Raw genomic sequence first — 72,089 nt, 5'->3', positions numbered from 1 at the left:
AACATGTATTGCTCACAGTTCTGGAAGTTGAAAGTTCAAGACCAGGGTGCCAGTATGGTCTGGTTCTGGTGAGGGCGCTGTTCCTGGTTCATAGCTGGCTGGCTGCTCACTGTCTCTTCACATGGCAGAAGGGACAGTGTGTTTTTTAAAGCACCACTTACCCAGTGTTTTGTCATCAAAGACCATGAAATTAACTAAAAACATTTTTCCCACAAACAGTTCTGGATACTGAATTGTTCATAAAAATTATAAACAGTTTGATAAACTGATAAAAATTTTGATTCTCACAAGAGAACGGGAATTTATGCAGAACACTGACCTACGTTCATCAGTGGAGTACTCTTCTTTGTAATGGGAATAGTATTGGAAAATTAAAAGATTTTTGTTTTTTTTTAAGATTGTTATTAAAAATATAGCTAACATAGAATATTATGCCAGTTTCAGGAGTACAACATAGTTATTCAACATTTATCTACCTAAAGAAGTGATCACCATGATAAGCTCAACAACTATCTGACATTGTACCACACTATCACAATATTATTAACTATATTCCCCATGCTGTACGTTACATCCCCATGAATTAATTGTTTCATACCTGGAAACTTGGACCTCTTATTCCCCTTCACCTTTTCCCCTTTTTAAAATTTTTCAATTACATTTGAAATTCAATATTATTGTATATTTATTTCAGGTGTATAGCATAGTGGTTAGACATTTGTATAATTGAAGAAGTGATCCCCCTGACTAGTCTAGTATCCACATTACACTATACATCGTTATTACCATATCACTGACTGTATTCCCTATGCTTTACTTTACATCCCCATGACTATTTTGTAACTACCAGTTTGCACTTCTTAATCCCTTTACATTTATCACCCTGTCCCCAACACCCCTTCTATGTGTCACCCCAACAAATCTAGTACTCATCTAACACCATACATAGTTATTACAATATTATTGACAATATTCCTAATGCTATACCCTACATCCCCATAACAACTTTGTAACAACAAATTTGTACTTAATCCCTTCTCCTTTTTTCACCCACACTCCCAATACCCATGCCATCTGGCAACCATCAAAATGTTCTCTGTATCAATGAGTTTGTTTCTGTTTTGTTCTTAGATCCCACACATAAGTGAAATCATACTACATCTGGTTTTCACCGTCTGACATACCTTCCAGGTCCATCTTGTTGCTGCAAATGAGAAAAACCCATTCCCTTCCATAGCTGAGCAATATTCCATTTTATATATGTACCACCTCCTCTTTATCCATTATTCCATTGACAGACACCCAGGCTGCCTCTACATCTTGGCCATTGTAAATAATGCTGAAATGAACATATGGATGGATGCACACATCCTCTTGAAGTAGCACTGTAGGTTTCTTCGGATAGATACCCTGAAGTGGGATTAATGAGTCCGTCATTGTGTCTTCTTATAGGCTTTGTTTAAAAGTCTATTTTGTCTGGTACAAGTATTGCTACCCCGGATTTTTTGTTTTTTTCATTCCATTTTCATGAAATGTCTTTTTTAATCCTTTTACTTTCTGTGTGTGTCTTTCAATCTGAAGTAAGTCTCTTGTAGGCAGCATATGTAATGGTTTTGTTTTCTTATCCATTCAGCCACCCTGTTTTTGATTGGAGCATTTAATCCATTTACATTGAAAGTAACTGTTGATAGATGATAGATATATAACTATTGCCATTTCATTATTCATAATTTTGATTTTTTTTTTGGTCTAAAAGAAGTCCCTCTAGCATTCCCTTTTTTTTTTTTTTCTGTTCCAATTGGCTGTTTTTTGCTGCTTTGTCTTCCAAGTTGCTGATTTGATCCTCTGTTTCATCTAGTCTACTGACAATTCCTTTTAGTTCATTCTTCATTTCAGTTATTGTATTCTTCACTTCTGAGTGGTTCTTTTTTATAGTTTCTATGTTCTTTTTTGTGCTTGCAATCTCTTTGTTGAAATTCTCTCTAAGTTCCTTGAGCGTCCTTATAACTATTGTTTTGACTCTGTCTCTGGCAAGTTGCTTGCCTCCATTTCGTTTAGTTCTTTTTTTCCTCCTGTTCTTTTATTGCAGACACATTTCTTTGTTACTTCATTTTGGCTGCCTCTTTGTGTTTGCTGCTATGTACATCTGCTATGTCTCCCAGTCTTGGCCAAGTGACCTTATTTAGTAGGTGTCTTGTGGGACCCAGTGGCACAGTCTCCCTGGTCACATTAGCTGGATGCTCCAGGAGTATCCCTTGTGTGTGCCCTCCTGTTATAGTTGAGCCTTGATTGCTGCTGGCACGTCAGTAGGTGGGATTGACCCTCAGGCTGACTGGCTTTGGGGTTTGATCACGTTTACAGCTTATGAGCTGCTGTGCAGGAGGTTTACCTCCACTGAGTAGGATTTGCCCCAGTGGGCTCTGGTGCCTGTTGAGACCACCCTTTGGGTGTGCCACTTGTGAGACTAATTGAGCGGTGCTCTGCTGTGGTGTGAAGCCAACCTCCAAGTATGTTGGTTCTGGGGCCTCTTGGGATGGGCTTTGGTGCAGGCCTCGGTCAGCCACTGCTTGTGACTGGCTGGGGACTACCTGGTAGGAGCTACAAAGCAATTCACAGTTGTTCGTTGCCTGTGCTAAACCTGGAGGCTCATGGGAGAGGCCACACTGTGAACCAAGGACAGTTGCCACCAGTACCAGGCCAGGGCTAACTCCACAAAAAGCCAGAACATCCGGAGGACTGCTGCCACCTGCCGGGTGCCTTAAGGTTCAGCCACTGATAAAGTCTCATACCGTATTGAGTTGGGTGAGGCAGGGAGTCAGTAAAGTGAGAAGAGTTTTGGTCACTAGGTTAATGTGGACTCTGGTTTGATGCCAGTGCTGAGCCCAGGGCAACTCAGCAAAAGTCTCAGTTACTGCCTACCTGAGGCCAGTTACTGCCTACCTGAGGCCTGTGGACCCCGACAGTTTTCCAAGAAAGAGTTCAATGCAGGAGGGGCTGGCTGGTCAAGGAGAAAGTGCCTCAGGTGGTGGGAGAGTTGGGTGAGGTGAGGTCCCAGCTGAGTTAGCAGGGCAGAGCAGCAGAGCTCACTTGGCCAATCAGATTCAGATTTGGCCTGTAGAGGTGGGGTCAACATAGGTAAGATGGCACTCACCTGCTGGCTGCCCCGAAGGAAGACCTTTCACTCGGAAAATGTCGACTGTGCTCTAGTCCTCCCCCTGTAGCCACACACCTCAGTCTGTACCCTGTATGTCTCTGAGGCCTCCTGAGTCGCCATCCCAACGCTGGAGCCCAAGGTGAGTACCTGCGAGTTAGTGCGTCTGTGCATGGGCCGTAAAAGAGGATGTTGTATTTACCACAGGCTTCCATCCCATTCCACCCAAATGGTTAGAATCCCCACTGTTTAATACAGCCAGATGTTGTGGTGGCTCCTCTTCCCGGCACCAGTACTGTGGGCTATGGAGCCTGATGTGGAGGGCTGGGGTGCCTCATTCCAGGGGGAACTTCTGCAGCTGAAATGCCTCTCCTAATTCTCAACCGCCCCATGGAGGTTTGGGGCCCGTTCCGCATCTCCACCTCTCCTACCAGTCATGATGTGTCATCTTTATATTTTTAGTTATAAGACTTCTGTTCAGCTAGACTTCAGATGGTTCTCCAGGTTGATTGTTCTATAATTTAGTTGTAATTTTAATGTGTTCACAGAAGGACGCAGGCACAGTATTTATCCACTCCGCCATCTTAGATCTCTCTGAAAGGGTTTTAAATTAAGATGGAATTCCTAAACTTGTAAAGTCCGTCTATTTTGCCAAATGGTATGGAGCATGGTTTAAGCATCTATGAGTGTCCTGTTGATACATACATGAAAAGTTATTTGTAAGCCAATTTTTTTGGTCCTGAAGAAATTCTTAATTTACGTGATGACCAGGCGTTGAGGCTTCAGGGTACATATGGTAAGCCCAAACTAGCGACCATCCTTTATTCTAATCACAGTTAAAGTCAACTGTGGGAGGCTGCCACCCTTGAGTAGTTTATAATCAGCTTGAGACATGAAACTGACTCATTTCTGGAATTGTGGGGGCTGTTCTTTCACTCTTTTCAGTATATGAATGCCACCATAAAATAAGATTAAATGCTGTGGGGTTTCCCCACTGCTTGCCTTCCCTATTTGTTAACTTTTCATGGTATGTGGGCTCATAATGTATTTATGTTTTCTCAGCTTCAAATATCTCACTCACAATTTTGCAGTGGACAGCCTGCTTTGCTATACTTCTAAAATAGGTCATTGTTTCTATTATGCTACATTTTATTACATTATTTAACAGAGATGGATATTTAAACTCATTAAAGTTATAATATCTTTCTTGGTATCCCACTCCAGACAGTGTCACCTCTTGGGAGATTACTTGTGAGCCTCTTTCACATTGTCTAAAGCAGGGGTGTCAAAACTTTTTTCAACGTTTTTCACCAAGGGCCATATGCGGTAAAATACACAAACAGCCGGGCCACTCACTCGAGGTGAAGTACGTATTGCCTCACCTGGTTTATGTAAGTAAACTAAATATATTTTTGGAATTTGCTGCGGGCCAATTAAAAATGGATCGCGGCCCACAGTTGGCCTGCAGGCTGCAGTTTGGACACCCCTGGTCTAAAGGTACCTGTAAACTTGTCCTCTAAAATACTATTACTAGGGAATCACACTGCAGTTACAGACTTTCCTCCTGAATCTTCTAAACTTCAATCTACACTGTTTTCTTTCCTTCTTTTAAAAGCATTGATCTCTAAATTATAGACATATACCTCCCAGGATCTGATTAAGTTATTGTTCTTACTTAAGTTATTGTTCCCTTGAATTTTGAAAAACTCTTACTCAAGTTTTAAAGGAGAAAAGAGCTTAATATTCAGTCAACTCTTAAATAAGTTAGAAAAATAAGTTATATATATACATTATTGTCTATATATAAATAAATTATATAATTATATATAATATATATACATACTATATGTGTGTGTGTATATATATATATAAATATATATATATATATATACAGAGAGAGAGAGAGAGGTGACAGAGCAAATGTTAAATATAAAAATCAGTAAATCTAAGGAAAAAATAGAAATTTTCTGTACGATTGTTGCAACATTTCTGTAAATTTGAAGTTATTTCAAAATGAAAACATTTTTAAATGTTGGTTTAAGTATGTTATTTACAAGTATATAGCAAATAATATAATAGTTAATGTAGCAAATAATACTATGATGATAATATAATAAAACTAAAAAAAAAAATAACACGAAGTGAGACAATAATTGCTAGTTTCCTTCACCAAAAAATATTTAATATTTTTTAGCTTCTAGTTTGTTATAAAAGTAGCCATAGATGACTGGGAATTAGCTCATTTGTAACAAACATTTATCTTATTCTGAGCATGCATGTAGTTCATGCTTTTGTGGAAAATGTTTTACCTTTTACATTCTTCAGTTTTTAATGAAAAGAGTTCCTTTCGCCCTTTGTAGCTCAGAGATCCCCTGATGTATCATCTCAAACATAATAAATATGTTCTCAAAGATGAAACAAAATCCTAAGGGTTTTTACAACAGCTTTATAAAATACAGGATCTGAAAGACTATATTGTAGTTGCTTCTTTACATATTTCTAACCTCATGAGAGCTTACCTATCTTACCATGGATACCCACGCCCAGCACATATGTAGCACATAATAGGAACCCAGTGACCATTTCTGAACAAGATATCAATCCCAGTTATCTTAATTAAAATAACCTATGCACAGTTTTTAGTCTGAACATTTTCTGATTTTCAAGTTTTTAATTAGAAAAATATGGGAAGGTAACTAAAACCTTGAGATTCAACACAATATCTGTTGTATAGGCATATTTATGATATAATGCATTCATTTACTAACTAACTCTGTAGAGTCCTATACACAAAGGGGATTTTGCATACACATGATGAATATTTCATCATGTCTTTGCCTGTACATTGAAAATGTAAACAATTTTTGTAACAGCTTAGATTTCCTCTTTTAAAATGCTACAGGAAATTTTGAATAAGGGATTATACATTTTTATGTCTAAGAGAAAAAAATCTTCACAAATTTTATTTTCTACAATTTGGAATATGTTGTTCCTAAAGGCAAACAAGGTCAAGCTTATAATTTTCATAAATGTAATTTTGCAAATTTCATAAAAGCTAAAACTTCTTTTACTTAATGTAATGAACAGGTGATGTTGATATGCATAATGCAATTTTCACAAAATGAAGGTAAATGTTAGTTCATATTTCTATATTCAAGAAAAATATGAACTAACTCAATAGAGATGCGCAATATTAACCTTAAGGAGTTAATCATCAGAGTGAATGAGGGAAAATAATATAATTAGCAATATATGAAGGTAGTCATTAAGGTGAACTAAGGCACATAATATAGTTTGCAATATAATGTAAACAAAAGCCAAAGTTCCCATAGCAACACAAACTTTTCTTCAATATACACAAACTGTATTTTGGATTACCAGTTCTAAATTTCTAGTTTCTCATGTGTGTAATAATGATATGTCAACATGGTTCTGAGAACAATAGATTTATATATTCAAATTCAGATGTGTTTAAATTTGCAAGCTGTGCACTTAATTTTCTGCATAGTTAGCATCCCCTAAAATTATGCTGACATTTCAGGTCAAAGAAATTACATTTACCTCATTTGTGGCAATGTTTCCAAGTAAGTACCTTTATTGTGTAATCTTGTATGTATATGATGTTGATATTATCTGGGTTGTGAAGTTCAATTTTTAAAACTTTGATGATTAAATCTAGTAGTGTTAAAAATACATGGTTAAGTAAATATTAGGAAGTCTAATAGCCAGCCCTAAATTATTTCACATAAGCAATAAAATAGTAGACAACATAAAATGATATTCTTAGCTTAGATGAACAATTGTATTGAATCACTCTTTTCAAAGGGAAATTTTTTTTTCCTGTAATTGTTAACGCAAATAATCCACCCCATTTTATAGCTATATCTTTACTTTGTTTTTCTTCTTCAAAATAAAACAGGGCTATTTAAACATTTACATTTACAAAGTGCTTTACAATCATCTGTATACTAATCCTCACAAAATTTTTGTGAATGAGCCAGGTGGGTGATAACTGCAACTACTTGTATTTTACATATGGAAAAAGAGGCAAACACCCAAGGTCACACAACAAAAACAAGTTGGCAATACAATAGTTATCATACTAACTTTAAGTCCTACATTATTTATATTGGTGAAAAAGACTAAGAAAAATCTATTTTATTTCACATTCACATATTATTTATCTAGCTATAAATCCTTATTCATTTTTATTAAGAATCAATAATCAAATGTTTACAATATTCTGGAGAATCCTGGAATATTCTAGAGAAGTTTACCTTTTCAAGGTTTAAATTAGCAGATTTTGCTCACTGTAAAAATGGAATTTAAAAGAGGCTGTAGTTTTACTAATCTATGTGTCCCCAATTCAAATCCCTCAAATATTTGTTTTTTGAATTATATTGTGATAGGTAAAGAAGGACCAATATTTAAGTGAAGATTAAAGTCTTAAAAATAAACCATTTTGGAAATGAAACTCTCAATGGCACATAACTGAACATCTGACATATGGGAGATAATATTTTCTTATAATTTGAATAAACAGCATAAAAATATAAAAATCTCACCAAACTTCCAGAAAATATAGATTTGCATTAGTTAAAATATATTTATTTGATAAGTACATACATAAGTCAGAGAAGATGAAAATAAGGATAAAGGTTAAAAATTTCTCTTCAATTAAAAATGAAATGAAATAAATAGTATGAAGGAGCATAGATGATATTAATATTTTAGCATTTTCTAGCACCTAGAGATGTTCTCATTGTGGTAGGAATATAAATGGTTTCATTCATGTTGCTATTAATGTGAAAATACATGTGTCAGGATATAAATTTTAAAACAATGATGTCCGATTTCAGGGGGAAAAAATTACCCCTTTTGAAGATAATGATAAATATTCAAGTTTTCCTCCATGAAGGTAATATTTTTTGTCTAACTCAACATACTTTACCATTTTTAAACTTTTCTCATCATATCTTTGACAGCAGGTTTTCCAATTTTGACAGCTCTTTAAAAGTAATTTTAACAGCCGAGTGATTTCTCTTCTAAGCAAAGTCAGATTATGTGAAATGTCAATGTAAAAACTATACACAATGACACACAATCATTTTTAGTTAAATTTACTTATTAATTTTGCTTGCTATTACTAATAAAACATAAGTGCTTAGCTAATTGTATTGCTTTTTGAAATGTTTTAAAGGTATTAAAACTGTATCCTTTTTCCTACAAAATGTCTCACTTTATCACAATTAGTTATCCTTCCCAAAATGTAGAGGAGGGAGGAGTAGCAGTGCTAGGTAGATAAAAGGCAATTGAGAGACTGAGTAAAGTGGCTACTGTGAAGTGAAAATACAAGCTGCATTGGTTAATCCACTATGGAGGTATATCTGAATCCCCTGGGAACCTCTTGCAAATATATGCATGTCCCTCTCCCCTAACCCACACAGTCCTATCCCCCCAACTCACATTGCTGAGATTCTGATACACTCCCAGGGCAGGAGGATAGTAATTATCTTTTCACCTGCCATCCTCCCACCCGATTGAAAACCCCTGAAAACAATTTAAATAAAAACTGACAATTTGCTTGACTGAATTAATCCAGTTAATTTCCTTAATCCTTTATTTCATAATCAAATTCTTATAGGAGGTGAAGTAATTATCTGGTAAATATAAACAAATGGGTTGTCAGTTCAAAAATTATCTTCTCTCTATAGTATTTGCTCTTGGCTCCTATTTCCTGATCTCTTTACTTTGACAGTTGAAAGTTTCTTGCCCCATGGAATGAATCTCTCATAATTGTAAAAAATATAAGTTTTACAGGAGAGGATTTCATTGTAGTCAGTGATCCACCACTATGTATTAATTACCACCTGACCACTATTCTAAGTGGAATTAAAATGTCATTAGAAGAATCAGATTAGTTTTATTAGATAAATTCATTGAGGAATATATATTGTCTAGATTGTTAAACTGGATTCTGAACTAGCCTGCATTCCCCATCATTGTAGTAATGTTCCGCTTTACATTGAATGAATAGACTGGCCTTGGAAAAATTAGGAGCATTAATTACATTTAATGTATAAACAAGTAAACAAAACATAAAGATTTCAAATAAGATGAAAAAATTCAATAGCATTACTCAATAGAAAGTGGAAAATATTGGAGGAATGACTTAAAATTCTGAGGGAAAATTATTTCTGACCAATTCATAATTCAATTATATTCTCAAGTGTGAGAATGGAATATAGTCTTTTTAGGTAACATAAAATAATTTACGTAAAATTTACATAATTTAAATACTTTACATAAAATAATTTCTAGGTAGCCTTTCTCAGTAAGCTATTAAAGGATATATTCCACCAACTCAAAGAAGTAAATCAATAAAATGAAATCCAGAAATCCAGCAAACAGAGAATCAAACTCAGGAAAGAGAGAAAAGTGATTTCCAAGATGATAAAAAAATTTTAAGGAAAATAGCTAGGTAGTAGGCCTGAACTGCTGATAGTGCAGTCTCTTTAGAAGAATAGACATATCCAAGAAATAAAAGGAAAAGAAAAGAATATGTTGCCTAATGTGTTTGAATATACAAAAAACAAGTTTTATAATTTTGGTATAAAATTGGCTCTGAAATAATAATAGTCACATAAAAAAATAATAAACAAATATAAAGTAATATAACTATGAACCAAACTGTAGGAAAAAGAAAAAGTTTTATAAGAAAGTTAATGTAATCAAAGGAAAGAAACACCTAAGCTATGAACAATATTTATAATGTAATGTTTTTAAAAAGAGCTTTATTGAGATATTCACAAACCATAAAATTCATCCTATCCAAGTATACAATTCAGTGTTTTTATATATTCACAGAATTGTGCAGTTATCACTACTATCTAAATTTAGATGGAAACAATTAGCAGTCACACCTTATTCCCTTCTCCGCCAACCCCTGACAGCCAATAACTTACTTAATATCTCTCTAGATTTACCTATTCTGGATGGTTCTTATAAATGGAATCATACAACATGTGGTTTTTGAGACTGGCTTCTTTAACTTACGGTAATGCTTTCAATATTCATTCATGTTGTATCATGTATCAGGACTTCATTTATTTTTATTGCCAAATACTATATTTTGTATGAATATCAAACATTTTGTTTACCATCCACCTGTAGATGAATATTGGAGTTGTTTCTACCTTTTGGCTACTATAGGTAATGCTGCTATGAATATTTGTATACAAATTTTTGAGTGAACATACGATTTTATTTCTTTGGGGTTTATCTGAGGAGTAGAATTGCTGGATCATCTGGTAACTCTGTGTTTAACATTGTGACGAATTGCCAAACTGATTTACAAAGTGGCTGCACCATTTTACAATCCCACCAGCAATGTATGAGAGCTCCAATTTCTCCACATCCTTGTGAACACTGGTTATTGTCCATCTTTTTATTTTAGCCATCCTTGTGGGTGTGAAGTGGTATCTTGTAGTTTTGATTTGCATTTCTCTAATGACTAATACTGTTGGACATCTTTTTGTGTGATTATTGGTCATTTGAATATCTCTTTTAGAGAAACATCTACTCAAATCTTTTGTTCATTTTTAAATTTGATTCCTTTTTTTTATTGTGTTCTAAGAGTTCTTTATATATTCTAGATACATGTCCTTTATTATATATGAGATTTATAGATATTGCCTCCCAATCTGTGGGTCACCATATTCTTTTAACCTAAAATTTAATTACATTTTTAGAATAGAGCTATGAAAAGTGCTTGTGTGTATGTTCATGTCTGTGTGTGTCTATATGTGTGTGCGTGTTTGTATAGTTTTGGAAGTTAATTCACCTGGTAATTATCTTGCACTTGAGAATAAAACAATAGCACATTCAATTCATGCAATTGAGTAATATGCTTTTTTCATGTTCTGCAAATAATACAAAGTTGGTTAAAAGAAATTTTCAGTGCCCCTCAGTTTCTCCACATTCTATACTCTGTCTCTTCCACTCTCCTCCCCTTAGTGTGCATATTCAAATAAAAGCTGAGATAGAGAGAAATTGGACATTGATTTAAATGCTATTATAAATGACAAAATAAAAATGCCTACTAACACTGGAGAGGTAAAAGAAACAAACTTGATAAATCATCCTTTTGAAATTGGCTTTTGGGAAAAGAATCTTCCTCAAAATGTCCTAGAGAACTACAACTTTGTCATGAAAGATGTTCTCAGGCTTTTAGAAGAAAAGTAGAATCTAAAAAATTAAAGATTTTTATAAACATAGGCGTGCATATATCTTTTTGAATTTGTGTTTTGGAATTGCTGGGAGTGGGACTGCTGAGTTACAAGGTAGTTTTATTTTTTTATTTTTTGAGGAACTTTCATACTGTTTTCCATGGTGGCTGCACCAATTTTCAATCCCACTAACAGTGAACAATAATTTCCTTTTATCCACATCCTTGCCAAAACTTGTTGTTTGTTGATTTGATGATGGCCATTCTGATAAGTGTGAGGTGGTATCTCACTGTGGTTTTTACTTGCATTTCTCTGATGATTAGTGATGTTGAGCATCTTTTCATGTCTGTTGGCCATCTGTATGTCCTCTTTGGAGAAATATCCAGGTCCTCTGCCAATTTTTTTAATTTACATTGGGGTGACAATGTAAAATTACATAGGTTTCAAGTGTACAATTCTGTGCATCATCATCTATATATCACATTGTGTGCTCAACACCCAGAGTCAGTTCTCCTTCCATCATCATATATTTGACCCCATTTCCCCTTCTAACACCCCTCTCCCCTCTTACCCTCTGGGTGCCCCTTTGTTAATTGGATTGTTTGGGTTTTGGTTTTTGTTTTGGGGTTTTTTTATGTTTAGTTATATGAATTTTTATAAATTTTGGATATTAAGTCCTTATCAGATGTATCATTGGAAAATATCTTCTCCCATTCAGTGGGATGTGTTTTCATTTTGTTGATGGTTTCCTTTGCTGTGCAAAAATATTTAAGTTTGATATAGTCCTGTTTGTTTATTTTTTCTTTTGTTTCCCTTGACCGAGAAGATATATCACTAAAAATACTACTAAGGGTAATGTCGGAGGGTTTACTTCCTATATTTTCTTCTAGGAGTTTTATGGTTTCAGGTCTTACATTTAAGTCTGTAATCCATTTTGAGTTTATTCTTGCATATCTCATAAGAAGGTGGTCCAGTTTCATTTTTTGTATGTATCTGTCCAGTTTTCCCAGCACCATTTGTTAAATAGACTCTCTTTACCTCAATGTATATTGTTGCTCCCTATGTCATAGATTAAATGACCTTATAGTTGTGGGTTTATTTCTGGGCTGTTTATTCTGTTCCATTGATCTATGTGTCTGTCTGTTTTTATGCCAATATGATGCCGTTTTGATTACTATGGTCTTGTATAGTTTGATATCAGATGGCATGATACCTCCAGCTTTGTTCTTTCTCAGGATTGCCATGACTATTTGGGGTATTTTGTGGTTTCATATAAATTTTAGGATTATTTGTTCTAGTTCTGTGAAAAATGCTATTGGTATTTTGATAGGGATTGCATTGAATTCATAGATTGCTTTGGGTAGTATGGACATTTTAACTATATTAATTCTTCCTATCCATGAACATGGTATATATTTCCATTTATTTGAATCTAATTTCTCTCTTCAATGTCTTAAAATTTTCTGAGAACAGGTCTTCACTTCCTTTGTTAAATTTATTACTACGGTTTTTGGGTTTTTTTACAATTGTAAATGGGATTGTTTTCTTAATCTCTCTGCTAGTTTGTTATTAGTGCATAAAAATGTAACTGATTTCTGAATACTAATTTGGTATCCTGCTACTTTACTAAATTAATTTATCAGTTCTAATAGGTGTTTGGTGGGATCTTTGGGATTCTCTATATATAGTATTATGTCATCTGCAAATAATGACAGTTTTACCTCTTCCTTTCCAATTTGGATGCCTTTTATTTCTTTTTCTTGTCTGATTGCTGTGACTAGGATTTCCAGTAGTATGCTGAATAAAAGTGGTGAAAGTGGACATCCTTGCATTGTTCCTGATCTTCAGGAGAATGCTTTTAGCTTTTCCCCATTTAGTATGATGTTAGCTGTGGGTTTGTCATATATGGCCTTTATTATGTTGAGATGTTTCCTCTAATCCCACTTTGCTGAGAGATTTTATCGTAAGTGGATTTTGCCAAATACTTTTTCTGCATCTGTTGATATGACTGTATGATTTTTACTTTTCATTTTGTGTATGTGGTATATACGTTTACTGATTTGTGGATATTGAACCAACCTCGCATAGCTGGAATGAATCTCACTTCATCATGTGTATGATCTTTTTAATATACTGCTGAATTTGGTTTGCTAATGTTTTATGCTATTTACAATAGCCAAGACATGAAAACAACTGAAATGCCCATCAACAGATAATTGGATAAAGAAAGTGTGGTACATAAATACAATGGAATATTACTCTGCCATTAAAAAGAATGAAATCTTACCATTTGCACCAACATGGGTGGACGTAGAGGGTGTTATGCTAAGTGAAATAAATCAGATTGAGAAAAACAAATACCATCTGATCTCACCTATGTGTCAAATCTAAAGAATAAACAAACAAACAAAACAAACAGACTCAGAGATACAGAGGAAAAAAACGATAGTAACTAGATGGGAGGGTGTTCGGAAGATATGTGAGAATGGAGAGAGATTAAAAAGTACAAATTGGTAGTTGCAAAACAGTCATGGGGATGTGAAATACAGTATGGAAAATATAGTCAATAATATTGCAAAAACTAGTGTCAGATGGATACTAACCTTATTGGGCGATCACTTTATCAGTTATATAAATGTCTAACCGCTATGCTGTACACCTGAAACTAATATAAAATAATATTGAATGTCAATTATAATTTTTAAAAAAATATGAGGTTTGATGATTAAGTTTGCAAACTCGTTGCAGCAATGTTGCTAACCTTTTTTGATATCAAAGGGATTATTCATTATGAATTTGTACCAACTGGACAAATAGTTAACCAAGTTTACTATTTGGAAGTGCTGATGAGGCTACATGAAAAAGTTAGGCAACGTGAACTTTTCACCAACAATTCATGGTTCTTTCATCACGACAATGTACCAGCTCTCACAGCACTGTCTGTGAGGGAGTTTTTAGCCAGTAAACAAATAACTGTATTGCAACACCCTCCCTACTCACCTGATCTGGCCCCCAATGACTTCTTTCTTTACCAAAAGGTAAAGGAAACATTGAAAGGAAGACATTTTGATGACATTCAGAACATCAAGGGTAATACAACAACAGTTCTGATGGCCATTCCAGAAAAAGGGTTCCAAAATTGCTTTGAAGGGTGGACTAGGTGCTGGCATCAGTGCATAGTTTCCCAAGGGGAGTACTTTGAAGGTGATCGTACTGATATTCAGCAATGAAGTATGTAGCACTTTTTCTAGGATGAGTTCGCGAACTTAATTGCCAGACCTTTGTAGATAGTCATGGATGTAAAGTACAGCACATACTCAATGGTGTTGTAATTGCTATATATGGTGTCAGGGTTATCACTATGCTGTTTTTTCACACCTGAAAGTAATAATAAAAAAGTATGCTTAAAGTAATCTAAAATTAATGAGAAGATTATGCTAGAATAAAAGGGACATAATCAAATATATACATGAATTATTTTGAGAAATATAGGAGCAAAAGTTATTTGGGGGACAATAAAGAAAATTTGAATATGAACTGGATATGAACTGGAATAATCATTTATATTCTGTTGTAATAATGATATTGTGACTATGTGGGAGAATGTTCTTATTTATAAGAAATGGATATTGAAATATGTAGGGTTGAGATGCCCTGATGAATGCAATTTACTTTAAAATATTTCTGCGAAAACACATGTACATATATATATATACACACACACACATGAAAATATACACATATACACATATTTACGTAGATAGACAAGGCAAATATGGCAAAGTATTTATGATTATCAACTCTAGGTGGAAGATATATAGGTATTTATTGTATTTATCTTTCAACTTTTGCATGTGTTTGAAAATTTTTATAACAAAGAAATGCATTATGTAGCATTGTCTACAAAAACAAAAAATATGTCATAATGCTTCTGTGATTATATTGAGATGGTATATTTAAGGATAATTGTTATTTTCTTCTTCATACGTGGATGTATTTTATATAATGGACACATTTTATTTTTATTATCAATGATTAAAGCCACATTGTATTGAGGGGAAAAAAGATTTTTGTTAAGGAAACTACCAATAACATAGGTTATTGTGATATGGTGGTTCTATGTTAACCGAATGAACTTATCAGGTGATAGTTCTCAAAATCCTCTTGAGTTTTACCATTACAAACAGTGAAAAGCAATGATAAGTGTGTATGTGCCTATATTTGTTCTTAATTTTACAGTGAAAAATTGCATTTACTTAACACCCATGTATTAAATACCTATTATTCACAGACACTAAATGTAACAATGAACAAAGGAGACACAGCCCCTGTTTTATTCTCTCAAGAGTCTCAATTTAGCTGATTAAGTCTCATCTCTGCAGGGTAGAAGTGCCTAGCATAATAGACCCTTACCAAATGTTTGTTCCTGTCTTGGTCACTGAATTATATGATAGTATACAAAACAAAGTAACACAAAAGTCTTGCCTTCAGTAAGTTTAAAGTCTATTATCAGAGACTGAAAAATAAACAGATATTTTCACCAATGTGTGGTGTCATGATAGAGATACGTATGGCACTTAACCCACTCTGCAGAGATGGAAATGAATAAAAGAAGACTTTATCAAGGAACTGACATCTAAGCTCAGACTTGAGGGACAGAGGCTGAGGAGTTGAAAATGGAGTAAAGGTATACTGGACCAAGGTAAAAGTAGATACAAGGTCGAGAGGGCAAAGAGATCATCACATACTCTTTCAGATTTTAATTTAAAACATTCCAGAATAGGTAATTTTAAATTACTCTCATTCATCCATAATGAATTTTGTAAATAGGCACTGAATAGCATCTTCTTCAATTGGGAAATCTAGGCTATATAAGAAGATTAAATTATTACAAGCCTGATATCAAAACTTTTTGATTAACTAGTACATGGCAGAGTTGACAGAACAAATCAGAGAAATCAAAGAAGAAAAATACATTATTGATGACTGTATTCTCAATTCATCAAACACCATACAATTTGTAAATTTTTTTAAAAATTAAAATTTTATAAAATACTTTCTTTACACAATGTTCCCCAAATTTTTATTCACTCATTCATCCATCTGTTCATTAAACAGATATGTAATTTATCACAAGCCATGTTATAAGCACTGGAGATTTATCATGGACAAAATTAGATGAAAAACATAAAATTCCTGACATGGAGCTTGTGTTCTAGGGGGAAAGACAAACAATAAACAAGATAAATAATTAAAATATATTGTACATTAGTTAAATGCTAAGGAGAAAAATAAAGCAGGGAAGAGTCCATAGGAAGCATGGAGGAAGGGTTGAAAGTTTTGATAGTATAGTCTGGAAAGGACTCATCGAATCTGTGTAAAGGAAGTGAGGAGTGAGCCATTTGTTATAGACAAGGTGTGATACAAAAAATATGGTGAATGTTTAAATTTTTAAAAATGTATTACAGTAAAATACACATTACTATTAATCTCCTTCAAAATACGCCCCCTCGCTTCGAACACACTTATTCCATTATTCTTGCCAATTTCTGAAACAGTTCTGGACGTCCTCTTTTGTGAGTGTCTTTAGTTGCGCTGTCATGGCTGACTCGATGTCCTGAATCAATTCAAAATGTTTACCTTTCATGACCATTTTGACTTTGGAGAAGAACCAGTAGTCACATGGTGCCAGATCCAGTGAATAAGGAGGATGAGAACAGACCGTCATGTTTTTATTTGACAGAAATTGCCATATGCCAGAAGTGATGTGTGGCATGGAGTGTTGTCATGATGGAGGATGAAGTAAAGACACTCACAAAAGAGGACTTCCAGAACTGCTTCATAAGGTGGCAAGAATGATGGGATAAGTGTGTTTGAAGCAACGGGGAGTATTTTGAGGGAGATTAATGACAATGCGTCTTTTAGTGTAATGCTTTTTTTTGTTTAAACATTCACTGTATTGTTTGATCACACCTCATATGTGTGTGGCTGGGGGAGAAGAAGCAAAGATCCTTTGACAGGAGCAGTTTGGGTATCTTTGAGAAACAGGAGGCTAGAGTGGCCAGAGAGAGTAATGGAGGAAGAGAGTAAATTGAAGTAAGTCAGAAGATAAGGAAGAGCACCGGTCATATAGGGGCTTGTATACCTTTTAAAGGATATTGCTTTAGCCTTACTAAAATAAGAAAACAGAAACAGTTGAACAGAAAAATAAGATTACCTGAGTTATTAGGTTGGTGCAAAAGTAACTGTGGTTTTTGCAGTTTTTAACTTTTTAAACCACAATTACTTTTGCACCAACCTAATAGATTTGAGCATTTCCTTGCTACTGATTGTATAAAAACTAAAGAGAGACAAGGGCAGAAGCAGAGGCTATTGTAATAACCCAGGTGAGATGTGATGAATGGCTTGGAACTGAATTGTGGCAGTGAGGGTGATGAGTAGATGAATTTTGGATACATTTGGAAAATAGGACCAACATAAATTACTAACAAATTGGATGTTGTATGGAAAGAAAGGTAAATGCCAAAAACAGTTCTAAAGAATTTTGGTTTGTGTAATTGGAAGAATAGAGTTGCCTTTCCCTGAAAATGAAAAGACTGGATGAAGAGCAAGTTGTGGGAGAATACCAGAAGGTTACTTTTGGACATGTTGAACTGAAGATGTCTATTTGCTATCTAAATAGAGATATCCTGTGGGTAGCTATAAATAATGGAAAGAAATCTAAACTGACCATTTATATCTATATATGTTTATAGGCTTATACAGTTATGTGTTTTACATGTAAATATATTTTATATTAAATATATACTTACATACATATTATGTCATTATATCAATGGCAATTAAAGCCTTGAGAGTAGATGAGTTCAACAAAGTAATTATTAAGGATAGAAAATAGAATTGATGTGGGTACTGAGCCTAGAGGCACTGCAATATTTAGAAATCAGGGAAATTGGGAAGAAAGAACAAAAATTTTGAGATGAAACATCCAGGGAGAGGAAAATAAAGCAAACATAAAACACAACAACACTGTAATTTTGTTGTCCTGGAAGCCAAATAAAGTATTTTAAGGAGATAGTGAATAATTTTGTCAAATGTTAATGAGATGAAGCCTGAGAATTGACCACTAGATTTAGCAGCATGGAGTTCATGGATGACCTTGACAAAGACAGTTCAGTGGAATTCTAGTGCTAAAAATCTGCTTGGAATGGATTAAAGAATAGGAGGAAGAAATTGGAAACTGCATGTAGAAACACCTTTTTCAAGGAGTTTCATTTCAAGAGGAAAGGTTTTAAAGGGAATGAGCCAGAAGGGGAAGCGGAGTCAAAAGTGAGTTTTTTAGAAATGCAAGAAATAGCGTGTGTGTGTGTGCTGATGTGAAGCATCCAGTATTGAGGAAACACGCGAATATGTGGTGCAGGAAAGAGAAGAGACAATCTCTAGACCCACATCATAGAGTAGGTGAGAGAAGGATAGAATCTACTGCACCAACAGAGGGCTAGCCTTCTCTAAGAGGTAATCAAAGTTCAAGTCAATTTTGCACAAATATAGTTAGGTCAGTGGATGTAGAGATAGGAGCTCATGGAAAGTCTCTTCTTTTTCCATCCATTTTCTCAGTGTAGGGGAAATCATGGTTAACAGCTTAAGGTGAGGATGAAGAAAGAAGTGTTGGAGATTTGATGAGAGAAGATGTAAAATAATCATTGAAGTCTTCTGAATAAACTAGGAAAATGTAGTAAATTGCTAGACAGTATTAAGGAGCCGCTTGAGAAAAGTGATCCCAAATTTAAAGTGAGATCAGTCAGCATTGTTTTGTTGTTTTTTTCTACAGCCACATTCCATTGCAAGTGAGCAATGTTGAGTAGATTAAGGGTTTGATTTAACAAAGGTGGTGCTTTATCCAACTAAGCATAATAAAGGAAGACTGGGGCAAAGGAGTGGACGGTGTTTGCAGGTGAGTGATTATCACTGATACAAGGTCTTTAGAAAGTTATACTAGATTAAAGCCAAGACATATTTTAAGCATTTTTGGATTTCATCTATTGCTAAGTACCATGGTATTCCTTGACAGCACAAAAAGAACATTAAGTTTTATGTGAACATTTTAATTTTCGTGGTTCTAAAAAAGTTGCTTTTGTTCTCTGCTAGTCTTTAAACTGTATCATTTGAAAAGCAGAGTCCTCCATTATCAATATAAATTTTAGGATGTGGGCTGCTCTGGAACAGCAAAAAGTGAGGAAAAAAACCAAAAAACCCTTAAAATAAAAAAACCAGTAATGTTAAATTATCCCTGAGTGCACATTATTTAGTTCCTCGTTAACTTAATTGTTTTCCAGTAAAAGTGAAATGTGCAATATGAAAATTAAATAATATTCCGTGTCAGAGTTTGAAAGAAATATTCATTTAACATTGGAAGAGGTTTTTTTTTCCCCAGGAAATCTTGTTCATTTATTTTACGAGAATTTTTGTTTGTCGCTATTTGTTCAAAACATAATACAATTGTGAGACCCAGTGCCTGCTGGCAAAGTTGGAATAGCTGTCAGCAGGATATGGCAAACTAATAATAAGTGCTGGTAAAATATTTATATTATAGTTTACTGGGAAGCTGAATGTAGTTTTGTATTTCATTATTGCTTGAGGCAGTACATAGTAACATAGTTGTGCTCCAAAATAAGTGGATAGAATTCTAAATACTATAGTAACTTATCTTTCAACTATCTGCTGGAAAAACAGAATTAATAATAATAAAGCCTTTTACAAGTTGAAATTTAAGAAATTTTAAACGAGGTCCATAGGGCAGTAATTAGTAGCATCTCACATTCAGTGTTATTGGACACTCAGCTATTGGATCAACCACTTCTGTATGAGGCCTAGTAATTTAGCTCTGCTTCATAATTTTCAATAACAGAGCTATTCAACAGGGAGGGGTGGTCCTAAACCACCAGAGGACTCAGAAGTATGGTGATGTTCAAGTACAACACTGTGTTTATGTACTCCCCAAAGTGTATCAAAGCTCAGATCCAGAGAAATAAAAGAAAAGTCAAACAAAACAAGCATTAGACTGCGTAAAATAAGGTATGGACAAGGCAAACAGGTGAGGCATTGTTTAGGTGGCTAAGGTAGATCAATATCTATTCTTGCAAGCCAGGAATCCTGCCTGCTTTCCTCTGGTGCTCTGCAGATCATCTTACGGCTTGCAGACAGACTGTCGCCTGAACCCAACTGACAGACAACCTATTTCACCCCTGTAAAAATCATACCCATCTTCTTTCTTTGTGGTTCACTGAGGGGAGAAAAAAATATAACTGCAAAAATAAAATAAGACCAGATTTGGTTTTATCACAGTTTAGCATCCCTTTCCATGAACTTAATTATAAAAGTCTAGTTCCTAATTTCTCTTTAATATATAATTTTAATCTATTCAATAAATGTTAAGTATATTGTGAGCATAACAATGTGTGTGTGTGTGTGTGTGTGTGTGTATGGAGAGGTGACCAAATGTATCCAAATAGGAAATATATGTAAAGTATCTTTTGCATAATAATCACTCAATAAATATTAGCTAATATCAATCTTTCTGTCGTAACAATTTTTAAAAACTAACAGAAGGATGTACAAAGAATCAGTTAGAAACTGAGGAAATAGATGTTTATATTTACCTGTAATTCACAGAATAAAGAGGCAATATTTCAGTTTTTTTCAAAATATTTAGCAAAATATTTTGAAAATATTCAGTTTTTTTCAAAATATTTAGCAAGCAATAAACGAACTTTGAGTAAATAACAGAAAATCAGATTGTTTATGTTTTATGACATACTACTATTAATTTGCCTTGTTCTGATAAAGTTCATGCATAACAATTAGTAATCTTTTAGTTTTTTCATGTTTTCATTCTGATGGGAATATCAAAACCAGAAATGTTTTCTCAAAAATAAGTATTATACTTTAGTTATATCAAAAATAACCAAAATATAAAACCTGTCTTCTAGTTCCACAGAACTTTAGAAAATTATACAGACTTCCTTGCAAATTGAGAATTACATACATTTTGTACTTTACGTATGTAATTTTATTGAGTTATTTTTTTTCACTTCATAAGTTTAACTAACAAGAGAATACATTTTACTGTAGTAAATTTAGTGGTAATTGCTTTACAAGACAAACTCTGTATATAGGAGAAACTACAAAGATGACTTAACAAAATATAAACAATAAAAATGTCCACAATCCTAATTCTGCTTTGGCAAATGGGAGACATTTTCAATGTTTTGAGATAGCATTTACTGAGACATAATTTTTCATGTGTACAATGACCTATAGATTTTGTTTTATCCAGATTTTCATATCAAAATCCATCATGTTATTTTTTACCCTCTGAGTTGACTAATAAAAGGAATGATAATTTTAATCAATATAATATTTAAAATATTAAAAGTCAAGACAAATCCTTACTTTAGTGGTTGTAGAGACTTTGTCTTAATCTTGAAAGTGAAAAAGGTCATATTTTGTGGACTGATGCATATCATACCTCTGAGTAATAAGAATATGTCTTTTCATCACTGCTACAGTTTTCTGCTTACCTTTTTATGGTAGAAGAAACGTAATTTACTTGTCAGATTGAAATGTTTGATATATATGCTTATCCTATCTTTTGAACTAGCATTTCTGAAACACTAGATTGTAAACAAATGGCATGTTTAATTAAACAACTACTTTACTACTAACTGAACAAGAGAGTATGATTATATTAATTTAATAGTAAGCCATGTGACTAGAATTTCAAGAAGACATTTTTGATTCAGCCAGAAAGTATGATTATACTAATTTAAAATCAAGACATGATTGGAATGTAAACAAAATATTTTAAATTCCTGCTTTCAGTATATAGTTTAAGTTCCCATCTTTAGGATATCAAAATAGTTTTCTTAAGAGTTAAAAGTAATGTAATTTATAAAATATTAATTTACATTAAAATTTCTTCTTTAATTTACTAATCATCATACAAAGCTAAATTTATAAGTCAATTAACAGTTTACTATGATGCTGAAAACTTATTTTAAATATAAACAATTATGATTTTCCAAGGGATTCATTTTACTTTGATGTGTGACTGCTTTTTCACAGCTACAAGTTAGCAATTCTGAAATACATTAGCTCTATTCTAATAAGAATGAAAATATAGTGCGGTAAATTTAGCTGCATAATTAGGCATACAGTAATGTACATGATTATATATGTGTGCATGTGTGTGTTTATGTATATATGTATTTAAATATATATTTAAGAGCATTATATATATGATCAAAAGCCAAGGATTAAGTTTACCTTCAAATTTCAAAATATGAAATAATAGATTTGCTGTAATCACTCAAAGGCATTTGATGTTGAAGGTCAATCCATTTTTACTCCTTTGTGGGAACAAAGAAAAACAAAAAAATCATTGGGTTCTGACCTAAGCAAAGTCATAAGTTGTTTTTTAAAACATGCACTGTTAGGATCTTAATTATCTTATTTATGTTTGTTTAGATAGATACACAGATAAAACATTTCTGATCCAGATGTGACGATCTCAGCACTGTCATTTACCTTTCAAGGATCATAGAATTTTTGCTTTTAACACATTCCCTCGAGTACCTACATGTTTTCATTATAAACCAGTAGTTGAAAAAACATGTCAGATGCTAAATTCAAATCCACCATGCAGGAAACATGGGAAAATATAACAACTGTTTTGGAAGAAATGTCTTGAAGTCAGTCAACTTACATAAAATCTTAAATGATTTGCCAATGAATGATAATTAGCATTTATGTTACAAGTACAAATGTTAAACAATTTCTTTTAACTACTATAGGACTGAAATTATTTTTGTCGAATATGCATAAAAACCTTAAGCTAAAATGTCTGTTTTATAACTAAACTAAAAGTATTGTGATATAAACGTAGAATTTGTAATTTCTACAGTTTAAATTATGAAACAAAAAGAGCAAAATAGTTTAAACTCTCGAGCACTTAAACCCTTTTAATACTTAATACATTATATGAAATCTCAAAGAATTTTCAGCACTCAAGGTAATAATTTCTTATATGAATATTCCATAACTTATATGTCCAAGTAGACTGAAAACAGAAATATTTCTAGAGGTTCACATTCACTAGAGTAAATGAAAATTTAAGTATGCTTGTGTAAAAGTTAAAATAACTCACATTATTTTCTTAGTAAATGCTTCCTAGTCTTCATCAATCATTATTCTAAAATATAAAGAAAATTATTTATATAATGCAAACAATATAATCAGTGAAAGGCTATATGCAGATAATGCAAGATAACTGAGCTTATAATATATAACACCTAAAATACTTAATCGTTTTTATGACTACATACTTAATTTATTTCTACTTAATAAAATAGTAAAAATGCCATTTTCTACGTTTTAAAATGCATAGTTACAAACATTTTTCTCTCACAGAATTGTTCATTAAATAATATGCATTTGCAATTAAAAAACTAATGTATTTATGCATATTCATTTTTCTATATTTATTTAATAAAGTTGAGAGTTGGTTAGGCCAGCATGGAAACAAAGTTCATGATGTTATTTTGAACTCTATAAACTCTTTTAATTTGCAAACAGGTAATTAGATGAAAAAACTGCAATGCACTAAAAAAGTATCTGGAAAACAATAAATACTTTATGCAAAAAATATTAATTAGTGTTATAATCACTAAAAGCAGAAGTATGCACATATATAATCATCTAAAGAATATCAGTCTCTAGCTTCAGTTAATTACTAAATGGTCATTTAAAAATGTTTCTTAATGAGATTACAAATAATATCTTTTGGTTAAACATGAATAACAAGGAATAGTTTGATTTTTAATAAAAATATCAAAATATAAGACTAACTTCATATATGCATATTAATTATGAGAAAATAATTAAAACATGTATACCTTCCAAAACAGTATCAATATAATTAAAAATACTCTTAGTGGAAATGAAACCATTAATATACATAGCCAGTCTGCAACAGATTATTGCAGTATTATGAAAATGTGAGTGTTGAGTGCTAGTAGCTGTTATTTGCCATTTGTTGGGTAAAGTGTAAAATAAGCAGGACGTTTGAATCTATTTCCTTAACCATGGTGAATAAACACCATCATGAAAACATTAAAAGTCTGCCTTTTGGAGAATGCCTTGGAATTCATGTACTAAATGGGTTTTAATATAAAGAACCATCTCATCAGTAAAATGGAACTTCAGAAAGTCATATTTTGGAGTATCATTGCAAAGTGTGCACTGTATGTAAAGTTTACCATCACAGCAATTCTTCATAGAAAAGAAATTCTTAAATCTGAGGTTATCAATCTGCTGTTTTTGAGTATTGTACTCATTTAGAAATAGCAGTTAACAATGAAAGAAAACTCTTAAAAGCATTGACTTTTATACTTCATTCTAACAAAACAATTCGCTATTTACGTATTTCACAGTTAATCTCCATGCTAAATCTGAAAGTATGTTCTCAATAACAACTATAATAAAAGAGTGTTGGGATAATGACACATGATGATAAAAGCATGGGAAATGCTTATTTGAGGATATAATCTCTTTCACATATATGAGCTTTAAGTAGAAATGAAGTAGGATAAATGCTCCACGAAAAGTTACCAAGAGGATTTCTGTAGAATATAAACATACCAAAAGGTGGTAGGAAGTCTTCCTAGCCTCCAATCCCTGTTGACAATGTCTTTGTAATGTGAGATATATAGATCTATAAAATTATGTGCAAGTAAATTTTATAAGCAAGAGTTCCTCACCATCTTTAGCTAATTAATTGACTTAGTTTTGCTGGTGGAAGTTTGTTGGTAAGGCAGAGATAATGCTCTGTGTTCAGCATTACGTTAGTTTTCCTCCCAAACACACAGCTAAATTACATTCCCAAACTCTTCTGCAGTTAGGTTGGTCCATATGACTTCTGGCCAATGGAATAAGGTATTTTTCAGAATCCTCAGCAAGTTTTCTTTCCTCCCTACCCAATGCAGAGTATACAGTGGAGGACTCTAGGATGCTAAAAGATGGCAGAGCCACTCCTGGGTCCCTGAATGACTGAACAGAAATAAATGGAACAAAGACTCACTCACACTTTCTACCTGATATGACATAAATGGTAGTAAATCTTGATAATATTAAGCCACTAAGACTTGGAAAAGACTAGAAGATTATTTATTCATTAATTTATTCCTCAAATATTACGAATAATAAAGAATTATAGTGGACAAAAATAAAATTTTGCACTTCAGAGGAAGGCAAAGGCAGTAATTGTACTGGTTCTAATTAGAGTAGGAATAGTTTTTAGAAACTCTATGATCTCAAGTATTCTGCAGTTGGTCCCTGTTAAAGTCTTACTTCCCTAATCCTACACTGAATTTATGTCATCTTATTATATTAATATTATATTATTATTACTCTTAGTGATAAATGCTTAAACCATTAGTTACCATTCATTTCTTGCCATCTCTTGGATAGAGCTAAGCACTTCACGTGATTTATTTAATTTCAAAGAGACCATATGAATTGTTTTTGGCAATATACTCATTTTACAGGGGAAACTGATGTCTATAAGAGTTAAGATGATCTCATACCATATTTCTCCGAAAATAAGACCTAGCCGGACAATCAGCTCTAAAGTTTCTTTTGGAGCAAAAATTAATATTAAGACCCGGTCTTATTTTACTATAATATTAAGACCCAGTATAATATCATATCATGTCATATACCATATAATACTGGGTCTTATATTAATTTTTGCTCCAAACGACGCATTAAAGCTGATTGTCTGGCTAGGTCTTACTTTCGGGGAAACACGGTAGTAAGTGGTGAATCCAGAATTTAAGAGGTCTTGTTTGAGCAATGGTAATTTAACTAATCTCCTACCCACAAATAGAAACATACAGGTGTATGTTCATTTTGTAGATCACAGAAAAGGCTGACAGGAAGGGTTTACCTTTGCAAATAGCGGGCATGCCAAAAATATGTATACCAGTGGGTACTTTGGTCATCGTAGCTCAAGCAGTAGTTTGCCGTAATCAGAAGTGTCTGGACACTTTGAGCACCTCTTGTAATTGCAGAAGTCAAACGTGACTTATATTCATTTTGTTATTGGTATATATTGAGTATTACAATTTTAATAGTTTTACTGTCTTAAATGTGTATACATTTTCTTAGCACCCTCTATATATTATAAACCTTGATCTGCCTCTCATAGTGGAAAGCTTACACCCTTATTTTATCAACATGCCAAAAATTGATCCGTCTATCAAAAGTAGATGCACAGTAATCACTAATCTTTTTTCCCAGAAATCAAATTAATTACTTCTAATGAATAATTTAAATGAAAAAACTTCACTGTAGGCCTGGGATATAATACTTATTCAACTAAAGGTAACTACCATTATGGAAAATATATTTGATATTCATAATAGATAAGTATATATTCTAGAAGCAGAGATATTAGGTTGGTGCAAAAGTAATTGCGGTTTTTGCAATTATTTTCAACCCTTTAAACTGCAATTACTTTTGCACCAACCCAATATTTTGGAAGCCACATAATAATCTAAATATTGCTTGAAGCACATGGATTCAAAATGAAGAAACTTTTATGGATAGAATGCTTAATAGCATCAGGTTGAAATAGCCTGATATTCATTCACAGTAGGAATGGCCTTGTCACTGGGATAAATTCCACTCCGTCATCTCTGAACCACTTGGATAAGCTATGCAGTACTTTTAACTTTCCTTTATCTGCTCTCATGGCTAAAATTCTTTCTGTGGTTATGTCAATACCTTCAACCCTGCTGCACAGGAATTTATCTGTTCTTTTAACATAACTTTGCACATCCTTGTGCCAGTCTTATCTGTGTCGATCATAAAGTTTAACAATCAAAAGGCAATTCATCTTGCATCCTTTATTTCAAATTTCTTGCCAACACCTCTCTCATTATAATCTATAAAAACAAACCAAAAAAATGACAAAAATGGAAAAAATTAATTCCAGAATAAGATAATGCTTACTGAAAATCCTGGATATTGCTGAGAAATGAGTGAGGTAAATAATAACAGCTGTCCTCTTTTTCTTTCACTCACGCTAGAAGCAGTGTATGGACAAGATTCAGTGAATCATCTTAACACACATCTTGATTGTTAGGGTAAAGCTCTCCAAACTCCTCCTACAAGAGGCACCATCTTTCTCTTCATAGTGGTACTGAATCCCATACTCAATACTCAGCTGGAACTGTTGCTCTGGAAGGAGGTATGGCTCAGAATTTAAGTCAGCTTTGATTTCAAAGCTGACATACAATGTCAGGGAAAGATGGTGCTATGCCAGTTGCACCCCATCAATGAAAAAAACTAAGCTTGTTCAAGCTTTATGCTGCCATAGCACCGTGCGCTTCAAGAGCAAAGTGTAATGCTGCAGTTCTAGTGTTCCTTTTTCCCACTAGGCACAAGCCAAGAGGAACATTTTCCCACAAACAAGTGTGTGGGAGATGGTAAATGCAATAATAAGGCTAATTAACCCATCAGGGTGCTTCAAGACTGGAATGATTCAGTCAGACAGAAACAAACGATTTTTATTCCTTTATTATTATTTCTTCTTTATCTGTGGAGCCAGAGGGTGGGAAGAGGACCAAGAATTCAGACATGGGAAAGATGAATGAACTTAGGAACCTATTTAGTAGTTTACAGTCTGCAGGATACTGTAGAGAAAAGTATCCCCTCTCCCCCAAAAAACAATGCTGAAGCAACTTTCTCTGGAGACATATCATTCATACTTAGGGAGTTCCCAGACACCTTTCTGCCTGGATCCAGCTACTTTTCATTGAGTTGGAGAACATATATTTGGAAACCTCTGATTGTTAACAGCACACCGATGAACAGTTATCCTTTGGTGCGAGGTGGACCATCATGCCATCAACCTTCATTGTACTGACCAATGAGAAACTTCTGAAAATAATGTGAAAAGGACAAGAAAATAGATGATCAGTACAGAAAAGGCAAAACATCTTAGTAACAGAGAAACAAAGATAAAAATTAAGTTACAAAAACAAAAAACAGTTTTAAACTTTATAGATGTATTTGTAATGTTTTAAATTGTTGCAGTGTTATAGTATGTGGTTAAGCTTACCAAATTTTATTTTTATTAGTAGAACTAATTTAATTGATAATAAAATGATGGAAATTTCATTATCTATGGTGTAGAAATTTGGTAAGATCTAAATACTCGAGCTATTTCAGTAAAGCAAAAAAGAACACACGTGAAAACTTGTATATAATTGAGTATATGCAAAGTCATTCTCCCAAAAAATGAGTAAAGAAAGAGAATTTAAAAGAAAAAATTATTTATCTTTTCTTATTTATTGAGAGTTATTTTTGAAAAAAATTTGTTGCAGATCCTAAAACTCTAATTAACTTATTCTATTCAATTCTTAGCAACAGTAAAAGACAAGACATAGAACACCAGACTCACCAACTATCACATGGTTTTACTTGATTCCGCTTAATGACAGTGTCCTATAGTCAACAACAAGCTGAACCATATTAATGGAGAGAAATCGGAAGAAACATAAAATTCTAAAAGAAAATATTCCAAAGAAAAAAACTAAAGAAATATCTAATAAAACCCCTGAAATGAGATAATTACTCTCTGGCAGAACTAACGAATGGGGGGGGGGGGAATCAAAGTTGAATGAAAGCTTTATTACATTGCCACTACTCCTGAAGAATAGCTTGAGGTATTTTGTCCAAAAACGGTTTTTTGGACAATTACTTTTTGGTTTGTGGGATTTTTCCCCCCAAACATTAAGGCTTAATAATATGTGCATAACAGAAAAATAATGAGCTACTAAACTTTACCTAAGACTCTTAAAGATTACTTTCAAGAAAGAATCTCATACTCAATTATAATGTTGGAGGAAACTTCCATTTTTCAGAATAACATGTTAGTCCTATGCAGTTATATTCTGGGAGTTAGGATTTGACTTTCAAGTTCTAAAAAGTCATTATCATAAGGCTCTGCTTTAGTCATGTAACTACATATTGGATCTGGGTTTCCCTTTCTAAAAATGGGAAATCAAAAGGAATGAAGTACTAACCATATCTATAATCTTTAAATTTATGGGAAACATGGTGCCTATCATTCATTATTGAGTGGGGCATTTGGTTTGTCTTGTCTATAACAATTAAATGGGGTAATATACAAAGAGGAAGTCACATTCAACCACATACATTTTTCAATCAGAAAAAGAAAATGCTCAGATCCTGTGAATTACCTGTCCTGTTTCATAGGTAGCACCTGTATTGCTACTACACATCCGTAGAAGCACAGTATCAGCCAACTGTTAATCAAGGATCACTTCCCTTCAAAGTGACTGATGATCCACCGTTAAAACAGCTTATAAAAATAACTTCTGCATGGAAAAGGTGCTTCAGGGTTTCCAGACACATCTCACCATTCCTGCTAGCTTAATACAAGTTTGAAAGTTGATTTCTCATTAATATTTAAAGAAGAAATGGCTTCAGAACAAATTTTAAATGATCCATTACATTTTAGAAATAAAATGTTATTGGCATTATTTTCATCTCAATTACAAGGAATAATAATGTCCAAGATTGGCTTTTAAAACTGTTAATGAGCCCTGGCAATGTGAAAAAGATATGGATTAGGTAGATGTAATGAGATATGATTAAAGGGTGCAAGCACTGAAGGGTGTTGGAGAAATTCTTTTCAGAAAGAGTATAATTAGTGTCTGATAAAAGTACTTAGTAGATAAGATTTTTGAAGAAGAAAGGTTAAGATAAACACATACTTTATGACAAACCTGCTTAATTTTTCCCCTTTGGTTCTCTTACATACTCAATATTATGTTGAAGTTTCATACATAAATAATGTTTGTCGAATACTTGATGCAATTCTACCAGACAATTAGAGTGGTTTAATTGCCAGGCACAGAGAGCAGAAAATGTGTTGAAACATCTTATTCCATTTTCAGTGTACATTTCTTTGTTGATTTATGTAATGTAGCTAATAATATGCAACCTACCCTAGTTTTAAACAAACAAATGAACTTCTAAAAAGCAAGCTTCCCATAAGTTGCTAAGCAACTCCAAAGGCACATTTTATTAATTGAATAAATAACGTTTAGATGACAAATCCTTAAGGAAGATTTCTTTTCTAACTCCATTTTATGAAAAGTAGAAAATCCAAGTAGGTATCCTTCTGCTTTTCCTGTTTCTAAGGCCTCAGGGCTAGGAAGAGACACTGCCATTTTCAAAGCTACTTTTGACTCACTAAACAAATAAAACATTTCTTCAACTGAAACTGTTACTATAATAGAAGTTAGGTTCTGGCACTCATTTGTGTAGCTCTCCAGAGTTAGAAACTCATGCTTCATTCCCGTAACTGAAGGTTCCTCAATCTGGGCATCACTGATATTTTGGACCTGAAAATTCCTTGTTGTGAGGGGTTCTCCTGTACATTGTAAGATGTTTAGCAATATCTAGCCCTGGCCTCTAATGACTAGATGCCAGGAGGGGCTCCATAGTTGTTAACAGCTAAAAATGTCTCCAGACATTGCCAAATGTGCCCCTTGTGGGGGAAGGGGTGTTCAAAATCACACCTGGTTCAGAACTACTGCAACTGAATAATGAGTAAATATGAATGATGGGTAAATGACTAACTTCAAGTCACCATCAGTCACCTAATATTCCCTAGCACCACCAGCAATGAAAAACAAAGGGGTAGTACTGATTGCAGTGGCACTGTGGCTCTTCTCCTATCCAAGGCTCATCACTAACTTTATCATTTCAATGTAATTTCCATTATATAAAAATTGGGGAGAATTCAGGCATACAATTCTGAAATCTATGTAACTTTACTAACAATTGTCACCCCGATAAACTTTAAAAAAAAATTGGGGAGAAAGGTCCTAATGATGGCTCAGTCTATAGCTACTCTGTAATAATATCCCATTCTAGAACTGTACCCAAATCTTTTTTCTTACTCTTTCTTCCTTGGTTTTCACTACACTCAGTGGCTGGACAGAATTATTTTAAATATAAATCTCAATTTTAATCATGCTATCCTCTGCTCATAGGGCATCGGTCTCTATCACATCTAGCAAATACTCCTCTGGTCTTTAAAGTTTCCTGCAAATTACCACCAAATTCCACCTCATCAAACATCTGTCTCATTCTCCATGAATGCCACCTTTACCCACTCCCAACACAGCTTCCATATTCCAGTCTTCTTATGTGACACATAAAGGACAAATTCATTTCCACCATGAAAGTTTTCCTAATTAATCCTTTATTTCTTATCAGTATCATATTTCTGTTAAAAGAATGACATGACTGCCAATTAATCTGAGGCAATTATTTACTGAAGGTTTGCAATATGCCAGATACTGAGTATTCCTTAGTAGCTGTTTCCATCAATTCACATTTATGTTATTTATGCACAACTAGATTGTAAGTTCCCAGAGGACAAGAATGAATCTTATTTGTATCCCTCTGCTGCTGCTTAATAATGATGCTAATAAATACACTTTAAATTTGATTAGCAATTATAACTTTCAAATTACTTTCATGGTTGTTACCTTATTGCTTATATATTTTCACTGTTTTACAGTCAATGAATGTGGAACATTAATGCTCTAGGGACTAGTCTACAGGTTACACAACTAATGCTCTGTAGAATATGCATTTAATATACGTTGACTGACTGAATCCAGTCTCACCAATTCACAACGATAAAATTTCTCTCCTGGTTCCAAAAAGTTCTTACGGCATTTAAAAACAAATGTTATTGTAAAGAACAAGAACAGCTGAATGATACAGAAGACACAACATAGACATGAATTAGGGTTGGCAAGGGTTAAACTATAACGTAACTTGAAAGCAAAAGAGAAATCTCTTAGTTTTTGCCTCAAATTGGCTACAAGAGATTAACTTCATAAGGTCTTGACCTCTTACCACAGAAAGTAAAACTTTGAAAACAAAGCAAAATGGAAAAGACACAGAAGAGCTAATAAACCCCGAATTCCAAAAATCACAGCATTTTACCCCATATATAAGAAGTTCAAAAAAACATTTTCAACAACTCTTAAGAGATTTCCTCCCAGTTTTTGACTGTCCCTAAAAAACATCAAAATACCTATAAAAATCATTTATTAACCTTTCAACTGACTTCAACCAAACACCAGAAGTCAGAGGTCAGCCCATTTCTAAGCATACCCACTAACCCTAAGCACCATGGCTCCTAAGAAGCAACATCATTTATTCAGTGCTACTTTCAACATTTATTGCATTCCTACTAAGTGCAGGTACTGGCATAGCCCTAGGAGTTAAAAAGGCCTACATCTCAGTTGTTCATGTGAATTTATGCAAAGAATTCAGAAAGGGCAGGTGATGTGAAAAGACCAAAAAAAAAAAAGACATCTTCAATGCACCTTAACTCTCAACCTCTTGGTCCCCCTCCACTCCACCCCACTCCCTAACCTTACCCTGCCGAGTTTGATGAAATGAAGAAATCAGAGGAAATTCAAAATAAAATGAAGGGAACTGGTAAAGGTCCCATCAGCCACCTGAAAGATATACAAAATAGTTCTCAACCATATCTTTCAGCCACGTGAGTGGGCGGAAGTGCAGGAGCCCACGAGGCGGAAGTGCTAGGGGTAGGGCAGCTTCAGGGCCCCCCAGGGACCGGAAGTGCGGGACCTGGAGTGCGCGGGACAAATAGCCCTCGGCAGGGCTTCAGTCCAGAGCAGAGGCCTCTCGAGGCCTCTCAGGGTTTTTTGTGACCACGAGGCCCTGTCATATCACAGCAGGCTTTCGGCAAAATAGGGATTGTTGAGCTTTTCCGAAGAGGTTCCTAAATGTGGCGGTAAGCTTGACGTGAGTTCTTCAGGGAAAGGTCTGTGCTCCCCACCCAGCGTTTTCCTAGGCGATGCTGCGCTCCCCACACGGGTACGGGCGGGGCACCGACACCTCGCAGGCCTCCAGGGCTGCTGATGTGCCCGACGGGTGCCGAGCGGTGCCGTCTTCCTGAGGGGGCAAGACTGAAGTGCGAAGCGGGACGGTGCCGGGCGGCCAGGGTGTGAGAAAGCGGGCCCTCCCGGGCGCCGGCGCTCCGAGGAGGGCACAGACGTGTATCTGTGGAGGGAGCTCGTAGAGGGGCCGGGGGCTTTGTTCTCGCCGCTCACCTTCCGCGAAGCCCGGCCGGGCTCCGGGTAGTGAATCGGCAGAGCTCGGGCTCCAGCCTCTGCGGAAGCCCGGGGCTCAGGCGGCGGCGCTTTGTGAGCCTCTGAGGGGACTGGGGGGGTTGGGGCGTCACCGGGCTCCTCTGTTATTAAATAGCTAAGAATCACGTTGCCTCCGGGATTTTTATCCAGGGTATTTAAAAGAAGATAGAAACTCGGAGTTTGTTTCAGTTTGTCACCCCCCGCCCCCAAATTAATTCTGAAGCTCTGAGCCTGGCGTGTGCGGGAGCCTTTGGAGAAGGAGCGCCTCTCTTTTCCTCTCTCTCAATCTCTTTCTCCCTCCCTCTCCCCATGGATAGAGTCGCCCCCACCCGCACCTTCATCCCACTCACTTCATTGGACCATTTCAGGAGTCCCTTCCTTACATATTCAACAAAACGCAAAACGACCAGAGCACTCCACTCGCTCTCAGCATCAGGCAACCAACTTACAGCCGACTAGGAGAGCTAGCGAGTTTCTTGCTGGTCTTAATTTAAATGCACCAGCCCTGTTTGTTCCCAAGGAGGTAGAGGGCAAGTGTTTGGACCCGGCGCGAAAGGTCAATAGATCTTCACAGCATGTTTATAAGATCACTTTTAAGCGTCCCTCAACCTAGTGGTCACTGGGAATTGCGTTGTGAGAGGAAATAGCTTTCAAACGTCTGACACCACTCTCTACTCTCTTTGAATGTCCAAAGATGGAATGGAAACTCTTATGTTAATTTCCAGAGGATCCCTAACTCCCCCTTCCCTGCACTGCTTGCCCCCTACCATCGTGGGAATGGGGAGAAACCCTGGGAATGGGGATCAGTGGCCTCAGAACTGAGCACCCTAACAACTTCTGATTATAGAGAGGAGGAGGAAGTATGGCGAAAAGAAATGGAAAGGGGAAAAAAAACATTTGTGTTCATTTACACATTTCCTGTGCAGAACAAAAAAGTCCCACCATCAGCAAAAGAAGTCTCTTCCTCCAAAATAGCAGCCAAAGAGGGAAAATTAGAATATGCATAAATTCCTTCATTTTCTTTCGCAGAGAACACGATTTCCGGCAGATTTGTATTTAAACTGCTCGATTAATCACAATCTCTAAACAGCATTTTACTTAGCATCTTCCTAAAACTCACCTAAGGAGTATTGCTCTCCTCCCACTATTCTGTTTTGAAGCCTCCCTCTACCCTATTCTCCAACTGCGAATGAAAATTTCTTTGATAAGAGTGTATTTTTCCTGTTCATTGTTTTCTTTTCAATACTAGACTGATGCATTGGACTATAATACAAGCTGGCTGCTGTCTGTGAAGCCATAACTGCAAGTGAGAGCCTAGTGGAAAGGATACGTTTTTGAAATGTGTTGTTAAAAGAACAGACATGATAGGACCAGTAGGCTTTTTGCAGTTCCTCTCATGGCATGGAATCCTTTCCAATTCTACAAAAACCATATCCTTTCACTAGCAATAGATAGGATGCTTGGACATGTCCACCCTCCAAATCATCCTCCTTCCCATTTTTAAGGAGCATGATAGACAATTACACAACCCTATTCAAAGGAATATTATTCTTCATAAATATTCGGAGTGCCAGTCCATTAAATCCCCCCACAGCCCATCTCTAAAATATTTGCTTTGCCACTTATGCAACAGATCTGGCTATATCTGCCTTGAGAAATCTTTGTTGGAAATGTTATTGAGCATCGCTTGAAGCCATTCCCTTTCTGAAATAGCATTGCTTGACTTGGGCTTACCTCTCCTGTCTTTGAAACTGTATATATTTCTTTTATTTAATAGTAGGTTGTTAATGTTTAAAAAATGAAATTACATCTGGGTTTACTGAAAATGTATATAGATCTTAATTCCACTCACCCCTAAATTCCTTACTCTTTTTGCACACCCCAAGATAGAAAGAAATCTATATGTGCTTCATAATAAAAATCTAAACAAAATGTAATGGTTCTGGCTTTCTTTCAGTGTTTACAGATCACAAATAAACCCCAATTATTGGTGGTTAGAAAGTCAGAAATGCTAATATGTGTTTAGTTCTTAGTTTCTATAAAATAAACATACATATTTGAACTATGCAGCATGGTATATATGATACATATGTATAGGCATTTAAATATCTGGTTTATGTTGGCTAAAGGTTTTTTTAAGATATTGGAATATAGAAGCCTATTAATTTTGTTAAATGCATGCATAAATTGAGTGCACATGAATTCTGCATAATTTTTACTACTTTGTGAAACAACTTATTGTTTCTTTACTTTCTATCAAATATTCCCACTACAAAAGTATTAAAGCTTTTTTTTTTTTTTTTTAGTTAGGCATGTCTGCAATGACTCAGAGGTTCTCAGTTATATACAATTAAAACCAAAGGGATTGAAAATAAATTCTTAACAGCCATATTTAGGGGGCTGTATATAACAGGATTGAGGGGCACTTTTACTGGCATTGTTGACTTTTTTAAATTATCTTATTGAAACAAATTATAGTTTTCTCTTAACCAGAGAAACAAGTCAAACACATAAAAAAAAAACACAACTGAGAATATTGTCCTTAAAGTATTATTTAATTAGAATGGGATTTTATATGTAAAACTCCAGTTTGAGTTCAAGTTGCAGAGCTATACTTCTGGAAGAGTTGAAATGAACTTAGTTATTAATTATTATTAGTGCAGGAGAAAAGCCTGGGCTACCATTGAAGAGCAGAGCAATATACAGTTGCAGCCAAAGCCGCCTTTCTCCCGTTGCAGACTAAGCATCACCTCAGTGAATTTATCCCTAGAAATGAAAGTTCCTTGTTCTTTGCTAATCTTTAGTGAAATCATATTCTCATGAACTGGAATATTTTCATACTTTTTTAAGTGAACAGAATAGACGGAAATGAAAAAGAATTGTTCAGCCTCCCTGCTGTGAAAGGTGAAGAGGTGGATGCATGTACAACCAGCAGGGAAGTTGCATCCTTTTTTTCCTTCCCTTTCATCCTTTAACTACTGTTTGGTTTTGGTTATAGTGTGTGTGTGTGTGTGTGTGTGTGTGTGTGTGTGTGTGTGTGTGTGTGTGAGTTTGAAGACACCATCTAAAGGAAAAAAGTTTTCTAGAGGACAAAACTGGGCACTGATATAGTTATGCCTTTCTTTTTGTAATTTGTTTCTTAACAAGCACTCAGATCTTGTTTTCTCATAAATTTTCAGGGCTACATTAATTTATAGGAAAACAGAACAAAGCAAAAATATTTAACAGTTACCCTTCCTCGCTCCCAAAATGCCCTTCTATATAGCTAATGTCCTTTTCCATTTGGCCCTAGCCGCTGGGCTGCCAGGGAATTTCTATCTCAGTCTTCACTCTCTTCTCCTATAACCGCCCTTCCTCTCCTAACCAGCTTTCTTTTCCCTCTACAAATGAAGGCAGTTATCAAACAACCTGCTTTAACCTCAGCATCTTCCTGACAAACATTGAGTCTAATTAATTCCCTGCCCACCCACTTTTTATTTTCTTTCGTTTTTTTTCTTTAGTGGGGATACAAGGGGCTCAAGAGATGGGGAAAACATTGGACTGAGAGGAGAGTTAGATTTCTGCAGATACATACTCACTGGCAGATTCTTTCCAGCCTAGCCTCAGAAACTGGTGGCTGTTCCTCGCACCTAGAACAATAAACCTTGGCAGGTTTACAATTGACAAAAGCACCTCTCTCTCCTCGTAAGGAGATGAGCTTAGCTTTTCTAGTTACATCACCACCAGTTAAATCTTCAACCTCGTCTCCTCTCTCCACTTCTATTCCCTTCACTTTATTGTCCCCTTTCTATTCCTCCACTCCTAAATGAATCAAAAGAATTCATCCAAGGGGACCTAATTCCTAATTTTTATGTCTTGCACCATGGTCTGATTTTCTCAAGGCTGTTCTCTTTGGACTCACAGGAACCTTATAACTGAGGAACTTTGCCCATCTCAAACTCTTCAGTTCCGAGAACATGATTCCCATATATGACAAGTTACCCATTCACCAGCAGAGCTCCAGCCAGAGCCACCGGTCCTTCTACTCAAGAATCCCTTCACATTTATGCCTCTGCTCCAGTCTCCTTCCCAGGTTGATTTACTTCTGAATGGTGTCCAAGGGGGACATGCCCATAGCAGTGAAGAAGAGTGGCTACAAAAGTACTCAGTGCCATTAAAATGACCTACCATATTAAACCAAGGAAGTCTATTAGACTTCCTTGAGTTGGGCTGGAAGGATCAGCCATATAACCAGCGAAACAAGAAATCAGAGGAACGCCCCACTACAGTTATGAAACAAATTTCGTCTTCATCCTGTCAGCCAGAGAAATTACTTTAAAATTGTTTCCACTATTATTGTTTGCATTATTATTATTAACATTTTATTTTTGTCATTATTGCTGCAGATTTTATTTTATTTGTGTTGTTGCATCTATTATACTATTCAACAGAAGTTTAGGAACATTAGTCAGATTAATTAGTTTATCAGTAATTTAATGCTGAAAACTACTAATTAAGCCAAAAACTAAAAATGATCAGGGATGATTCATACCAATGTAGGATTTGGGAGGAAGGGAATCTAAATTTTGGATATAAAATTTGGCAGCTATGAAAAAAACAGGACTTGGGGATCATAAATATGATAATTAAAATATTCTTAGTCTCTGAACCTCTCCCCCTCCTCCAAATTCAGCCAAGATCATTCTGTGATTTGCTTGGTAGAGGAAAAAATATATATTTGTTTTTGTTGACAGAGAACAAAGACCCCATGCGTGTTCTCCATGTGATTTGCATCTGCACGTGGATTCACTCTGCTTAGGATCACTCAGATAGCTAAGATCACTCCCCTCCAAGTTTGCCTCCTTCATCTCTTTGCTCTTGTTACTCACCTCACTGAAGAGGTGCATCATATAAGACAGATACACAATTTCAGCCCTCTCCACAGACAGGTTCTATGGAATATAACTTCAGTAATGCAGTTGTCTCCACAACAAGCTCTCTGCTCTCTTCCAAACATAATTAATATTTTCATAGTATAGTTCATATATATGTATATGTGTATATATATGTGTATATATGTATATACATATATATATGTCATAAACATACACAGACTCACCCTCTAGCTTTGCTGTTTGTGCACCTAAAACAGAAATGCATGTGGCTCTTTCACTGACTCCTAACTCAGCCCACAGAAAAGAAAACTGTTTAGGGAACAACTTCATAGTCTGTTGTGAGCCCCAAAATATTGAAAACAATAAAAAAATGCAAGCCCCTACTTTTTGATAGTCATTTCTGTCAAATTTCCTAGAAAATAAAGGCTTTTCTCAATTGATGTTCTGATACATTCACTAGATAACAGTTAAAATCAACAAAATCACTGTCCTAAACTACTGGTTGTCTTTTCCAAGTTTTGATGATGGAAACTGAATTTGAATACTTTCCATTTTAAGTCAGTTTGGGTTAAATTGACACATATATAAAAATTAGTACCCATAATAACAAAACTATGACTTCCATAAGAAATTGCTTATTCTGTCAAATACCTCAGTTTTATGTTCTAGGTGGATTAATTCATTTAGTTGCAATCAGTTGTATATTGACATACATGTATAAAATAGATGGTCAAAAAGACTGACAGATACGTAGATGACAGTATGGCCAGTAGGAACTGAGGGATCAAATGCTGCTGAGCTTCCATATCCCTAATATTTCATTTGTACAAACTGATTACAACTACTAGAGGACAGATAACCTTTCAGACGGTAGGACATAATATGTTTTCCATCTTTAATAAAGAAGATACATAATCTGTAGTACTTAATCTAATGAAAATATAAACCTTACTCTTCCTATTTTGTTTTTGAGTTAAAGAAGCTAGTTATTTGGAATACACTGATTTCCAAGCGTCTTGGCCATTTTGTTTGTGAATGTATATAAGGTGTTGGCAGGGGAAACATTTTACACATCTCTCCACAAAATTTGTAGAGGGGATATGTAAAAGGTTTTTAAAAAATCTTTTGAGGTTTTTATTTTCTTCATGTGGTTTGTGATGTTTGTAACTATGAAAGATTTTAAAATGAACAAGGAAAGGAGCACATGCAGCTGATTCCAAGTAGATCTTTTAACTGGATTGGAAAGACGCAGAACATTTCCCTAGTGTGGTTGTGCAAAAAAAAAACCGGGGCGGGGGGGGGGGGGGGGGTAGCGGGGAGACTGGTTTGTGAAGAACTCACTTGTGCTTTTTGTTATTGTTTTAGATGGTAGCCCATCAGGGTTCCTTTCCCATTACTTTCTTCTAAACTGTTTTCCTTGAAAGCATAAATGTGGGAACTACTTATCCATTCATTTCCTCACAGGTTAACATATAAACAGCAAGTATTTTAGTTAAATTTTCAATACAAAAAGCCTTCACAAGTTCAGAGGTGGTCTTAGTACAGGACCAAGTTACCATTCCCAGTTGATTAGATACAGTTAACTTGGTATTTGCCTCTGCTGAGCTATATAAAACATATAAAGGTAAGATTTTTACACTATTGATGAGCAATGATGTGTAAGCTATCAAAAAGAAATTCTCGGACTTTTTATATTTTTCTCCCTTGTTTTCCTTTTCTTTCGATTTGTTTTTGAGGCAGTGATACGACTATTTCCCTGGTTCTCAAATGAAGTTTTGTTTGGCTCAGATTAATATTAAAGAAGATCACATATACGGTTGGAAAATATTGTTATTTTTGTTTAATGGGGAAAATTGGACGCCCACGTGTCAGATTTGTGGTTTTCGGAGGGGCAATGGAAATGGTACTGACATCACTTTGCACTTTGACAATCGGATTTGGTCAGGGTACAAGTTGTTTGTTTAACCCGACAGCTCGGTGCACCCCGTCGCACGCTTTGCACACTCATTAAAACGATTATTCACGACCTGTCGAGTGTTTTCGGGTTCATTCATAGGAAAGGCTTGGAGCGAGCAAGAGCAATTCAAGTCAACACTGTCCACTACGGCGGCGATACACGTGAGGACGAGCTGGTGCGTGCGAAAAAGACGGAGGGCGGGGTGGGTGAGCACACCCTAGCTCTAAATCCTGTTCATCCGATGCTCTGGAATCTCAATCTCGAAAGAATGCCAAGAGTGCTTGGTCCTAAAGGGCCATGTTCCTGTGCTAGCTTCAAGGGCTTGGCACAGGACAGAAAAATAAAATAAACAAACTCAAAGCTCTCCCTCGGCTCCTCCTTTCAACCTTCTGCAAAGCTTGAGGTCCCTGGGCTCGCCCACCTTCTGTCTGCTGCCGCCGGACTGCGAGGCTCCACCTCTCACAGCGCAGATGCTGAGGTTAAGTAGTTTCAGGAAACCTCGCCAGGGTGAGGAGATTAATTCCTTTTCCATCTCCCAAGGCCCTTTCGTCCTCAAGAAAGAATTCGGTTAATTTTCCTCCCTATATTCCTCGCAAATACTGGAGGGAATCGGGGAGCTCAAGAGAGAAAGAATAGGAGTGTAAACCGTATTTGTTAGATGTATTCCAAATAATTAGCAAGGAAAGATTTATCCTCCAAACAGCAAGAAAAGTCCTATAAAACGAGGAATAAATAGCCCTCGATAAATTACGCTACTTTTATTTTTTAATTTCCAAGTCATCTTTCAATATTTTGTAATGACAATAAGAGAAGCACAAACTCGAAAGCATCCTAGTCTCCCACTATAGATTTGTACGTATAAGATACTCCCCGTGGTCTTTCGTTATCTTATTTGTTCCAATGAGCTCTGATGCATAACATTCACTAGTGAGCTATTAGTTAAAGAGAAATGCGTATCTTTATAAGGTATAATGGTACACATACACTAAATAATAGCATAGATGAGTGTATGTATTTGATATGTACTGAAGAACTCTGGAGTATCCTGTACAGCATAAGTATCCCTGGCATAAGTAATTTAGAGTCAATAAACGTTTTAAAACAAGGCCATTTCTATATTCAAATCTTGCTGCTCCTTGATTTTTCATCTACAGCATTAGTAAACCCAGCAGCCACCTTATTATCAGGGTAACCTAGTCATGCCAACAGAAAACAGACAACAAGCCTTATTCATCAGTTTTGTTCTATCATATCTGACACCATAAAATTGTCTGTTTTATTGAAACACATCAATGCAAGAGAAGAAGGGAAGTTTTCAAATAGCATGAGGTTTTAATCAGAAACAGGTTCCTAATGGCTGAAAAGCAAGTACGAATAAGTAATTTCATAAACTCTTTGGGTTGCCATAATTCACTATCAGGTTTACTTAAAATTGATCTGTCAAGTGTGTTTCCTATAAAAGTGCTTTCATTAAAACCAACCTGTGATAATAATCAAGGGGCAGATGCTGAAATATGTAAGTAAATAACCGAAAGCCTCTGCATAAATATACACAAATCAATGCAGTAATAGACAACACTATCGATGTAGGAATGATCGATTTTAGTCTTCCAACCTGCAATCAGAGCTCAAAATGTATAATTAAAAGTATATTTTCCAACTCTGCTAATACTATCTCCACTACCAAAATAAATAAATAAATAAATAATAACAAGCCCTGCTGCCAGTTCTACCTGATTTTACTTCATTCTGTTTGAAGTACTTTGGATGAAGTGGGAGGAGTACTCTACGTTTTCTAAGAAAGCTTTGCCAACTTTAAAACTACATCACTAATTATAAAAATTATAAAAGTATTAAATAATAAAATTATCACCTTATCCTTGTTCTGAATTTTTCAACCTTCATCATAGCCTCTAATTATTCATTCAGCACATTTTAAAAAGAAAAACACAATAGTGCTTATTATTTTTAAAGATTTTTTTCAACTACCTAATACCTTTGGATTTAAAGATTCTTTGGGCCTTTTGTTAAAATAAATAAGAAAAATGTCATTTCCTTAATATACCCTGGAAGCTCTCATGCCTAAGCCTGCATATGCAAGCAATCTGAAACAAGGGGCGGGAGGAGCATCTGCGCTATTCCAAAATTGTTTCATATAATGATTGCAAAACAAACAAGTGTCTGACTCAAAGAAATAAATATATTTTGGATTTCTAGAAATTCATATCTAAAACAACATTTCAGATTTTGCTTAAAGTTAAATTTCCTTTTTGAGAATATTTATCCCTGGAGGACAGAATTAATTTAGATTAGCAAGCACCGGTATATGATGAGTCTGAGTATTTAGGTTTTGTAGAGTAATGAAAATATGGTGTTCATATTTTTTTCTTAATCAACAAAGATGTTTATTTACATTCATCCTTGAATTAGTGTGGTCCTTCTGAAACACGGGCCTCTAAAAGAATTTATTTATGAAATTCAGCTTCTTTGAAAGTGATTTCTCTTACATAATATCACCAGCACATAAATATTGATTTTGATTATCTTCACATTTTCATATGATCAAGCATTGTCTTTGACTCCTCGCCTTCCCATCTAGGGAAAAGAATTCAAGGGCAACCAGACCCAACTAGAAAATATCATCAGTTATTATTTAGGGCTAATTTAACAGATAATTTAACTTCAAACAACAATGATCAGGTCACTATTTCAGAGCAGTGAGAAAAATGAAAGAACTGAGAGACAATTCTCCCTAACCCCACTACAGTTTCTAGTCTTCCTGCTCAATCAATGGAATCAACAATGCCTGGCCATCCAGACCTGGAGGAAGATGTTTGCATCTTCAATGCATTCTAATCAAAGAATGAGACAACAAGAGGGGAAGAAAGAGGAGAATGAAACTGAAGATGATGACACCAATTCAGGGAGTGCTACCTGGGTAGGAAAATTAAACCTAAGGCAAAAATGAATATCCAAACATGTCTGGCAACTCAACACTTTTCATTCGGACATGAATCTCCAAACCTCGTAATGTGCAATGTGCTTTCCAACAGTGCAGCTCTTCCGAAAGGCCTAAGACCAGGATAGAGGATTGTACCTTAGGCAACAGACCATGAAAAGGATGTGGGACATTTTATCTCCCCTCCCACCCCCACAAACATGATCTTGAGAGTTATTTGTTATTATTTTAAAGGTCTTTTAAATGCCTTTCCTGATTACAACAATTTCAGAATGCCTGCCTACCTCAAGTTTTGATAGAGGACCACGTGAGGATGATTGAAGCATCGAAATTGGGTCTTATGTGGGGTGGGGGAACAGTCGGAAGTGGATGAGCTCTATTCTACAACGTCCTTTCCTTCCCATTGTCTGTCCAAAGCTGAAGACCACCGCTTGAGAAGCTCCCACACACGCCGCGGGATGCTGTGCCCACCAAACCCCTGCCTCCCTCTCCGCAACCTAGGGCCACCCTTAGTGTTAAGGGAGTTCCTATCCCAAGGCTACCTATTTTCCTGTAAGAATCCTTCACCTTGGACCACAGGGTTGGGCAGAAAAGGAAAACAGGGTAGAAAGCGAAATGGAAGAGGAGTCGGCAGTGGAAAGAAGAAATGATGTCTATTACAGAGAAAACAGTTTTATCAACTAGCAGATAAGTGCTGAGATCTGAAACTGTACCAAGTAAACAAAAGAAACAACTTTTATGGGGGAAAGGGTAGAGGAGAGAACACAGATGAACAAGGAGAAAGGAAAACGGTGGGGAAGCGCGCCAGCCAAGGTTCTGGAGTCAATTTTCCTGGCATCAGCCCGGGTGAGCTACCGACTCATAGCTCGGCTTGTCCTGGGCAAGAGCGCCCTCACGTTGCTGCTCCCTGTGCAGCGCCCGGCTTCTCCTCGGCCGGAATGTCGGCAGCAAAGTCCGACAGCACTTCTCCCCGGCTGCGGCGCCGCCAATGCCGCAGGGACTCTGTAGCCGAAGTCACTTTTCTACACGAATCCAAACCCCCCGCCCCCCCCCAAAAAAAAAACACGCTGCCGGGTCCCTGCCCGAAGGATTTCAAGTCCCGCTACCGTGCGTCTCACCCAGGAGTCCCTGATGCGCCGGGAAGGCTAATAGGAAACCGCGGCGAGAGCCCCAAATTCGCTTTGGGCCGAGCCAGCCCGTGTCTGGCGTGTTCGCAGACACTCTTGGGACAGCCAGGCTCTCGAGCTTACACCGACGTCCCCTAAGTGTGCATTAAGAATCAATTATTCGCATGAGATTCCCAAAGCCGGGAACTGGGATATTCCCAGCAGGGACGAAGTCAAGCCCAGAACAGTGCTCATTTTCCTAGTCCTTCGAACAAGCAGAAGAGAAGCCTTCTAGCCCCGTCCCGCGCCGCACTACCTGGAGTAGTTCCTCTAAATCCTTCGGGGCCCCTCTTCCTGACCCAGGCCACCGAGCTTCAGGCGGAGGGCCAGCTCTGGGGGTGGTTGGCAATGGTAGTGTGAAACTGGGGAGGAGGGGCATTCTACCGACCCCCAATAAAAAAGAAAAGAAAAAAGAACTTTAGAATGAGGCAAGTCCTTGGCTCGGGAGCAAAGAGCTTTTGCCCAAATAGGAAGAGCAAATAAATACCTATGGGTTTGAACGTTAAGAAAGCCCACTCAGGATATTCACGCAGCTGCAGTAAGACGCAGAAACCATATTTCCACGAAATAAATTACTTTGCACTTTGGGACCTACTTCAGTCTCCTACTACCCCTTCTCCATATAAATTCGTCTCGTTTCCCTTCATCAATCTTTCCAGGTCCCTCTTTGTCCTGCCTACATCCTCTTTTCTTAGGGATCCACTGTGACTTTCTGCCGACGTGGGAAAAGCATGCACTCGTTCAGCTACTGCGGCTGATAGGACGCCCAGCTAACGAAATTTTTCAAAAATAAAAAATAAAAACTGGGGAGCACTTTAGCCCTGGACCTCAAAGTCGCGGTTTAAGCCTCAAGCAAAAGCAGTCAGGAGTAGCCCTCCTCCCCTCCGAAAACCACTTTCACTTACCGATCTTGGGGTAAGAGCGCTGCCAGTCCTTAAGTCTTTTTCCTCCGCATCTTTCGGACAACCTCGCGCAGAGTCTCGGGTGGAGGGAAAAAACAGAAATCGGAAGGGAGAAAACAGACTCAGAACATAACACTACATCACACATTCCCCGGAGCCACCTTGGCCTACATCCTCAGGACAATGTCCCGGTAAACTCACCGCTACAGTGGGGAAAAGGTTGGTTTGGGGGCCGAAAACCAAGAGGTGGATTATTTTAACTGCTGGTGGTGGTGGGGGGTGGGAGGGGAGGGAGGCCCTGGAGAGGGGGTAGGGAAGGGGGAATGATTGGGATGAGAAAAGAAAGACTTAAAAAAAAAAAACGCGAAAGGAAATCGAGAATGGAGTACTGTGAAAGATAGCGCCTTTGAACTCTTACAGGTAGGTAGCTCTAAGAACGCAGAGACGTGTGTATACGCGAAAGAAGGATCTAGATGACCCCTATTCTTTCCATATCTCCAGGATCTGGCTTCAAGAAGGAAAAAAACGGGGGGGGGGGGGGCGGATTTTAATTCAAGTTTCACCTACCCTGCTTGTTGGAATGGCTGCGCAGATTTTCATATTGGAGAGTTCCATCTGTCTGGCAGAAGCTGGAGTGGTGTTGGGGGCAGGTTATCTGGTGAAGTAGGAATGTACAGGAACCCCGCCCTCTAGGCACAGTTACACAACCCCAGCAACCCGTCTCAGCCAGCTCTAAAACCTCTAATGATCTTCACCTTCACCCTTTGTTAGCCTATTTCTCCAACAGGCATTTAGTCCCAAACACAACCAGCCACTTTATCTATTCATAAAATTAATTTCTCAAAAGCAAAATTACTTCAATGCATTCGAATTCTTCAACAATGTTGTAGGTAACACTTAAAAAACACATTTATATTAATTCTAAATATATTCAATTTATCCACCTATTTGGGTGAAATATCCACCAATTTAAATATATATAATCAATCAATACACTACAAGACTCATTTTTTTTGCCTCTCTACCTTTAATTTTATGCAAGTCATAGAAACCACACGAAATCTTAAATGATCATAAAGATATTTGTATTAAATCTTGCTATTTCTGGACGTTTATGTTCACTTGATTCCCAATTTTGTAACAAGTTGAAGAAACATATTTGAAGAATCCGTTCACTGTTCTAGTTTAACTGAATCATTTTCTCAATGTTTTATTTATAATTTGTATTAACTTTATACCAGACAAATTCAAGTAAAATACTTTAAACCTGGAAATAAACCGTAATTTGGGGTTTCAAATTTTAAGTTGTGATCACTTTCAGTTCCAAACTTTCAAAAAGAGCAAACTTAATCTCATTAAAAACAGTTATAAGTATGAAAGAAAAAAAGCTTCAAAGTTTTAAAGTGTTTTTCTGGCATGAGCTAACTTTAACTGGCAAAGGTTGATGACAACAAATATCAACACAACATTACAACCAATTTGTTGCAAAAAAAAATCTTATTAAATGCCATGCTAGACTGTTGTGTGTTTTTGAAGAAGATAATTTAAGGAATGATAGGACAGATTGAGATAAATGAAATATTCATATTGGGCTGCTGGAGGCCTTCACAAAGTTCTCTCTCTCTCTCTTCCCCCCCCATACTGTATCCAGTATGCCTATTAAACAAGCTATTCTTACTTCTAATCACACCCATTATATATGTAATTTGGACATGTATCCAAGTAGTATTTCCAATCCAGTCCTTAGTTCCTATGAATCCAAAGAAGTAAATTTTACTCTTGTCCTCAAAGTTTGACGTTTGCCATTGAAATTCTATTTCTCAACCAGGCAAATAAACACTTATCACAAATAAACATACCTATTTAATAGGTCCAGAAAAAAATACTCAAGGGGGAAATTTTTCTTCTATATCTATCTTCCTTTACCTCAATATAGGAGTTCAACTTTCAACTTTTGATAGGCAAAAGACTATTCTTCTGTGCCAGTACATTCTCATTCCACAAATAAAATCCATGGTAAAAGCAAACAATACATCATCACCTTTTTCAGTCTAAACACATGCTTTTCTTTGAGCTATTTTGGTTCACAAATGTGTAGTGGGGATCTCCTTTGCCTAAGCTCATTCATTTGGACTCTGTCACTATTTTCAATGTATCAACCATAAATTTGGCTTCCAAACCAATTTATTTGTAGAATTTTCTTTCATGCTTCATTCTGAAAAACTGTTAAATTTCCAGGAACTTGGACCTTTTGTGAAACTGCTCTCATAGGAAGAAAATAAAATCAAGCCCAGTCTGTTTAAAGGAGTAATTAAGCTAGTTGTCTTAAGTCTATTTTGGTCTTGTCCATATTTGTGTATATTTGGTTCCAGGTCTTTTAATTTTCCTGACCCTTATATCTTTCTGTCTTTCTTAGATCTCTCTCTCTCTCTCTCTCTCTCTCTCTCTCTCTCTCTCTCTCTCTCTCCTCTTTTTGGTATTGGGGGATTTTTTTTTTTTTTTTTTTTACTTTAAAGATCCGATTTCTCTCTCCTCTCCCTCTCCCTCACTCTCTTCCTTTATCTTCCCTTCACAACCCACCCACCCCCATGTCCCAATATTAACTATTCTGTATTTCTATTTCAAATCTATTTGAGTCACCTTGCTTCTCTCCTAGGCTTTTTTTTTTTTCCCCTGAGCAACTCTCTAAGTGTTTGCGATAACATCTTGGGGACAGATTATTTTTCATTGGGCCCTTTGTAAGAAGTAGCCAGCTTATTGCATTACTGCAGAACACATTTCAGACTATACAATTGTAACAAATGAACAACTTGTCCTCCACGGACTCACCACAGGATCCAATTAGTTACTAAACCTTTTACTTAGGTTTTCTAATTATTTTCTGGAGTCATAGCAATTGGGCTGCTGAAACAATTCAAAATTGTTTTCATTTTGTTTCAGATTTATATATATATATATATGCATATACATGCATATATATATATATATGAATGCATATGTATACTGTAAGTTAAAATTATGACTGTAAGCAAAAGGAACAAATCTCTAGGTTATACAGACATTTAGGAGGGAATCAAATACCTCTATATTGTAAAAATGAAAGAAAATGAGAGAGAGGCATTTTACTTCTGAACATCTAGAATTTTAAATTGTTATAATTAAAAAATAAAATATAAACATTGATCTGCAATTCATTACAACAGGTGATCACTTCAGCAAAATCTATATTGCAACTTCAGCACATCTTTATTAGAACTCTTTCATTGTGGATAAACAGCCACAAAAATAAATGCTGACTTAGAAAGTATAAATACAAATATTTAAACAAAAATATTTGCAGCATTCATAGCGCAAATTGTACCTGAACTGAAGGGCTCTGTGTGTCTATATATATTACATATGTGTGTATTATATTCACTTCTATCTAACCATATACATATATTTATTTATAATTTTCCAAGTGCTATAAACAAGATACCTGAAACAAAATATATAAAAAGTAAGCATTCTATTAACTGATTTGAAAATAAACACAAAGTAAATAGCTATGCACATAAAATTATCTCTTTATGCTGTATATCTACAGAAACTTAAAGATATCAGTTGAAAAGCCTGTACTTTGTTTAAAGCTAGTGTTTATTAAATAGCCCGCTCCTTATAAAATTTGATTCCACAATGGAAAAAATACTATTTTCATTTTTAAAGTGTCAATTCAAATGAAAGGAGCAGTCTAAATTTTAGTGGGCTGAAAAAGCCTTTGAATTCCCTAGAACTTTAATGATCTTTTAAAAATTAGCTCTACTTAATAAAAAGAGACAAAAGTATCAAGATATATATGAATTTAGCCTATTTTTTTATTTCTGTGTGTTCATAGTAAACATTTTTGTAAGTGACAAACACGGGCATATGACCACAGTATCACAATCAAGAAATTTTAAGACAACATTAACAATCACTCAAATTTATGCGGCATTTGCGCAACACAGGTTACATATTTGCAAGGTTTACCTATAAGTACAATAGGTATTAACATTTCACTACATTTAGAAAAAATAAAAGTGACCTGTTAGTGACCACATACATCAAAATATACACAACACAAACTGAAGGCAATCATTAATTTTGTCCCCTTCCAATTCATTTGAACGGGCAGTGCTGCCAACTGAAACAACTTTCCTTTTTCTGTTTGTTTTTTAATACTTAGTATACCGAGTGCATTTTCTAAACCCAATCTTTGGTCTAAAAGTAAACAAAAGAAAAAAAAGTTTTTGAAAGAAAAGGACAAAACAATAAATGGCCAAAATAATTTCTTGGGCACCTTTACTAGGAATGCTTCTTAAATACAAATTACAGTTTAACATTTAAAAACTCTCCCCATAATTTAGGTTGTTCTCAAGGTCTGCGTCCACCATATTGATCCATGATAACTTATAATACTGCACACATGGAAATCTGGCGGCTTTTAGAGATAGACTTGTCAGGTTTGAATGAAATGGCAAAGCAGTCACTATTTAGATACACATTCTACTATAATTTTGACTTCCAAACCTTATATTCTACAATGTATTCTCCCCACATTGCACCTCGCTGACACTCCACACCTTGTTAGAATAATAAACAACCCTAAAGACTGAACAAACGTACAGAAATGGGGGGGGGCTTAATAAAAAATACCTGGACTTATTTTTTAATTATCATTTACAATGCAAATGTGTGTAAAACGTTCACTTACAGTCTGGTCCCAGGGATGTTAATGTATTAAAGGGTTGGAAGAAGACCCCTGATTTTGATGTGTGAAATAATCAGACAGTCCCCCGGACAGTCCCGTCGTGAAACTTGGCAAAGAGGGTCTTAAAGACTCACAGGGCAGGGTCGAGGGGGCCTGCGGAGACGTAGAGGAGGACGCGGCCCGGGCGCTCATGGACGTGCTGCTCTGCGAAGTCATTGACGGGTGCGGGACGTGGGGGAAAAAGTAACTGGTCTGTCCCGCAAGCAGGTTGACCGAGCAGGGGTTGAGGGAGTAGGTCCCGGAGCAGGGCACCGACAGGCCGCAGGGCACGGAGGCGGCCAGCGCGGCGGCCGTGAGGTGGTGCGTGGCGTATGGGATCTCCCCGTTGACCAGCCGGTCCACGCTCAGGCCGTTGGCCGTGGAGAAGGAGTGGTTGTTGCCCAGCGAGTTCTGAGTCAACACGGAGCTGTAGGGCATGGGGTGGCTGGGGTAGGCCGACGTGGTGCCGTTGTAACTCAAAGTGCTGCTGGCGCGGGGGTGGTGCAGGGACAGGAAGGGCGACATGGGCCAGTAGAGGGAGCCGGCGCGGTCCATGAAGGTGAGGCCGGTGGAGGTGAGGCGCGCCCCGCGCTTGAAGGCCAGCTTGGCCCGCGACGTGGTGGAGCGGCGCCGCAGCTTGCCCGTCGTGCCGCCGATGAACACGTCGTCGCTCGACGGGTCCAGCATCCAGTAGTTGCCCTTGCCCGGGTCGTCGTAGTGGCGCGGCACCTTCACGAAGCACTTGTTGAGGGACAGGTTGTGGCGGATGGAGTTCTGCCAGCCCTGCTTGTTCTCGCGGTAGTAGGGGAAGTTCTTCATGATGAACTCGTAGATGCCGTTGAGCGTGAGCCGCTTCTCGGGGCTCTGCCGGATGGCCATCATGATGAGCGCGTTGTAGCTGAACGGCGGCTTCTCGTACTTGCCGTTCTTCTTCTCGCCCTCCTTGCCCCCCTCCCCGTCCTTGCCGCCCTCGCCCGCCCCCTTCTTCTCCTCCCCCCCGGCGCCCTTCTCCTTCTCGTCCGGCCCGACGGGCGCCAGCTCCCCCGCCCCGCCGCCCGGCTCGCCCTTGCCGCCCAGCCCGTCCGCTTTGGCCCCGTCCAGGGCGGCGGCCGGTGGCGGCGGAGGCGGCGGCGGCGGGAGCAGCAGCTGCTGAGGGCCCTTGTCGTCGTCGGCGGCCGGGGCGCCCCGAGCCTGGGGGGGCTGCGGAGCCTGGGGCGGCGGCGGCTGCTGCTGCGGCGGTGGCGGCGGTTGCGGGGCGGGCGGCGGTGGGTGGTGGTGGTGGTGGTGGTGATGGTGGTGGTGCTGGGGGTGATGGCTGTTGTGGTGGCCGTGACTCGCGTGGTGGTTGTCGTTCTGGACCGCCTCTGGCACCAGGCTGTTAATGCTGAACGAGGACTTGGGGATCATTTTCACCTCTTTCCTATCTCCCATGTCCAGCATCACCCAGTCGTCGAGGGGAAGCGGCGGCGGCGCGGGAGCTGGGCAGCAGCGCGGCGGGCGGCGGCGACCGGTGGGTGCCGAGCGGGGCGCGGGCGGCGCGGGCGGCGGCAGCGGCACTGAGCGCTCCGGCAGAAGCGCAGTTGGACCGCAGGCTCCGGCGCTGGCAAGTCATGTAGCAAAAGCAGCAACCACCCCTCAGGAATTAGAAAGGAAAAAAAAAAGGAAAAGAAAAAAAGAAAGAAAGAGAAAAAAGAAACAACCACCGCCCCGGGGGTGAAGCTCCCTCGCTCCCAACTCTACTTCTTGGTCTCCCCCCCACCCCCCGCTCCCCCCCCCTGCTGCTTCCTCCTCCTCCTCCTCCTCTCGCAGCAGCAGTCACAGCAGCAGCAGCAGCAGCAGCAGCCCAAAGGGGGGGAGAGCCGGGCGGCGGGCGGGCGCGTCCCGGAGCGGCCGCGGCGAGGCTGGGGAGACAGCGATCGAGGCGGCTATAGCCACAATTAATTTTCCGAGCTACAGGCGCACACTAGGGCTGTAAAAAAATTTTTGGTTTAACCTTTCCTACCGCTGGGCCAATCAGAGCCGGCGGCGTGCGGGAGCGTCTCTCGTGCCGTCGACCAATCGGCGGGTCCGGGCCCACCCACCCCCACCCCGCCCGCCGGCTCCCGCCCCCTCGGGTGCTCGCCTCCCCCTCTCTGCGGGTCTCGGCCTCGCGGCCTGGCGGAGCCGCGTAGGGATACGCCGGCGGGAGCACACTGCGCAGCGGCCCTTCGCTGCACCCCCTCCACCCCCCGGGGCTTCTCAACCGAAATCCCCCTCTTAGGGCAAATATCTCGCATTTCAGCCTCCCCTCTGCCTGTATTGGGTCATTTTCGTTTGAGCGTCAGTACTTGTCCTTATTGATTAAAGTTTGTATCCAATTTTATTTTTAAAAGCGGGGGCGGCGGCGGCGGCGGTGGAGGAGAGGACAGTGGGAGTGCAAGGAGAGGGCAGGAAATGGAGGAGGAGGCGAGGCACTACTTTGCCGAGTCGGCCCTGCAGGCCGGGTCCGGCCTTTCGGGGCCCGTAGGAAAATTGTGCCCTTCGTAGGTACTTGCAGCGACGCTCTGGCCCGATAAGGCGGGAAGGCCCACCCCTGGCGTGGGGAGGGGGTGCCCTGTACCTTGGGGGAGGAGGGTCTGGGAGAGGTTTGGAAAGGACGGGGTGAGGAGGAGGAAGTGGGTGGCGAGCGCGGGGCCAAACAGGGGTTACTTACTCGGTTCCTGCGGCCTGGGCGGCGGCGAGCTCGGGGCTCGGGCGCCGCCGGGAAGCCGGGCCCGGGGCTCGCGGCGCTGCGGCGGCGGGCGGGGGCGGCTTAGTGGTGGGCGCCTATGATGGCCTTCCGAAATGAGGGGTGCACAGAGAGAAAACAGTACCAAACAATCTCGAAATAAACCAGGTAACACATGCTATATATGTGTGTCTCTTCCTTCCCCTTCTCTCCTGCTCCAGACCGTCGCTCACGCGTTGTCGTTTTCCTCCTCGCCGCTCCAGCGTCTCGGTTTCTAATCCGAATTGGAAGCGAGTAGCCGCGAGCGGTCACCCTGGAAATGTTTTCATTTTGCTTGTTGACATTGGAGGGAAAATAAGGGTGGGCGTCTATTTCTTTCCGGTTTTTAAAAGCCTTTCTATTCTCTTTCCGTTTCTGAAATGTTTTTAATTTGCGCGGGCCTTAATGCTGAAATAACCGCATCCTGAAGCTGGCCCTTTCCCACCCTGAATGCAGGAACGTGAGACCTTGGAGCGTTGGGAACGGGGGTCCCACTATCTCAGCTTCCTGGGCTTTAGGACTGGGAAGGTTCGGATGAGAGCTGAAGTGAGTGGGGAGATTGTGATTCGGGGGCTTTAAAAGGATCCCGTGGCCAGGGGCAGGGCTAAGGCCCAGCATTTCCCAGGGATTGGAATTTGGTGCGGAGCACACTGATCAAAGGCTGTTTCATCCCACATGGGCACGAAACATACCACATTTTACGGAGGATGTACCCCGAGAGAAGAGGGAGGTGGAGGAGAAGCATAAATGAAAAGCACCCTTTTCCTCCTCTGTAAGGTAAATAATCATAAAATGTAAAAATGTCTTCACTTTGATAAATTCTCAGTTAGATTATCTGGCAGACTTGGTATTTAAGGAAACGAAGGAAGAAAAACTGGTGCCTTTATGTGATGTTAAATTTCAATTCTAATATAAAGAATGCAATTAAGGAATCCTCGGGTTAATACGGAGTCCCTACCCCTACCTTGACATTCGGAGGGAGAATAAACTCTGAAGAGAAAAACAGACTACAAATAGCTAGTGATTTTAAATTATTCTATAGGAATGCCATAAAGGAGCTTTGAACATTGGCCTAACCTCAAGTATCCTTCTACTGTATGTACTTCCCCCCTATTTCTACATATTTTCTTACTTTAAAACAAACTATATTTACATGTGGGAAAAGTCAAGGGTTTCAGCTCTCAACGTGGGTCGTGACATGGCCCCCAACATAGACTTCTAAGCTCCGGATTTCTTACAGAGCAGGGTGAGCTAATGGGCTTTTCGGATGAGGCTGGAAAGATCTGTGGGCCTTCCTCTTCCTGCTCACTTTTCCTCCTCCCACTCTTCTCCCCTCCTCAAGCCTGTTATTCCTACTTTTCCTCAACTCGCTTTGCTCCCTCCTCCCCGCTTCCTTCTACCTACCCCTCACCCCCACCCCTTCTCCTCCCTCTGTTCCTCTCCCTCACTCTATTCCTCCACCTACTCCTCCCCATTTCTGCCCCCCACAACCCCCCTTCTCATCGCCACTTATAATGGCACACAAGGGCTCCCTCTGAGGTGGACGGCCCGGTACGTTTTCGTAGTCGGTCTAGCGTGAAATGATTCGGTGTAACCGGATTCTTGGGAAAGGACAGGTTACGTAAACATTTACTGATGTGGAGTAACTATACTATTTGTACTCTGATATGCAGGAAGGAAAGTGTTGATTAACACAGAAGAAAAAAAAAGCGAAATTAGCTGATTGCATGCTCATAAGTGCAAGCTGTCATTGAACTGCTTTTAAAATAGACACAGCTGGGTGTTTGTGTTGAAAAATTTCTTGTGTTTTTGCTAATACTGAAATAAGCATGATTTTGTATACCAAACATTTTCAGATCATTAAAATTTGTAATCTGTGCTGGTTTTAAACACAAAGAAAAGAAACAGAATCATTTCGATGTAAAATTTGCTGATATTATATTAACTCAATCAGGTCTGTACAAATTGTGCATTGTGCCTCCTAAAATCTGTTTGATCAATTTAATACACAAAGTGCCAAACGTGGGTATTGTTTGTTAACATTGGGCATTTTATTCAAATCCAAGCTCAGCAGCAAACTGGAGGAGCGTTCCTTGAACACAACACCAGCACTGACTGACGAATTTTTAATGCTTTAAGGTGTTTCTTAGGTCAAAGATGAGTGTGCATTGTTTTGTAATCCTGCATAAAATTTTAGCAGGTGAAAGTAAGTTTTTCTTCTGTTTACTTTCAAATAGCAAAAACTAAGGTCTGCTAATGAGAGCTGTAATGATCTGCTTTTATGTGCCAAGAGCTTATATTGACTGGAAAATGTTTTGCATGCAAATTAAGAATGTGTTATATTATTTTAAGGATTGCATAAATGCAAGTCTCTCAAAATAGGATTTTGTGTAGAAATAAATAGATTATAGTTTAATATAATCATATTACAGATCTAGTCTCCCTAATGAAAAAGGTCATTTGCACTTTGGGGGGGAGTGAGTTTGAATTCCTGTTCATTTTAATTGGACTTTGTGGTGAGATAGAGTGCTGCATATAGGTGTGGGGGTAGGCTTGTTCAACAAAACATGCACTGTTTACTCAGCAGCCCACATTTGTCTCAGCAATAGCTTCTTTCTGGAACTGCTACTAGATGAAATGGAGGGGGAGGGGGTTCTTGGACAGAGCATTGTGCAAGTTGAAAGTCCTTGGATGGAGCTTTGTATATCCTACCGGCCAATGTGGGTACAAATTGGATTTGAAGGACTGCCCACGTCCACTTTGGGCCTCTTTCCTAAACACATGAAGCCCTAACTCTGTATTTCCACCTCACTCAATCTCAGTGATTACCTTCAGAAGACAGAGGGCATCCAGTAGTCTCATATCTGAAACGCATTCTGTATCATTCCAATATTTTCTCATCAGCAGCTTAGTATTGATCTCTCTCTCTCTCTCTCTCTCTCTCTCTCTCTCTCTCTCTCTCTCTCTCTCCTCTCTCTCTCTCACACACACACACACACATCTATAAATGTACACTGTTAAGGAATCAAAGCATAAGTCAGAGCAAATGTAATTTTCTGGTATATATAGTGGTGAACTTCTTTCCTCCTCTGTCTGCCATCTCTCCCCTCAACCCCCAAAAGGACAGGCCTTGTAAAGAGTGAGCAGTTAGTTCCAACGGAAGAATTGCTTGGAAATGAATTAGATTATTCCGTTTTTAGTTGCAATTAACAACTAAAGCTCCACAGCCTATTGCATCAGAGCAGCACTGTTACTTTTCCCTTTTGGCCGTGTTACATTAAGCCTTCCTTAGAGCCTATTTCCCTTCTTTTCCCCTTGTTACCTGTTGGTTCAAGGAGGGCGGGCCCTTTCTACCTAAAATCCACCCTGCAGTCGGCTTCCTGGACAGGTTATCCTTAAAGCGGCGCCGGGCTCCAAGCTCTGGCTAAAGCTCTTTTCCTGCAGATGCACAGGGAGTCCCTGACCTCGTGACGTTTGGGAGCCAGTGGAACTCATGCAGAGGCATCCAGGTTATTTCCAGAGATCCTGTAACTAGCGAGGACCGCCCTCGCTTGAGCTAACTCGTCTATAATCCCTTCCTAACAGCAGGTAATGGTGCTAGCATTTAGTGATTATAAGTTACTCTTTAACGTGTTGTATCCCTGTTCTGTGAGTTTTGGTTACAGGTTATATGATTAGGTTTGCAAGAACAGTAGTGAACTAAACTTCTCAGTAAGAGGTCTTCACACCAGGGAAGTGTTACTTTTCTGCTGCAGCCCTGCCTCGTCACTCATTAGGGAGCTGCAGGTTGTCAAGCGGCTGCTCTCTGCGTGCGCGCACCCTCAGTATCCCCGAGGGCGCGCACATGTGTGTGTGTGTGTGTGTGTGTGTGTGTGTGTGTGTGTGTAAGCGCGCGCATACACCACACACAGACACCGCACTAAAACTAAATTAAGAAGCCGATGATTAAGACAAGCATCTACTAGGCCTGTCATTTCAGCATCCTTCCATCATAACATTGTGGCAACGGCAATTTCGCTTGAGAACCTCAAGAAAAAAATCTATGGGAGAGCCTCGTATCTGAGAGTCGAAATGTTTAACTTGTATAAGCTAGGGAACCACTTGGGAAGCGAGGAAGTCCAAGGTGAAAAAAAGAAAGAAGGAAGGGAAGGGAAGGGAAGGGAGGGAGGGAGGGAGGAAGGAAGGAGGGAAGGAAGGAAGGAAGGAAAAGAAAGAAGGCGGCCTTGATAAAGACCCCTGGGACTCCCCAGATAGGTTTCTGTGACGCTACCAGGGGTTCCAAACTCTCTGAAGACAAGTACATACTCATCCAAAGGAACCATCCTCCCGCAACACAATACAAACAAAATACAATCGAGAGAAGCTTCTTCCCAATATTTCTCTCCGGAGAGCCTGGTGCGGAGATATCCACGATGAAATGTTACTACTCCACAGCCGAACGACTTCTAAAAAGTCTCCCCGAACAACCTCTCAGTCTAATACTCTGCACATCTCTCTTGTAAATATAAAATGCCCACTATTCTTTTGTTTTCCGTTATTTGCGAGTGCGCTCAGAACCTTCGAGGGTGGACAATTTGAGGAAAGAGTTGAGTCCTTGACAGTGGGAGGGTAGGCCTGTTCCATTTCTTGGCCCCATCCAATTGGGAGAAATGGTCCCACACCGTTTTGGCAGGCACACGGTCTGAGAGGCCAATTTCTTTTTTCCCTCTAGTTGCCCAAAGAAATGGAGAAGCCCATCCTTCAAAGGGTCAGGTATGCTAAAGAGCAAGACAAAGAGTCGGAGGGGAGATGGTAATGGTGAATGAGGGGTGCTAGGGCTCAGATCCTAGAGTCTATCTGAAAAGGAAGGAAGTGAGACTTGGCAAAAGTCAGCACACAAGACAACGGGCTACCTTGGCTTTTCCATCAGTGACACACCGAGAGAGAGAGAGAGAGAGAGAGAGAGAAAAAAGACTTCATAAACATGTATCAAGTTGAAAGAAATGCTTACTTACAGGCCCTAAAATGCTGAGCTCCTAACTAAGAGTTGGAGCTCCTAACTCTCCCATCACTGTTCTCCCTAATTAGTTGGAGCTTCAATTTCATTTCCCGTAGGAGCCTGAATAATCTACTTTGGAAAGTGTTACAGCACTCTTTGGATAATATGGGGGCATCGAGTTTCCCTTGTTTTTAAGCACGCCTCCAAAAGGTCCCCCAAAGTCCTGTCCTGAGGAAAGATGGAACGGTGTGACTCAGTCCCGATTATTAGGTAGTCAGCTTTGAACCAGCCACCTTCTCAATAGTTAAAAGTATAGGAAGAGCACTGAACAGCTCGAGGTCCCTATAGGAGATTGATGAGTATGTTTTAGAAAACACTCGCGCCCACTGAGGGTCTGTGAAGGGATGAGAAGAGAGAAAGCTGCATGGGGTGAGCAGGCCAGGAGGCACACACGTCCCCTTTCACATGGGGAAAGTGATGTGAGAAAAAGTAAACTATTTACTAATCAAATAACATTTGCTTCCTTTCTAAAAACCCAGGTGCACAAACCAATGAGCCAGCTTATACTTTGTGCCTATCTCACTCACCTGCCTCCACGCTCTTGAAATGAGGTTCCTGGAGGTCTTCCCCCGCCCCCTCCAAATCGAAGCGGTAGAAAATCTGTGGGAGCAGCATTTGCCTAAAGGTCCGATCTCCCACCCCACCGCTCACCCCTGGAGACTGTAACCGCGACGGTTCCCGGCGAGGAGCGTCGCCGAGTCCCGGCTCCTCCTGGCGCACACCCGCGCGCTTGCCCCGCGCTCCTTTGTCCCCCGCGCCTGCCGAGCGCAATCAAGCTAGAGGACTTGCTTTTAGGTTTCATTTCCGGATTTTCCCCCCTTAAAGTTACCTTTTCAGCCAAGAAGTCTCGTGTTTGCACATCACACCGGAAGCATGCACACAGATCAATATTTTTGGGCTAAGAGGTCATTTGCCACAGTGAACGGGGAAAAAAAATAGAGCCCAGTTAAAGGTTTTTAGCTTATTTGTACAAGCACAGCTCAGAGTTAATAGACTGCGGTGAATGCAGGTGAAGTTAATTCGAATATTCAATTACATATAAGGGGCATTGAACTCAGGGGGGAGAGCAGTTATACCCCTATTTCTCTGCTGCCATTTGGAAGGAGCCGCATGCAGGGAGAGGAGCGGCCAGGATAAGCTAGATGCAGAATGGCGTCAGGAACAAGTTACCGTTATGATGTGAAGAAAAAACAAAACAAAACAAAAAACCGTTTCAGAATCTACAACAAAGGTAGTGGGGCTGCCACTTTTGTTTTTTATTTTTTATTTTTTATTTTTTTTTTAAAAAAACCTAAACAGATTCTTGTCTACCAATTTTAGTATCTTCCTTTTGGGTTTGTACTAAGGCACGCAGGAGAGAAAGTAACGTTCAAGAAGAAAGCAAGTTTGGCTCCTGTGCATGTGAACTATGAATCACTATGATGAAGAGGTTTCCTTTTATTCTCACCCTTTTCTTTTCTGCTGGAGCGTGAACTTGTTAGATAAGATAGCAGAGGCCAGGAGGAAATGGAAACGCTGAAAAAGCCGGGCTTCGTTGGAGAGCGGCCTGGGAGGATGGCAGGCTGCGGCTGCGCGCTGTCTTGGAGCTGAGGGGCGCCGGACTAGTTCCGGAGCTGTCCCCACTCACGCCTCCGCGGCCGCCCGCGGGGACAGATGCCGCGCTCGGATCGCTGCCCAGGCAGCCTACCCTTTGGCCTGAGAGTAAACACCCCAGAAGACGAGAGAACAGCCCCTAATTGAACTATCTTCTCTCCAGCTGGGAACACACTAATAGGGGCCCGCAAGTTTTCCTGGAGGAAGTTCTAAGTCCCGACTACAAAACAATCGGGGTGTGAGACACTAGATTTTAAAGAAGTCTGGAATCTCACATGAAAGATTGTCTTCATCAATTAGAAGTAATTCTCTTTCCATATATATTTCTATATCTCTATCTAGATATAGAGATATAGAGATATGCTATTGATTAGACGCCCGGATTTACTTGAAAAATTGCTTAGAGTATCTTAAGCACACACTCTTCATTCTTTGTCCCTCGAACATTTTTAACTAATAGTGTGGCTGGTTGCGATCAATTAGCACTGGATTTTGCCCCAGGATTGCTCCCCAGGGCGGACAAATGGAGCCAACTCATCTCCAGCGACTTTTTTTCTGCCCACGTGCGTATCCACGCCAGGGCTTTAGAAACAGTTCAAAATCCCGAGCCTTGGTTTCACTTGATTTTGTTGTTGTTGTTGTTATTGATAAATATTGGGTCATACACAAGCCACTTGTCAGAGCCTTTGGCTCCATCTCGCAGCTGCAGCTCCTAGCGGGGAGTTTGAATCGTGTCCTAGGAACTGGAGGGATTCGTTAGCAAAAGAATTGCACAATCTCGCTCTTTCAGTTGCGGAGATGGTCCATTAAAATCCTACGTCCTGTCTGTCTGCTGTCAACATTATTTCTTAATTTGCTCAGAAATGTGAACACTGGATAGATATGTGAGACTTTTTTCCGGTATATTTTGGTTGAAATTGTCTTTTTAAAAAAGGGAGAAACTATTGATCCCAGTTTTCTATGTATATCCGAAACCGAAAAGAATAGGCAAGTAGACAGATAATTGTTGTAATTGCGGCGGGTGGGTGGGTAGGTAGGACGTTTAGGGGTTGTGTAATTGGAGTAATATATACAGTTTATCTTTTGGCTGCTCTGTGTATACTCTTTCCCTTGATACATATTGCACATGAACTGAACCCATGGTCGGCTTGTCTTGGCATGTTTGAAGCCCCAGACACCCAACAGTATCATTACAGGAAAGCGACAAAACCCTAAAGACTCGAGGCAGGGAGGCGGCTGCCTTTGGGGTGAAGGGAGAGTTTGTCTTGGCGTTGGACTTCTTCGGTAAGCGCACCCAGTGGCTCAGACTGCCTGGCAGCGCAGAGTTCAGGTCTTCCCCGCATTTAAGTGCAGGGGTGGGGAGGGGAAAGAAACAGCTGATTTTCGACATTTCTAAGGGAATCTTTCTATTTATCACTGTTACCGAAGTGTACGTTACTGGAGAAACAACAAAACAAGCATAGAGCTGCAATTTTCAAGAAAATAGGATCCCCAAATATAAAAATAAAAAAGTAGCAGATAAGATGTATAATTCAATCAAATTACACAAAATTGCTTCAAAATCCAGAACAGTAGCGATCCATTATGCTTCTGTTTTATTAGTGACAAGTACAATTACTCTAAAATAAAGAACACTGTTGAATATATAATTGGCTGTAATCATGTTAGTGTTTGAATAAAAATGACGGGAACATTTAACACTCTGACAACAAAATGTTCAGAAATAACTTATTTATTCAAACAGTTTTTATTTTCCACCAAGTGAAGGAGAAACACAGTTTGCTTAGGAAAATCAATGACTTTTCCCTGAAATAAATAAATATCCAAAAGGGGAAAAAACAGCCCCACACCTCTATATTATTGCTATTATTATTTTTAACCAGCAAGAAGCTTAATCCTGTGTTTGCAGTCAGCACCCGCCTAACGTTTGTTGGTACCAACGTCCGCCACCTAGAGGAAGAGCTCTGCAGCTCACCCAACGCCAACACGGTTTCCGGCGGTGACCTCCGGAATCAAAGTTAATATTCCTTTGCAAATTGCTCTCCAAACTAACTCCCTCCTCCTCCACCCCCTCACGTCCCCATCCGCCCTACAACAGCGTCACAATATTTTCTTAGTAATTGCTCTGTGCAGTTGACAGAAGCGCTGAGTCTCTGGCAACGCCGTGCTCTCAGCAAAGCACCAGAGCGCGTTGGGGGAGCAGGTCGGGATATTTGGGTCTGGAGAGAGAATCCACTTTCCCCTAAAATTTATCTAGAGCAGCCTGAATTCGGGTCTATAAAGCAACGGCTGAGGCCGGAACCACCACATTCCAGTGCTTTCCATTGCTTTCTTAGAGAAAACACTGCCCAAGTCCTTCTGTGGAACAGTTGCTGACGGGGGCTTTTCCCGACTTCATCTCCCCAATCCAAACTCCACTCCCCTCACCGCCGCAACACGACGATCTGTGATCCTGGCTCTTGCTACTCAATTCATCGACCCCAGCGGGTCGTTTGATTTTCTTAAATGGGTTGCTTGAAGTATTAAGGGGGAGGCCGTGTTTCGACGGGTCACCCCTGCCACGGCCCTGGACACCGACCCAGGAGAAATCCGAGGTCTTTGCACCGAAGCCTGAGTTTCCAAGAAACTTACATAATGCGGGGGGGGGGGGGGCGGGGGAGGAGAGGATGGAATTTGGGGCTAGGCCCGAAGGGACTAGTGGTGGGCTTTTCTCATTTTAGTCTTGTGTATCACATTGGCGCTTCACGCAGAAAAAGCCATCTTCACTCCCCGGTCTTGCATGGCCGCTCTCAAACAAATCTTGGGGACAGGAGATGCTAAGCAAGGGTGAAGAGGTCATGGAAAGTGAAGTAACGAGGGTACTCGGTGCTCTCAGTGTCTGGTGGATGCCGGAGTAGTTGACGGTCCACATTCGCGCGCCGGCCCACCAGCATTTCTCCCCGCCCCACCCGTCCAAAGTTTTGCTTTAAAGTACCTAGAACACTGTTCAAGCTGAGAGGTTGCTAGAAAATCGAGGAAGGAGAAAGCAAGTTGAATTTGGGTGTATGTGTGTGGGGTGCGGGAAACTAACCTGATAAATACTTAGATTTCAAATTGGGTTTTATTCCTGCAGCTTTCATTTCCCTCTCTTCCTCCTTCCTTCCCTTTCTTCCTTTCCTTCCTCAATTTATCTTTCCCCTCCCACTTTCCTCTTCTCTTTTCTGCTCTCTCTCTCCTACCCCATCTCTGTCCCTATCTTTATCTCTTTCTCTCCCTAAGTGTAAGAGAAAAGAAGCAGAAGAAGGGGTGTGGAAGTGACCATTTTTATGCTGAGATTCGCAGCCTCCTTATTTGTCAGTTCTCAGTCCCAATGCAGGAGTTTAAAGAAGACATTCTGGAGATGACTTTTCCTGTCGTTCTTCCCAGAGGCAACCTCAAAACCATGGACTAAGAAGCTCTTTTCATACTGTAGAAATTATTTTTCAAGATGATCGAAATACACACACACACACACACACACACACACACACACACACCACGTGTGCCAAAAAAATGTATACACGTGAACGCTGGTCAACGTGGCTCCAGCAGGAGCTCGCTGTTGTCAGAAGTGTCTGGACGCTGATGGTAACCCCTCTGAGCACCTCTTGTAACTGCAGAAGTCAAACGTGACTTGTATTCATCTTTTGTTATCGGTATATATTGAATATTACAATTTTAATATTTTTTTTCTTTCTTAAAATGTGTATACATTTTTTTGGCACCTTCTGTATGTATAAAACAAGCCCCTAAAACTGCTGTCCCAGCACATGCCCATCTGCCTACCTTTGGAGAGAGGCGTGCCCCAAACTCACCCCACCTAACCCCCTAAGAACTTAAGTCCTCAGAAATGTTTCGTTTTGTTTTATGTAAAATTAGCACTTCCACTCTCAACTCCCAGGTCTATCATTCCTCTCCCGCATTATGTTAACAGGCGATGTTAGCCTTTCACTACGTGTTTAGGCTGCTAATGCGGGCCACTTAACGCAACAAAAATGCTCATCTGTGGAGATTTTCCCAAGGCTAGCCTCAGTGCTGGCTCCCTTTTCCTTTCTTTTCAGGGCACGTCTGTTCCTCCCTCCCCTTCTTTTTCTTGAGGCGGGGGCTGAAAAAGGGGTCTGACAACTTTGAGCGAGTGTGTGAGAGCTCCCTCCTCTATCTCCTGCCTGCCAACCCACCCAAGAAGGAGTGGATTTTTGGTTTGCCCTTGGGAGCAGGAATATCTGGAAGCTTCAGCCGTGACACTGGGTTGCCAGTGTCAGTGAACGTGTCTTCATTTTTCCTTCAGGCATCCCTTTTCTTTCTCTTCACCTCAGCCTGTGAAAGCAGTTCAGGGTTCCTCTCACAGCCTCCTCTGCATCTTTCTTAGCTCTAGCCTGTGAAGAAAACTGCTGGGTTTCTTTTCTGTTGGCAAGAAAGCTGGGTTGGAGATGCTCTCTGTGGAGGATTGTTTGTGTGTTGTGTATGTTTGTCTAGTTTTAATAAGTTTACAGAGGAGACTCTCCTGGGTTTGCTTTCTGCCCCCACCCCACCCCTTGGAGGAGACCCTCTGGAGGAAGGAATCACTTGAACCAAATGGCCTTTTGTCAGATGCTCTTACTCTTTAAAGTCTGGCCTGGGAAAGCCATGCATCCTCATGATTCATATGTATCCAGTTTCCAAGAAGGCCATCAGGAAGAAAGCAAAATAAAACTAACTTAATATGTAATAAGTATTATTCAGTGGGTTTTGGATTAAAAAGATGACTGCCTTCATTGCTTCCATCTGGAACACTTTTGCTTTTAAAAAGCCTATAAAGTATAAACATGAGAATGGAGTTTTCCAACTCTGGCTTTCTTCCTATGGATCCTTAGGAAAGTTACTTCACCTATCTTCATCTGAAAAATAAGTGATTGGCACTTATTAATATATACAATACCATCAACTCACCAAAATCCCAATAACAATAAAAGACAATTCCCAAAACCATAAGAATCTTTTTTTCCTCTCTTTTTTTTTTTTTTGTAGAAGCAGGAAGAAAATCTCATTTAAACGGCAGCAGCGACATCTAGTGACCGTAATGCTCAATAGCAGCGACAAAGGTGAGGGATAGTTTACCCAGGTTTTCAGAAAGACATCTTGGTTTTTCTAATAAATCTTGATTGTTTGTCTGGCAAACAGTACTCGTTTGATATCAAAGGGTATTTTACTGAGCTTATATTATGTTAATAATATAGCTAAAGGAAAATATGCTTAATTACCTCAAGTCTGAACACAGGGCAATTAAAATTTGTAAGAACATTCTAATATTTTAAATTCCATGTGAAGAGACTAAAACATAATTTTGAGGGTTGTGCTTTATTTCACTAATTTTCCTCATTAAAACTAAATGTATTACTGCACAAACACTTAAAATTGGGAAAGGTAGAAATTTCTGAGATTTCCTTTGTCTGAACCAAACATTTAGTTGATTTGAGATTTCTTGTAATCAATATCAGGAAGCATACTAAACATAATCCTTCTGTCATTTCACCTTTGATCGAAATACTTTGAAGTTCAAAGAAATGGTATTCCTATTCCTGGATGGACTCTAGCTCTTCTTTTTATAGCAAAAATTAAATGGAATATCTGGACACAGATTAAGTCTTGGCCATGGCGTAGAGACATATAGCCCAAGAGTTTTCAGAATAATGATTTTAGCATTTTCTTGGCATTTAACACTTTAGACAGAGGTAAAGAAGAATTCATCTCATTTTCTGTGAGGATAAGCTGGTCATGTGCGTGGGTGTAGTTTGTACACGAACTTGCTGAAGCATAACTGTGATTCATTTCCTATTAGCAAAGCAGTTGATGACTACTGTGATATAAGGACCAATGTTTTGTAACTTTAAAGGAAGCCTATATTGTTTATTCCATTTTATTTTTGACTAATACTTTCTGTGCTTTTACTATGGATTTAGCTACTGATTGGAATACTAGCTAGTTTAGCCCGGTAGTATTCTAGAGTCATAAGATAACTGGACTCGTTTTTTAACAATGGGAGAATTTGAGCTAGTCATACTGCTTGCTTCAACCTTAGTTTCCTTATATACAAAACAAGGTGGTTGAATGTCTCCACTGTCCCTCATAGCTCAAAAGGTTTAAAAATCATCAACCCTCATTTGGGAAGACCCTCTTCTGGAGCCTCTGTTGTCATTTGTGACTCTTCAATATCAATTCTGAATTCTCCAGTTAGGCATCTCATCAGAGATAAGAATCGAAGGAATTGACAAATCCTTCTTCTTTAGGTTGCACCCATCTTCCTCTTTGTCTGATTTTAAAAAGGACAAAAATCTTAACTTTTTAGTTCATACTTACTGACTCATCGGCATTCCCTCAGCTCTGTCTTACTGTCCATCCAGAAAAGTGACAGAGTGGGAATAGGACTAAACTGAACACAAAGCTGAGGCAGCCGTATTCAAGTTTCTCTAACATGTTCCCATATCGTCATGGTAATGTTTATTTGTTTATTATTATTATTATTATTATTATTATTATTAAAGTAGAATCAAAGTATTCTGGCTGCAAACAGCCCATATTTCCTCCTTGCTTCTGTGGCCCTATGAATAAATTCCTTCAGGAGGGGGCAGTAAAATGTCTTCCACTTCTATATCTGGCTTGGAACATCATTACACACATTTAGCAAGAAGAAGACTGTTCACAGGAGGTAAATGATGCTAATATGCTCAGCATTTAATGTAGGCCCCAGTGAGGCTGAAGACCATATACAAAGAGAATCAGAACTATACTAACCTGGATTGATAGATGAACAAGGTTCATTACAGAGAAAATTCTGAATCTGTCAAGTGTTTATTTTTTAGATGATTTTCTGCTGTTCCCTAGATATCTTCCTGCTCTTCCCACTACTCAGACTTGTAATAAAAATACCCTATATTTTTGTATAAAATTAACAAGGCATATTTTCTCTTGTGAATTCCTCTCAGACTCAAGGGAGATAGGCATTCTTTTATTGTAGAAGTGAGGAAACTGACCTAGAGAGGCTAAATGACTCACCTGAGCTCATAACACTATGAAGCCATAGAGAAGGAGCTTGAATCCTATTCTTGGATAGGCTACGTCTCACTCCTGGTCGTCCTCAGGGTTGGGACCTGCCCGCACCCTGGGCACCTGGGTTACCACCTGACCCTACTACTGTTCATTAGGCCTCTCACCAAGATTCCATCACACATTTTTGAGAAGTCTCAACTTGTAGAGGATTCTAGGACCCCTTTGTGTCATGGTATAGCCAGTGGTTGCTACTCTTCATGTTTGTATGATTTTCTCCTATTACCGCTAACAATTTTATATTCTTTCTACAGGAGAGATAATCTTTGCAAAAAGAGTGTACCCAAAACATGTTTGTTAATGATCTTGAGATTCAAAATTTTGATTCAGCAGCTCTAGAGAGCGATTACTATCTGATTTCAATGGCTTCTGAGAACTGAGCTGAATCAGAAAGTGTCTGGATTATTCTGAATATTCTAGCGTTGTTTCCTGCTATCTCCCTTGCTTCTTGGCTTCATACATTAATATATTTGGGAACTCAATTATTGTTGGCTACCCCGTGGGCTGGTTTTCCAAATGGGCTGCCTCTTCATTAGCACACTGTAGATCTATTAACTGATTTCTAAAGACTACTCTCCGCTGGGAGCTAAGTCTTGGAATGTATTTTCTCGCAAGTGGCTCTCTGCTGCCCTCTACTGGGCATTCAGCCACCAGCGCTAGCTAGCCTGCATCTGCCCTAACCCATTGAATCCCACGCTCCAAAAGAGATATGGGAGCATGATTAACCACACTATGTATTGTTTATGTAACATGGAAAAATACAACCCAGCTCCACTTATACCCCATGTTCTCACTTCCTATGAGTCTGTGGTTAGGCCGTGAAGGAATGTAGCTGACTTTCACTTTTTTCAAGTATTTGTGTTAGAGTATTTGGAAGTGCATACTTGAAAATGTAAACTTTCCATTTAATTATCATGTTAAAATACACTTCAGCCGACATAAAACTAGGCCACAAATTTATGAACTTGCTGTACATATTCAGTCTTAGGGAATATTAAACATTTTATCTTTAATGTTATAAAGATATAGTGAATTACATGAAATTCCTAAATGATATGTATACTTTTTCATTTATTCAATGAAATATGTATCAGGCACATGTTATATGCCAGGAACGATACTTGGTGCTGAGAATACAGCATTGGATAAAGGAGACAAAAACAAACAAACAAACAAAACCCCTCTACTTTTGTTGAGTTTGCTTCCCAGGTTGCAAAGATAAACATTAAACAAATTAATAAGCAAAATGCCCTTTAAGGCATTATAGCATTACCATATCTATTTCCTACCACAAATACACTGTAGTGAGTCTGTGTCTTTTTAAAGAATGTCAGTATTAAGATTAAGAGAGGAATAACTAGAGGTTAGATAGGAACTGCATACACTATAAATATTCAATGTGTTATTCATCCATTTATAAATGTATTGTGACTATAGTATGGACCTATAAAAGCAATCAATGCAGATGAATGTATAAATCCCTCAGCTGCAAGATGTAGTAGTTACCCTGTGGGGTTCAGTGACACAATCTCCCTGGCTCCTCACCAGAGCCAGGTGCTTCAGGTGTGTCCCTTCTGTGGGTTGTGTGTGCCCTCCTGTTGTAGTTGAGCCTTGGTTGCTGTTGGCATATCAATGGGAGGGACTGACAGTCAGGCTGATTGGTTATGAGATCTAAACATGACCACAGTGGAGGAGCTGTGGTGCATGAGCTGACCCTACAGAGCCGAGTTTGCATTAGCAGGGCTTTGGTGCTTGCCCAGTCTGTCCTTTGGGTGTGTTGTCCTTGGAGGAGGCTGGATGATGCTCTGGCTGACTCTGAAGCTATCACTGGGCATGCCAGCCCCAGAACCTGCTGGGAGGGGACACACGGCAGATCAAATTCAGCCTCAGCCTGGGCCCTGCCTAGGGCCACTCGGCATGAGCCACAGAGCAATCCATAGATGACTGCTGCCAGCACTGTACTTGGAGGTACCTTATGAGACCAAGCCAGGAACCAAGGCTGGCTGTCGCTGGTGCCAGGTTTAGGGCTGCTCAGCCAGAGGCACGGGATTTGCTGAAGCCAGATGCTGCTTGTTTGGGTTTTGTGAACGTTTGAGAGATTTTAGGGAAAATCTGCAGCATGAACCAAGGCAGGCAGTTTGTATGGAAAAGCCACTGGAGGCAGCTTGGATGTGCCTGAAAGTTGGGTGAGGCGAGGTCTCAGAATCTCTAGGGCAGGGCATATGAAAGGCGTCAGACTGATGGAGACTCAGATACGGAGGCTGCCTACCTGTGCATGCTGGGAAGGGGGAGGGCTCAAGAAAGAAACAGTAGCTTCCGCCCAGCTCCTCCATCTGGGAGAAAGCTGCCCCTCCAGCCTCTCCCTGAAGCAGACAACTCAGTTCCTCCCTGTATGTCCCTGTCGCCTTTTGAGCTGCTGCCCCAGTGCTGAAGTTCAGAGCCAGTGAGTCTGTCAATGAGTAAGTCTGTGTGGGGAAATTCTAAGAGGAACACCTGGGATATTAGCCACCCTCTGGCTCATTTAGCTACAATCGCCACTGGTTTTCACAACCAGAAATTATGGGGATTTATCTCCCCAGCACTGGAACCCTGGGCTGGGGAGGGGTTGGGACCCCTCATTCCTCCAGGAGGGCCCTCCATATCTGTGATATTCCTCCTGATTTTAAATGGTCACACACGTGTGTGGGACCAGCCTGTTCACGTCTCTGCCCCTCCTACTAGTCGTGAGGTGGTTTCTTCTGTACGTTGATAATTGTAGGGCATTGGTCCAGCTAGACTTCAGGCAATTCTCAATGATGGGTGTTCTGTAGTTCGGTTGTAATTTTGATGTGGTTGTGAGAGGAGGTAAGCCCAGCATTTACCTATTCTGCCATCTTGACCAGAAAATAGAAAAGCTTTAATTCTTAATAGGAATTCTGAGAAAACTCAGGGTTTCTAAGTAATACGTTTGTATTAAAAGAAAAAAACAACAGCCCATATTTTAGAAAAAAGCTCCATGATATAAAACTACTTCTGGCTGTTGGGTAAGAAACTTCATCCTTCCCTTGGAGGATTTTTCTGAGTGGAACTTTCCAGTTTTGTTTTTATGGTGTAGTCTCATGATATGGTCTACTAGGCAGACATCCCACCATCTTAATGCAGCAGGTTGGTCAGGGCAACAGGTAAGAAGCAGAAGACCCATCTGTTCTTATACATGAGTCAGAAGTGTATGTTTTTATTAAAAATTATAAAATATTTTTAATTTTTGCTTTCTTTTGATTTCAATTTCACACAGACTTCCTGGGAAAAATTTTCCAGTATATTATAAAGAAGAAAATAAACATAAATCTCCTATTGAAAGAAAACCGAGAGATACCTTCAGTCAACATTTTGCATAATTTAAAAAAGCCAGGTCTTTTTCTATGCATAAATGTAAACATACTATATATACATTTAAGTAATTTGGATGGTGCTATGATTATGCTTTGTATGCTTTCATTCAGTATTTTACCATGAACATTTCCTCATCACTATTTTGATTTTTGAAAACTACTGTTACAAGTGTCTATATTAATTTTTGGATTAACAATGAACAATATAACCATTCTCCATTATTGCTCCACATTTAGGTTGTTTCTAATTTTTCATCATTAAAAGGACTTGAAATGTGCATTTTGCACATAGATATATTACCCCATCTCTGATTACTTCCTTTTAATAGATGTGTTTAGGGAAAGAATTTTTGGGGCCCCAAGTATGAATATTTAAAACACAGTTGCCACATATTGTTGAACTGTATTTCATTGAGATTGTACTACTATATACTTACACTGGCAATCTATGAAAATGTCTGTCTGATTGAACACTCACCAAATATTAAATTTTCTTTTGCCAGTGTAAAAGGAAAAAAAGTAATATCTAAAACTGGCTTTACTGTATATTTCTTTATCTACTCACAAGATTGAATACATTTTTTCAACAATTATTCACATTTCTAATTTCTTTTTCTGTGATCCATTTGTCGTGTCTTTTACCATTTTTAAATTAGAATTGTGCTTTTAAATTAATTTTAGGAGCTTTTTTTATGTAACGATATTAACTTTTTGTTATTTGGCTCAAATATACTTGACATTTTTTCATTGTGTCTGGATTTGAATCTGATTCCATCACCTTCTAGCTACATAAATTTGGATAAATTATTAAACCTCTCTGTACTTTAGTTTCACTAAGTTTTAAATTGGAATAATAATGGTAACTATCTCATAATGTTTTCATGAGGATAAAATGATTTCACCTTATAAGAAAGACACTTAAAGTATAATAGGGAAATATTAAACCGAAAATAAAGATTTATCACATCTAGTATTGCTTACTGTATTCAAATATATTAATTTTAAAGTTTTTCATTGCTTTTAATAATAAAACATAATACTTAAATATTTAGAGATAAATGCTAACATGTTGTATTAACTAAACTTCAAATTTAGCTAAGATTTTGGATACATAGTCTCATAAATTAAAAATGATTTAATTATTCTGATGAGAATACTGTTATGTCTTTTTATTCATTTATCTAACATTGATTTTGTTCATTTAACAGATATTTATTGAACTATTACTATATGCCAGGAGCTATAGTTAAATAAACAGTGAACAAGACAGATAAAAATCTTTGCTCTTGTGGAACAAGCCTTCCATTTGGGAAGAGACAATAAACAAAATAAATTAGTGACATGAAAAAATATAATTGAAGAAATGAAAGGGAATAAGGAGTGCAAAAGAGAGTGGTTACAATTTCCAATAGGTTAGCCAGTAGACACCACTGATTGCATTAGTTTTCTACCGCTGGCAAAAAAAATTACCATAAACTTAGAGGTTTAAAGTAACACAAGTTTATTATTTTACTTTTTCTGTAGGTCAGGTCAAGAGTCCAGGCAAAGACTAGCTGCTCACAGCCTTATAAGGCTGAAATCAAAGTGTTGGTTGTACTCTTGTTCTCATTGTTCTCATGTAGAGCTCAGGGTCATCTTCCAAAGTCATTCACGTTGTTGGTAGAATTCAGTTCCTTGTGGTTGTAGGAATGAGGTCTTTGTTTTCTTGCTAGCTTTTGGCTGAGGTCACTGTCAGTCCCTATAGGCCACCTGCATTTCACCAGCATGTGACCCCCCCATAGGCGATTCACGGTTTGTGTAGCGGTTTGTGTCTTCTTTGAGGTAAGTCTCTGACACTTCACCTTCCTTAAAAGGCTTCTCCAATTAGGGCAAGACCACCCATCATAATCTGAATAATCACCCTTTTGATTAACTGACTGTCAACTAACTATTTAGTAATT

General features: G+C 38.5%; 1 protein-coding gene and 1 long non-coding RNA gene across 2 annotated transcripts; both read right to left on the bottom strand.

Moving 5' to 3' along the window:
* Nucleotides 1-28,015: 28,015 nt before the first annotated feature.
* On the bottom strand, nt 28,016-46,177 carry LOC117024230 (uncharacterized). Its single transcript, XR_004423328.1, has 3 exons — nt 46,100-46,177; nt 45,536-45,609; nt 28,016-28,380 (listed from the first exon to the last, which is right to left on the bottom strand). It is a non-coding gene; the product is annotated as an uncharacterized LOC117024230 (long non-coding RNA).
* A 3,189-nt stretch (nt 46,178-49,366) lies between these two features.
* Nucleotides 49,367-52,240, bottom strand: FOXG1 (forkhead box G1). The gene has a single exon (XM_033109694.1). The coding sequence runs from the start codon at nt 51,738-51,740 to the stop codon at nt 50,283-50,285; it is 1,458 nt and encodes a 485-aa protein (XP_032965585.1). The 5' UTR covers nt 51,741-52,240; the 3' UTR covers nt 49,367-50,282.
* Nucleotides 52,241-72,089: the final 19,849 nt, after the last annotated feature.

The sequence above is a fragment of the Rhinolophus ferrumequinum genome, chromosome 6 (assembly GCF_004115265.2).
Source record: "Rhinolophus ferrumequinum isolate MPI-CBG mRhiFer1 chromosome 6, mRhiFer1_v1.p, whole genome shotgun sequence".
In the NCBI taxonomy this organism is placed as follows: Eukaryota; Metazoa; Chordata; class Mammalia; order Chiroptera; family Rhinolophidae; genus Rhinolophus; species Rhinolophus ferrumequinum.
The sequence above is the reverse complement of the archived record's forward strand: the minus strand, read 5'-3'. Positions and strand labels throughout refer to the sequence as shown.

Coding starts and splice junctions, on each gene's coding strand:
- FOXG1 (XM_033109694.1), bottom strand. CDS start 51,740: ATGCTGGACATGGGAGATAGGAAAGAGGTGAAAATGATCCCCAAGTCC.